General features: G+C 47.1%; 1 protein-coding gene across 1 annotated transcript; it reads right to left on the bottom strand.

Moving 5' to 3' along the window:
- Positions 1–46,294: 46,294 nt before the first annotated feature.
- Positions 46,295–64,724, bottom strand: LOC132586464 (metal transporter CNNM4-like). The gene is made up of 7 exons (XM_060258543.1): positions 63,423–64,724; positions 62,159–62,302; positions 61,829–61,963; positions 56,490–56,626; positions 55,365–55,530; positions 49,841–50,007; positions 46,295–46,306 (listed from the first exon to the last, which is right to left on the bottom strand). The coding sequence occupies exons 1-7, from the start codon at positions 64,675–64,677 to the stop codon at positions 46,295–46,297; spliced, it is 2,016 nt and encodes a 671-aa protein (XP_060114526.1). The 5' UTR covers positions 64,678–64,724.
- Between the last annotated feature and the right edge of the window lie 7,003 nt (positions 64,725–71,727).

Below are 71,727 nucleotides of genomic sequence, written 5' to 3'. Positions count from 1 at the left end.
CCTGAGGTCAGCATTGTTTCACATAGGGCTTTTTTGTAGAAAAAGCCCAGCAGGGATTTATTTGCATATTAGGCCACACCCCCTGACACCAAGCCAGCCGGAACTACATTCCTATGCATTCCTGCTCAAAAAAAAAAGTCCCGGGTCCAAGAATGTTAGCAAGTGGTCTGGAGAAGAAGAGATCTGGATTAGAAAACCTTCACTCACTTCAGTGCCATTTCCCTTGTCCCAGTTCCCTGTAGCCATCAGGGTTTGGATCCAACTAATTCCTTCCATGGTGAAAACAGATGGAGGGGTCTCCTTTGACAACCCAAAAATGTCATGCTGGGGATCATGGGGTGGGGACTGTAGAGACATAGGACAGGGGCCTCAATAAGGAGAACTCAGCAAGCTTGAACTAAAAAGCAGGTTGGGAACACCATGTGTTCCTTCTCACACCACTTAAGGGTTTTTTTTCAGGCAGAGCCCACAATGTAAAGGGATAGAGACTTACCCTTTAAAAAAAGAAGAATGTTAGAAACACAGAGGAACCTTTAGAATTAGAGTTGGAAGGGTCCTCCAGGGTCATCTAGTCCAACCCCCATTCTGACCAGAGATTGTTGGTGCTATGGAGCATAGCAATGACTAATTTTCTAGGTTTAGCTTGATTGGGTGGTTTTTGTATTTTTGTCATAGTGACTTCTGTCAACCCTAACTGGGGCACAGAGGACATCCAGATAAGTGACTTGATACAGCCTGCCTCTGCCTCCCAGTTCTGGTATTTCAAGGTCTCCCATCCAAGCACTTGCCAGAGTCAACACTGCTTAGCTTCTGAGATCAGATGAGATTGAGTTTGCCTGGGCTACTGAGGTCAGGCTCTAATTTTTATTTTTAAAGCTCTGAGGTGGTGAAATAATGCAGGGGCGTTTTCCCACAGAGCTTACTGCGGAGCGACATCCCTCTTCACCGCGCAGCGTCTGCGCGGATTTCCCACCAACTGCTCCGCAGAATCAGGAAGAGCCGCGGCTTTTGCATCGCTAACGTAAACTGGGTTTTTAGCGGTTTACATTTGCGACGCGAAAGGCCCGGCACTTCCTGGTTCTGCGGAGCAGTTGGTGGGAAATCCGCGCAGACACTGCATGGTGAAAAGGGACGTCGCTCCACGGTAAGCTCTGTGGGTAAACGCCCAATGTGCCCCACACTCCCATATGAAGGCTCCATTGATGGTGCAAATACAGCAGCGATGCCATGGAAGCAAAGAAACTTTGCCATATGACACGGCCACTGACAACTAACCCAAAGTGCCCTGTGACATTTCAAAGCAATATTTAAACTTTGTTCCCTCCTCATGCATCGGTTCACTGGGATGGACTCCTAATATGCCTGGCAACCGGTGGGAGATAAGGAGGTACTTATTGCAGGAAGGAGGTGGCAATCTCTCACTGAACAATGACATAATATCCAGCATGAAACAATAGAATTCCTGGGCATTTGCTAGACTGTTGCCCCGGCGCAAAACTAGTGCTTCTGGGTCTCACCAGAAGTGACATCATCACATCATGATGATCTCCACCCCCCATTTGCCAACATTCTTCTGTCAGCTGACCACGTGAGAGTCAGTTTGGTGTAGTGGCTCAGTGTGCGGACTCTTCCCTGGGAGAACTGGGTTTGATTCCCCACTCCTCCACTTGCAGCTGCTCGAATGGCCATGGGTTAGCCATAGTTATCACAGGAGTCATCCTTGAAAGGGCAGCTGCTGTGAGAGCCCCCCTCAGCCCCACCCACCTCACAGGGTGTCTGTTGTGAGGGGAGAAGATATAGGAGATTGTAAGCCGCTATGAGTCTCTGATTCAGAGAGAAGGGCGGGGTGTAACTCTGCAATTCTTCATTAGAAAGAAGTACCAGAAGTTTGTCTGCCATTAGTGGTTCCCTTGTAAACCTAGTTCCTCATGGTATCTTACAAGCACACAAAAAACTGTGTGTAACAGTCTGCCAAGAAGCTGCTAGGCTTAATCCTTTCTGTTGGATGTTACCCAATTCCCCTCCTCAGTGCAGCCCCTATTCTGCATAGTTTTTGTCTGTACAGGCCCCTACAAGGCTCAGGCTAACCATTCTGGTGGTCAAAAGTCACCTCCCCTTCTTCTTTCACCAGCAGAACAGCAAGTGTGATCCCACCAATTGTGACTGCTGAGGAAATTCTTTACACAATGCAAAAGAGCCTTTGGTTTGCTACAAGGTCCTTCTTTTCATCTGGCATGCATCTGCAGAGAGTCCCAAAAGCTGTTAGGGAAAGAAGTTGTCACTCAGTGACTGAGCTTGCTTAACAAGCTATTTCCAGACTTAGAAGACAATTCTCTTATGACACCATGCTTCTGTCTGCCTTTGGCTGGAGATAGTGGAATTCTCTAACCTCAAAAAAACTGCGGTGTGTGAGCAAAAGCGGTTTCAGTCTTCCCTTTACCCCACATTTTGTTTTCCTGTTCTTAAACCCCTCCATGGAGTCACTATTGGCAAGAAAGGGAGATATGTGGGTAACAAGGAAACCAAATGCAAAATCCAAACTCAAAAGACAGTATCTTTGATTAAGGCCAACCAAAACGCCCAATGTGTGTAAGCCAGGGGTCCTCAACCTTTTTAAATAGGGGGCCAGTTCACTGTCCCTCAGACTGTTGGAGGGCCGGACTGCCGTTACTGTACAAGGCCGCGGGCCGTCAGTTCTCCGTCTTCTGCATCTCTCTCCCTTCCCCACACCACACACCCTGGCCTGGGAACTCACCTCACCTCGGTATCACCTCACACTCTGTCTCCGCCGCCTCAGCCCAGTGCTAGAAGTGTGCGTTGCTAACGCAAGTTTAGGTCGAACGTCACTTCCGGTCTGATTTTGCCATAACCAGGCGGGCCGCATAAACGTCCTCAGCGGGCCGCATCTGGCCCGCGGGCCGTAGGTTGAGGACCCCTGGTGTAAGCTTTCCAGAACCCTTCATCAGGCTGGATGTTAAAAAAAGAGGGGGAGGAGGGGGAAAGATTCCTTGGGCCATCCCCTTAAGGTCTTTTCCTTGGTATGCTTTGGAGAATGCTCTGCTAACTTCAGTGGGCACACGGTGTGACAAGGTTGCCAGGAGACATGAAGGAGAAAGCCTTAAGTTCATGGAACCTTTTTCTCTTACCCCCCTTGCAACATGCAACTTGATGAAGAGTCTTCTAGCAGGTTACCAACAGCCCTAGAGAATAATTAGGGTTGCCAAGTCCAATTAAAAAAAAAAATCGGGGGACTTTGGGGGTGGAGCCAGGAGACATTGGGGGTGGAGCCAAGAACAAGGATGTGACAAGCATAATTGAACTCCAAGGGAGTTCTTGCTATCACATTTAAAGAGACAGCACACCTTTTAAAATGCCTTTCTTCCATAGGAAATAATTAAGGATAGGGGCACGATATTTTGGGGCTCATAGAATTGGACCCTCTGGTCCAATCGTTTTGAAACTTGGGGGGTATTTTGGGGAGAGGCACTAGATGCTATACTAAAAATTTGGTGCCTCTACCTCAAAAAAATAGCCCCCCCAGAGCCCCCAATACCCACGGATCAATTTCCTATTATTCCCTATGGGAATCGTTCTCCATAGGGAATAATAGAGTGCCCAGTAGACATTTCCCTCCCCCCCCACGCTTTCTAAAGGGGGGGAGGGCCTCCAAACTAGGGAATCCCCTGCCCCCTCCCTCTCACACACACACACTTACCAGATCTTCCTCCGGACAACTCTACTTCCTGTGAAAACGAAAGCAAAGAAAGGGAGGGGCCGTTCTCAGAAGCCCTTTCTGCTTCCTGCTTCCTGCCCAGCCTTAAAGGGGCAGACATTTTGCAAACGGCTCAGGAGCTCTACAACATGAAGCCTAAAGGTATGTTCTCCCCCCCCTCCCCCCCCCACCCCCGCTTCCAGAGTTTTGAAGAGCGGGAGATGAGGCTGCGAACCCAGAAGTCTCCCGCCAGAGCGGGAGCTTTGGGAAGCCTAAGAATAATGTCCTATCTTAGTATGTGGAAATGGGCAGGTGAAGCTTTCTGTGGCATCGAATTAAATAACATTATCTGGCAAACAGAGAGGACAGGCCTGTTGGCAATCCTATTTTTTAGTAAAGAAGAAGAAGAAGAAGATATTGGATTTATATCCCGCCCTCCACTCCGAAGAGTCTCAGAGTGGCTCACAATCTCCTTTACCTTCCCCCCCACACAACAGACACCCTGTGAGGTGGGTGGGGCTGGAGAGGGCTCTCCCAGCAGCTGCCCTTTCAAGGACAACTTCTGCCAGAGCTATGGCTGACCCAAGGCCATTCCAGCAGGTGCAAGTGGAGGAGTGGGGAATCAAACCCAGTTCTCCCAGATATGAGTCCGTACACTTAACCACTACACCAAACTGGCTCTCCACACCAAACTGGCTCTCCACATATTTTGCACATACTTTGGCTTTGTGGCCATTTGGGCCGAGGCAGTTGGGCGATTAAACTGAAGGATTCCTGGAAAAGGAAAGTTTTTGAGGAAGGATTTGAAGGAAGAAAGAGGAGAGGTATAAAGCATTTTTTAAAGCATTGCATTGGCTACCTCAGGATCAGTGGAAATGTCAGCTGGATGGTGTTCAGAAATAACTCCACTCATTAACCTAGATACGGCCAGTCAGCCCCGAATTAAAGGAGACAGGGCTGACCCGCAGTTCATGGGCCATCTCTCTTTACAAGCAAGATCTCTTGGTTCAAGGGCTTCTTTTGCACATGGGCTGCCAAGAGGCATTAATGCCCAGAAGCCTCTCTGGCAAGGACTGCCTGCTTGTGGAGCAGCCAACAGCTTAGGGCAGACGACATAAATAGACTTGGAGCCGTTGTGAAAAGGCTATTAATAAAGGATACCGTCAAGGGGCCTTGAAGCTGAACCTGCTTTTAACCTTTTGAAAACTGCAGATTCCAGATTGGGAGCAAGAGCCCAGGACTCGGAAAGTTACAGGATCAGATGTGGACGCTGCACTGGAAAATGCCTGGGAGGTGGAGGTATCCATCCTCTCCCCAATCCCGAGCCTAAATCAGCGAGAGAGGGCTGCTGCCAGAATAAGCCATGTACATCAAGGGGGGGCCAACGGTAGCTCTCCAGATGTTTTTCCCCCTACAACTCCCATCAGCCCCAGCCAGCATGGCCAATGGCTGGGGTAGGGTTGCCAATCCCCAGGCGGGGGCAGGAGATCCCCCGGTTTGGGGACCCTCCCCCCGCTTCAGGGTCGTCAGAAAGCGGGGGGGGGGGGAAGGGGAGAGAAATGTCCACTGGGAACCCCATTATTCCCTGTGGAGATTTATTCCCATAGAAAATCATGGAGAACTGATCTGCGGGTATCCGGGGCTCTGGGGGGGCTGTTTTTTGGGGTAGATGCACCAAATTTTCAGTATAGCATCTAGTGCCTCTCCCCAAAATATCCCCCCAAGTTTCAAAAAGATTGGACCAGGGGGTCCAATGAGCCCCAAAAGAAGGTGCCCCTATCTTTCATTATTTCCTATGGAAGGAAGGAATTGAAAAGGTGTGCCGTCCCTTTAAATGTGATGGCCAGAACTCCCTTTGGAGTTCAATTATGCTTGTCACAGCCTTGATCTTGGCTCCACCCCTAATGTCTCCTTGCTCCGCCTCCAAAGTCTCCTGGCTCCACCCCCAAAGTCCCCAGATATTTCTTGAATTGGACTTGGCAACCCTAGGCTGGGGCTGATGGGAGTTGTAGGCAAAAACATCTGGAGAGCTACCGTTGGCCACCTCTGATGTACATGATTAAAGTCTCCCTGTGATTTAAAGAAGAGGATACATTAGAAAACATGGGAGGCGGGGAGAAGACAGGCCTTACGATGTGCATTCTCAGTTGTCTGCTGTATTCAAGAAGCCTGTGCTTTCTGAGTCATGTGTCTAAATCATTTTCAATGTGCGGGATTTTTTAAAAAAAATACAGGAGCATTTTGTATTTATTTAGATAATTATATCCTGCTTTTCTCCCCAGTGGTGACTCAAAGCAACTTACAACATCATGAACCAAAGAGCCCCCTGTGACCACCAGCTGTATCTAATTTTCCCTGAGCCCCAGGACCATCAGGGGAATATCTCTCCCTTCCTTCCACCATAGCAGACTAAAATAGGGATGCCAGCCTCCAGGCAGGACTTGGGGATCCCCCCCGAATTACAGCTCATCTGCAGACTTCAGAGATCAGTCCCCCTGGAGAAAATGGATGCCCTGGAGGGTGGACTCTATGGCATTGCACCCTGCCAAGGTCCCTGTCCTCCCCAGGCTCTATTTCCTAATCTCCAGGAGTTTCCCAAACTGGAGCTGTCAACCTTACCCCCGCCACTACCTAGGATTGTCAGCCTCCAAGTGGGAACTGGAGATCCCCTGGAATTACAACTTAACTCCAGACTAGATAATTTAGTTATTTACTTAGGGTTGCCAAGTCCAATTCAAGAAATATCTGGGGACTTTGGGGATGGAGCCAGGAGACTTTGGGGGCAGAGCCAGGAGCAAGGGTGCGACAAGCATAATTGAACTCCAAGGGAGTTCTGGCCCTCACATTGAAAGGGACAACACACCTTTTTAGATGCCTTCCTTCCATAGGAAATAATGAAGGATAGGGGCGCCTTCTTTTGGGGCTCATAGAATTGGACTCCCTGGTCCAATCGTTTTGAAACTTGGGAGGTATTTTGAGAAGAGGCACTAGATGCTATACTGAAAATTTGGTGCCTCTACCTCAAAACACAGCCCTCCCTAGGGCCTCTGATATCCGCGGATCAATTCCCTAAAACTGCCGGAGATCTAGAGCTGTGGGGGGTGGGGCTTCCCCCCACCGGCTAGCTGGCTGTAGGGGCGTGGGGAAACTTGTAAAACCAGGTGATCCCCCGCTGGGACCTGGGGATTGGGAAGCCTATATTTACTTAAAAATATTTATTCCACTTCTCCTGGAACAAATGGCTGCTTTGGAAGGTGGACTGTATTACATTATACCTTATTTACGCTCCCTTCCCTAAAGCGCACCCACCCGGGTTCCACCCTCAAATCTCCAGGTATTCCTGAACCTGGAGCTGGCAACCTTACGCCTTCTGGTAGCACCCCTAGCAGACTTCAATTCCAGAACCTGTGGAACAAACAGCCTAGAAGCCCCCTGAGTCCACCTCCACCGCCCTCAGAGTCTTCTCCAGGACCCCCCCAAAGAAGGCAGAGTAGGCTTCCCAATCCCCAGGTCCCAGCGGGGGATTCCCCGTTTTTACAGGCTTCTCCCCGCCCCCAGCCAGCTGGCCAGCGGGGGAAGCCCCGCCCCCCACAGTCACCATGTAGTTTTAGAGCTCCTGCAGGTCCCTTTTTAAAATGTGTGCCTTTACGGCTGAGCAGGAAGCAGGAAACAGGAAGGGCTTCGGAGAAGGGCCCCGCCCTTTGTTTTGCTTTCGTTTTCCGATCAAGTAAAGTTCTGCAGGAACAAGACCCAGGAAGTGTTTGTGTGTGAGAGAGGGAGGGGGCAGGGGATTCCCTGGTTTGGAGGCCCTCCCTCCGCTTTAGAAAGCGTGGGGGGGGGGGAGGAAATGTCCACTGGGCATTCTATTATTCCCTATGGAGAATGATTCCCATAGGGAATAATGGGGTATTGGGGGCTCTGGGGGGGCTATGTTTTGAGGTAGAGGCACCAAATTTTTAGTATAGCATCTAGTGCCTCTCCCCAAAATACCCCCCAAGTTTCAAAACGATTGGACCAGGGGGTCCAATTCTATGAGCCCCAAAAGATGGTGCTCCTATCCTTCATTATTTCCTATGAAAGAAAGGCATTTAAGAAGGTGTGCTGTCCCTTTAAATGCGATGGCCAGAACTCCCTTGGAGTTCAATTATGCTTGTCACACCCTTGTTCCTGGCTCCACCCCCAAAGTCTCCTGGCTCCACCCCCAAAGTCCCCAGATATTTCTTGAATTGGACTTGGCAACCCTAAGGCAGAGAGCCACAGCTGGTTCCTCGACCAGGCAAAAGGGAAAATGCCTGGGTAGGTGGAGGTATCCATCCTGCATTCCTGCAGAAGGAAAGGAACACCGTCTAGATTTTTGCAGGTTCAAGGTCCCAGCTCTGGCCCCAGAAAGGGGCAGAATTCTCAACTCCCTGTCTAATCCTTCAGAGAAAACCTTGCCTTTGCTGGGTCAACAGTTCTTTAGTCCAGCTTGTGCTAAGCCCTTGGCAGCTCTTGCTCGGCCGGTTGCTGGAGGCTGTCCCTGGTTGTTCAGGTTGAGAATGGGACAGAGCAGCCTGCATCAACAGCTGAGAGAGACAGCACCAAAACTAGATTTTCTAGGTCTTCTTTTGCAAGGCAATTAAGCTCAGGAAGTTTTTCAGAGTTCGTTGCAAGAAAGTCAGGAAACTTAGCTGCCTTACATTGTTTGTAAGTGGCACACGTGGAATTGAGCAGCATTTAGTACCGGAAGACAACTGTTTCTTAGAGCAGAATGAGGGACTGTTGGAAAATCTCAGAACTGCAGTACAGGTCCTTTAACATAATGATAACTCCGTGTTCCAGACAGTGTAGTGTAATGGTTAGAGTGTCAGACTAGGGTCTGGGGACCAGGTTTGAATTCCCACTCTGCCATGGAGCTTGCTGGGTGATCCTGGGTCACTCTCGGCCTAACTTACCTCAGAGGTCTGTTAAGATAAAATGGAGGAGAGGAGAATGATGAAGCTGCTTGCTGCTCATTGCAGAGGAAAGTGAGGTATAAATGTAGTAAATAATCTGCCCCTCAGAATTTAGGATTTAAACTCCTGGGGCCACACAGAGGTGGTGCTGGATTTGATCCGTGGACTAGGAAGCAGTTAGAATGGAAATAGACCAGGGATAATCAGATCCGTTCGTGGGCAGGGGTAAAACAAACTGATTCTCAAAGGTTTATCTGGATCAGTGACTTAAGCGTCTTAAGTGGGAGGATGAAATTAGCACAAGATGAGCTTAGCACAGTAACCTGGTGGGAAGGAAGGTGCAGAATTAAATAGCATCGTTGGTGGGCTCAACTCAGCTCCAAAGAGAGTAGGGTAAGCAGGATGGATCCCACCCAGACCACCTTGTTTGGGGACTGGTCCAAAATATACACATGCCTATTAATTAGGGGAGATGACGGGCACATTTTAACGAGTGATGGTGAAACAGCTGAGCTTTTAAATTCTTATTTAGAATATATATACACACACACACACACACACTGTGGCTAATAGCCACTGATGGACCTCTGCTCCATATTTTTATCTAGCCTCCTCTTGAAGCTGGCTATGCCTGTAGCCGCCACCACCTCCTGTGGCAGTGAATTCCACATGTTAATCACCCTTTGGGTGAAGAAGTACCTCCTTTTATCCATTCCAACCGGGGAGGCATGGGATAATCAAGTCGAGGAATTTTGGTTTAGAATAAGTAGGTATGTGGCCTGTGAACATTTGGTTGCTTTAAATCCATACAAGTCCTCAGGACCGGATGAGTTGCATCCTCGGGTGCTGAAGGAGTTGGTGGATGTCATCTCAGAACCCCTCTCTTTTATTTCTGAAAAATCTTCGAGGATGGGGACGGTAAGCAGTGGGGTGCCGCAGGGCTCGGTCCTGGGTCCCATGCTCTTTAACTTGTTCATAAATGATTTAGAGTTGGGAGTGAGCAGTGAGCAGTGAAGTGGCCAAGTTTGCAGATGACACTAAATTGTTCAGGGTGGTGAAAACCAGAGAGGATTGTGAGGAACTCCAAAGGGATCTGTTGAGGCTGGGTGAGTGGGCGTCAACATGGCAGATGAGGTTCAGTGTGGCCAAGTGCAAAGTAATGCACATTGGGGCCAAGAATCCCAGCTACAAATACAAGTTGATGGGGTGTGAACTGGCAGAGACTGACCAAGAGAGAGATCTTGTGGTCGTGGTAGAGAACTCACTGGAAATGTCAAGACAGTGTGCGTTTGCAATAAAAAAGGCCAACGCCATGCTGGGAATTATTAGGAAGGGAATTGAAAACAAAACAGTCAGTATCATAATGCCCCTGTACAAATCGATGGTGTGGTCTCATTTGGAGTACTGTGTGCAGTTCTGGTCCCGCACCTCAAAAAGGATATTATAGCATTGGAGAAAGTCCAGAAAAGGGCAACTAGAATGATTAAAGGGCTAGAACACTTTCCCTATGAAGAAAGGTTGAAACGCTTGGGGCTCTTTAGCTTGGAGAAACGTCGACTGCGGGGTGACATGATAGAGGTTTACAAGATAATGCATGGGATGGAGAAAGTAGAGAAATAAGTCCTTTTCTCCCTTTCTCACAATACAAGAACTCGTGGGCATTCGATGAAATTGGTGAGCAGACAGGTTAAAACGGATAAAAGGAAGTACTTCTTCACCCAAAGGGTGATTAACATGTGGAATTCACAAGCATAGTCACCTTCAAGAGGGGGTTAGATAAAAAATATGGAGCAGAGGTCCATCAGTGGCTATTAGCCACAGTGTGTATATTTGTGTGTATATATATATATATATAAAAAATTTTGCCACTGTGTGACACAGAGTGTTGGATTGGATGGGCCATTGGCCTGATCTAACATGGCTTCTCTTATGTTCTTACCACGGGGATTGAGAAAAGGGTAATGTTGTTGTACCTGTTCTTAAGAAAGAGGGCGAAAGATGGTCCAGGAAACTATCAAACAGTTAGTTTAACATTGATTCCAGGAAAGATTTTAGAACAGATTACCTAGGGGTCTGGTTTTTGTTTGTGAACATTTGGAGAGAGAGAGAGACATAGTATGACTGTTGAATCTCAGCACAGCTTTTTCGGGAATAAATCATATCAGGCCAATCTATCTATTTTTTTTCTGTAGAGTTTTGACACAGTGCCCCTTGATGTTCTTGTTAAGAAGTTGCCAAGATATGGAATAGACCCCATTACTGTTAGGTGAATTATGACCTGATTGGTAGATCTTACATAAAGAGTGATAGATAGTTCATGGTTCCCTATCGACCTGGAGAGAGGTGATAAGTGGGGTGCCTCTGGGTAATGTTTGGGGACCTGTGTTATTTAACATTTTTATAAACAACCAGGGCTGGCTTGTCCATTAGGCAGTTCTAGGTGGCTGCCTAGGGCACAGCCCTGGGGGGGAGCACCAGGTTGGGCCCACATACTTTGCCTCCTTGGCGAGGGAAATAGGTGAGTGCAGCAGTGCAGCACTTGCACTTCAGTTGCTCAGCCCAGCAGCCAGAAGTGACAGCAGCTGGGCTGAGCGATGGTGGTCAGGCAGCATCCGCGCTTTGAAGCACAGACACCACACCACCACTGTACCGCTTGCCCTTTAGGAAAGATATCAGTAATGTGGAATGAGTCCAGTATAGAACAACAAAGCTGGTGAGGTCTTTGGAGACCATCTCCTAAGAAAAGAGATTGAAAGGGACACTTCCGGGGAGGAAAATGGCGAGCTGAGTTGTCTCTCGTAACGGGAGCAAGCTGAAGGTCTTGTTCGGGGTAGTGGAGGGCAAACCAAAGCCCACTGCCTACCTTTCTCAGTGAGAGAAAGGTCCAAGACTTGCACTAAAAACTTTAGAAGAGATTTACCTTGGCTGAAAAGGAGCTTTGGAGAAGGGTCCTTTGAGGCTTTGAGGAGTCTCAGAAGTTTGCAAAATTATCGTCTGCAAGATCTCTCAGAGCCATGGATTTGGCATAAGCTCGTCACGATCCTAACCTTCTGGGACATTTTTAAACAACTAAAGTCTTGGAAGACCAGTGGAACTTGGATAAATAGAGGAAAAAAGGTACAGAAACTCTTCTTTCACTCCGGAGCTATTTACAGACTAAAGAGACGTTTTAAAGGTGGAAATAAGGGGAAAATATAAAACTTGCAAGTAGAAGAAGGGAAGGGTGAAGTTTGGACTATTTTGACATAAAAGACAGTGTTAAAAACTGCTAAAAATTGAAGAGAAATCATTGTTGTGTCTACTTACGATTTGTGGAATGTAAACAACCATACTGCGCAGGAATATACTGGAACAGTCCTTTAACTCTACTGAGCAAGACAGGAAGTGCGTCAAGCAATCTATAAGGTTGAAGGTGACAGAGACAGGAAGCAGTAAAGAAAAAAGCCTACTCTACATCATAGAGAAACATCGGCAGCCATTGCTGGGAGGTCCAATTTAAAACATCGTTTTAAAAAGATTTGGGACTTTAAAAAGTGACAGAAACGACAGGGAAAAGGGTAAGAAGATAAGAACTATTGACTACATTATTGGTGGGCTCCTGGGGTGATTTTAAAAGGGGAAAAAAAATCTTTAAAAGGAGAAAAAATCGCGGCCGCCATTTTGGATTTTTTAAAGACTTTTTTGTTAAATATCTTTGCTTTGGGGGCTCAGAAACCAGCGAAATTGGGCTTGCTGGAAAGGGCAAGCCCTGCTCTATTGAACCTGACTGTCAGATTTTAAATTGGTGAGGTCAAAAATTTCGTCATTTTTTTAAAGGGGAAAAATTCTTCAAAAATTTATATCTGGGCCTGGGAAGCTCAGAAGAAAACAGAACAAAGTTTAATTGAGAGAGAAAATTTAGACCTTCTGAACTTGGTAGTCAAACTTGCAAATTGTGCGACGGAAATTTTTGGTATTTTAATTGCATCCCCCTTGCTCTTTGCTTAAATGTCAGAGCCCAGGCAGCCCCGAACAAGAGCCCTTTCATTAGATAAAATGCAAGACCAAATGGAGGCTATGGAAGCCAGGATTATGAAAGGAGTTAAGAAAATGATGGAAGAGTTGAAGGAAGAACTTACTACAGTGATTAAAAAAGAAGTGGATGACCTCAAAAACCAAATTGGGAAAATAGACAAGAAAGTACAGGAGGTGGAGGAGAAAGTTAAAATACATGATACCACCTTGCTGAAAGTACAAGAAAAAGTGACGATTCACGACTGCAAATTAATGGAAAATCAGCTACGTTTGAGAGGAGTACCTGAGGAAGAGAATGATGATTTGAAAGGATATATAACAAACATAATCGCAGAATTCTTAGAAGAAGACCCTGATAAGACTAAAAGCATGTATGATCACATGTATAGAGTCAACTCGCTATATGCCAAAAAAAATAACTTACCAAGAGATGTGGTTGTAAGATTCATGACAAAGGAAATGGTGGGAAGGATTATGAAGAGAAACTTTGAACAATCATTGATAGTAAGAGGTAGCAGAGTGAGAATTATGAAGGAGCTACCGAAAGAAGTGATAAATGACAGGAGAACATATAAAAAGTTGACAGAAAAATTGAAAGACAATGGCATAAGGTATAGATGGATAATCCCCGAGGGTGTGAGCTTTGAACTTCAGGGGAAGAGAGTCACGATCACAAATGCCCGAGAACTGAGGAGATTTTTTGAAGAAAATAAAGAATTTGCACCATGATGGATTACAAACTATTGTCTTGGAATGTTAATGGACTAAATTCACCACAAAAAAGAAGGGCAACCTTTCATTGGATTAAAAAGCAAAATTGTAATATAATTTGTTTGCAAGAAGTCCACATTAAACAAAAGGATTATAAATTTTTATGGAACAAACAATTGGGAAGGGAATTTTTTTCGTTAGCTGACCAGAAAAAAAGGGGAGTAGTTTTTTATATTAAACAAGACCTGGAGCCAAAATTGGTATTTAAAGATAAGGATGGAAGATTTGTAGCAGTGGAAATAACATTAAATGGGAAAAAAACGCTGTTATTGGGACTATATGCACCTAATGGTGCAAAAGATGTTTTTTTTAAAGACATTACACAACAACTAGATGAGTTGACCTACGATCAAATACTCTTAATGGGAGATTTTAATGGAACAGTTGAGAACTCATTGGATAGATCCGGAGGGAAAAAAAATAGTGGAAAAGAAGGAAAATTGCCAAAGTCTTTTTTTGAATTAGTAAAACAGGAAAATTTGGAGGACATATGGAGAAAGTTTAACCCTGAAGTGCGGGACTATACTTTTTTTTCTGCAAGACATAAGACATTTTCTAGAATTGACATGCTATGGGGAACCAGAGATTTAGGCCTCATAACAAGAAAGATAGAGATTTTGCCTAAAATTGGCACTGACCATAACCCAATAATGTGGATTACAAAACTGTCCAAAAGATTGAGAAGATGGAGATTGAATGAAGACTTGCTACAGAACAAAGAAACAGTGACTTTCCTAGGAAAAGAAACTAAAGAATTTTTCCAAGTGAATGATAAAGAAGATATCGATTTTCAGACGGTCTGGGATGCTTATAAAGCAGTAATGAGAGGGTTGCTGATTACTTTGAACAATAAAGATAAAAGGGAAAAAGAAAAACAACTACTGGATATTCAAAATGAAATAAAGAAAAAAGAAGGAGAGCTGAGGAAAAGACCAGGGAAAAAGAAAATTCTAAGGGAAATTTCAATATTGCAAACTCAACTAAGACATTTATTAAACAAAGAAGTAGAATGGAACTTGAAAAGGCTCCAGCAAAAATCGTTTGAAGGAGCAAATAAGACGGGGAAATACTTGGCGTGGCAGCTGAAAAAAAAGAGGGAAAATAAAATAATTAATAGAATTGTGATAGATGAAAGAGACGTAGTTACTCAAGAGGGAATAAAAAGAGAATTTTTTAAGTATTATGCCAAGCTGTTTAAAGGTGCTGAAGTAAAGAGAAAAAAGATAGATGAATATCTACAGAAAATAAAAATTGAGCCATTAACTGAGAATATGAGAAAAATTTTGAATGACCCAATTGAAAAAATAGAAATTGAGGCAGCAATCAACGTGATGAAAAATGATAAAGCTCCCGGGCCAGACGGTTATACAGCCAAGTATTTTAAAATGTTTAAAGATGAATTAATACCAAAATTACAGAAGCTGATGAATGCAATAAGAGTCAAAGGGAAGGTACCAAATACATGGAAAGAAGCTGTTATTTCTTTGATACCTAAAGAAGAAAGAGATGTTACAAATGTGAAAAATTACAGACCAATTTCACTTTTGAACAATGATTATAAAATATTTACAAGAATTCTGGCAGAACGTCTTAAGCAATATTTGATAAATTTTATAAAAGAGGACCAAGCCGGTTTTCTTCCCAAAAGACAAATAAGAGACAATATTAGAACTGTTGTAAATATTGTAGAATATTATGAAAGACATCCAGAAAAGGAAGTAGCGCTATTCTTTGCGGATGCAGAAAAAGCATTTGACAATTTAAATTGGGACTTTATGTTTGCAGGGATGGAAAAAATGGAGCTTGGAGAAAGTTTTATAAGAATGATAAAGGCAATATATTCTGAACAAAGTGCAAGGCTGTGCATCAACGCAGATCTTACAGATGAAATGAAAATTAGTAAAGGTACCAGACAAGGCTGCCCGCTTTCGCCATTGCTGTTTATAATGACTCTTGAAATTTTACTAATGCAGATTCAAGAAGAAAAAGATTTAGAAGGACTACAAATAAAAGGATTTACCTATAAATACAGAGCATTTGCAGATGATATAATGTTTATAAATGAAAATCCTTTACAAGTTACACCTTTGTTGTTAATGAGAATACAAGAGTTTGGGGAGTTGGCGGGACTTTATATAAACAAAGAAAAATCAAAAATCTTATGTAAGAATATGCAGAAAAATAGACAACAAGAACTACAAAGACTAACGGGTTGTGAAGTTACCTCTAAGGTAAAATACCTAGGGGTAGAGATAACAATGAAAAATATTGATTTGTTTAAGAACAATTATGAAAAGCTATGGCGTAAAATAGAAGAAGATATGCTAAAGTGGAACAAGCTCAATTTGTCACTGTTGGGTAGAATAGCTGCAGTAAAAATGAATATTTTACCAAGGATTATGTATCTGTTTCAAACCATCCCCATTGTGAAAGATGCTAAGCAATTTGATAAATGGCGAAGAAAAATTTCGGAATTCGTGTGGGCCGGGAGGAAACCTAGAATTAAAATGAAAGTCCTGATAGATGCGAAAGAGAGAGGTGGATTCCAATTACCAGATTTGAAACTGTATCATGAAGCAATTTGTTTAGTATGGTTAAAAGAATGGATAACGTTATTAAATAAAAAACTTCTAATGTTAGAAGGCCATGGAAAAAAATTCGGCTGGCATGCATATTTGTACTATGGAAAAAAGAAGATGGACGGTCTTTTCTCTCACCATTATATAAGGAGTAGCTTATTAAATGTGTGGATAAAGTACAAGAAATATGGTGATGAGAGGAGACCTTTATGGATAGTGCCGGCTGAAGTGATAAAGTTAACGGCCAAAACAGTCAAGGAAAAACAACTATCATACAACCAGTTACTAAAAATACAAAGCGGGAAAATAGAATTGAAAACTGCAGAAGAACTAAACTATAAATATGATTGGTTTCAAATGCAACAAATAAAAAGTTTGATGGAGAATGATATCAAAGCTGAAGGAATAAGGAAAGAACAAACAGAAATGGAAAGAGTTCTGCTTGGAGATAATGAGAAATTAATTTCAAAAGTGTACAAATTACTTTTACAATGGGCTACAGAAGATGAAGTAGTGAAATCTCAAATGATAAAATGGGCAATTAATGTAAATAAAGAAATAAAGATGGAATCTTGGGAATATCTGTGGAAAAATTCCATGAAACTCGCAACATGTCATAGTATTAAAGAGAACTGTTTTAAGATGATGTATAGATGGTATATGACTCCAAAAAAATTAGCAAAGATGAACAATAAGATGCCAGATAGGTGCTGGAAATGTAAAAAGCATGAAGGTTCTTTCTACCATATGTGGTGGACTTGTGAAAGAGCTAAAATGTTTTGGCAAATGATTCAACAAGAGATATCTAAGATCCTGGGATATGAATTCAATAAAGAGGCAGAGACTTTTCTGCTGGGATTACAAATGGAAAAATTTCCAAAAGAAGATAGAACATTAATATGGTACTTGCTCTCAGCTGCTAGGACATTGTATGCGCAGTTGTGGAAGCAAGAAAAAATACCAGAAAAATGGGACTGGATTATGAAAGTTATGTCATGGAGTGAAATGGACAAATTAACAAGAAAATTAAGAGACTGTGATTTAGAACTTTTTAACCAAGAGTGGAAGAAATTCAGAAGATATGTAGAGAAAGAGTGGAAAATAAAAGGACATTGGACAATTTTTGAGGATTAAGATTTTTAAGATAACAATACAATTCTTGAAGGGGGTTCTTCTTCCCTATGTTTCTTTTTTGTTTCGTTTTTTTTTCTTGATAGTTAAGGGTACCTTTAATATCTGTTTTTTTAAAGAAAATAACACTGGCGGGGGTCAAGTAATTGGGGGAGGGGTGGGAGAAAGTAAGATGTGGGGTAGAATGATGGTCTTTTTCTTAATATATATTAAGCTTTTTATAAGTTGTAGTTATAGTTCTACTACCATATGTTACTAATAAAATTGTTTATTCACAAGAAAAGAGATTGAAAGAGATGGGAATCTTTATGCTGGAGAAGAAACACTTATGAGGTGATATGATTGCCACCTTCTGATACCAAAAGGATTTCATGTAGAGGATGGAGCAGATATGTTTTTAGTCGTGTTTGATGACAAACAAGAAGTCCTTTTCTCCCATTCTCACAATACAAGAACTCGTCGGCATTCGATGAAATTGCTGAGCAGCCAGGTTAAAACGGATAAAAGGAAGTCCTTCTTCACCCAAAGGGTGATTAACATGTGGAATTCACTGCCACAGGAGGTGGTGGCGGCCACAAGCATAGCCACCTTCAAGAGGGGTTTAGATAAAAATATGGAGCAGAGGTCCATCAGTGGCTATTAGCCACAGTGTGTGTGTGTATGTGTGTGTGTGTGTATAAAAATTTTGCCACTGTGTGACACAGAGTGTTGGACTGGATGGGCCGTTGGCCTGATCTAACATGGTTTCTCTTGTGTTCTTATGTGACACAGAGTGTTGGACTGGATGGGCCACTGGCCTGATCCAACAGGGCTTCTCTTATGTTCTTATGTGACACAGAGTGTTGGACTGGATGGGCCACTGGCCTGATCCAACATGGTTTCTCTTGTGTTCTTCTGTGACACAGAGTGTTGGACTGGATGGGCCATTGGCCTGATCTAACATGGTTTCTCTTGTGTTCTTATGTGACACAGAGTGTTGGACTGGATGGGCCATTGGCCTGATCCAACAGGGCTTCTCTTATGTTCTTATGTGACTCAGAGTGTTGGACTGGATGGGCCATTGGCCTGATCCAACATGGCTTCTCTATGTTCTTATGTGTGACACAGAGTGTTGGACTGGATGGGCCATTGGCCTGATCCAACATGGCTTCTCTTATGTTCTTATGTGACACAGAGTGTTGGACTGGATGGGCCATTGGCCTGATCTAACATGGCTTCTCTTATGTTCTTACAAGACTCAAACTAATGGGCATCAACTACAGCAAAGGAGGTTTCATCTAAATTTGAAAGAGAAGTTCCTGATGGCAAAGTGTGTTCGACACTGGAACAGGTTTCCTTCTGAAGTGGTAGATTCTTTGTCACTGGAGTTTAAAGTTATTATAAGATACCTATTTTTTTAGGATATTATACTTGTAGTTCATGTGTTGGAGGGGGGTTGGACTAGATGACCCTGGTGGTCCTTTCCAACTCTGAGATTAAATTAAATAAATAAACATGGTACACAATTCTCCAGGAAGCCATCACTGCAAGTGGAACCAGTGTAATGTATTGGATAGTGCTGGAGTGGACTCAGGTTCAAATTCCCCCCTTGACCATGAAGCCTGCAGGTGACCTTTGGTCAGTTGCTCTGTTTCCTCACAGGGTTGTTGTGGGGATAATGTGGGAAGGGAATTCCATATAAGATGATTTCTGAGGAGCTGGAGTGAGTTCATACTTTACCTCAGTTTGAAGCTTTATCCAAACAAGATTGTGGGAATGCTGGTTGGGATGGCAGAGTGTTTGGGTGGTGTTGTTGACCTAGCAACCTTAAATAGGGTTAAGCTTTATTTAGAAGATGACATCAAAAGCTTTGCTGTGGAGGGAGCTGGGCCTGGTCTTAGAATGAATAAATACGTTCACACCTTCTAGCTCATAAACTAACATCTTATTTAGATTCTGTGGATCTAGCCATGCTGATTCACCCTATTGTAACCTCCAGGGGGGACTACTGTAATGCAATCTAGGTGGGGGTGTCTCTGATGACACATCGGAAATGTTGGTTAGCACAAAATGCAGCAGTGAGACTCCAGTCTAGGGTCATTATGTTACTCCAGTGTTGTATTAGTTGGTGTCCAGGCCAATGTAAAGTGTTGGCTATCACCTTTAAAGCCCTTCACAGACTTATGAATGGCATCTCCCGCTATTCTCCTTTGCACCTGCTGTGCTCATTGAGCGTACAAAAAATGCAGCCACCAATGTCAGATATCCGAACAATTGAAAATAACTCGCCAGAATAGAGAACACTTTAGAAAGATAACATAGTATCTATAATAACATACAAGGTAATATAAACACACAGCCACAAAAAGTCCATATAAGATAGCTTCCGTTGATTCGTGAGTTGCTGTCTCTTAAAGGGATAGTCACAAAGAAATAATCCGAGGCGCAGCTTCTTAGATTCGTTGTGCTCATCCTATTTGAGTCAAAATGACTTCAACTATGTTGAAAAGAGACCCACGGCAGAATAATCAAGTTGCACAAGAGAAGGAGAGAACTCACCACATCTAGAACTTGCTAGCAGTTTCGGAGCTTTCCTCTGCTCTCTTTCTCATAAATCAAACAATTCTTCCCGGAGCTATACAAACAATAATATTACAATAAACAACACTTCAAACTGTATTGAAAGGATTCCCATGTAGAAGAAGAAGAAGATATTGGATTTATATCCCGCCCTCCACTCCGAAGAGTCTCAGAGCGGCTCACAATCTCCTTTATCCCCTTCCCCCACAACAGACACCCTGTGAGGTAGATGAAGATATTGGATTTATATCCCGCCCTCCACTCCGAAGAGTCTCAGAGCGGCTCACAATCTCCTTTCCCTTCCTCCCCCACAACAGACACCCTGTGAGGTGGGTGGGGCTGGAGAGGACTCTCACAGCAGCTGCCCTTTCAGGGACAACCTCTGCCAGAGCTATGGCTGACCCAAGGCCATGCTAGCAGGTGCAAGTGGAGGAGTGGGGAATCAAACCCGGTTCTCCCAGATAAGAGTCCGCACACTTAACCACTACACCAAACCGGCTCTCCTACAGCCTACTCATCCACAGTGTTATAATCATTTCACAGACAAATGCCATGTTTTTTCTTCACTGTAACCGGCTCTTGCCGTCAAGTTGCCATTATTCCGCTTAAATACATCATATCCTGGTTCCTCTTTTTTTAAAAAAAAAGTTTTATTAAATTTCTATAGAAAAGGCAAGGGGAAAAGGAATAGAAAGTAGATAAAAAATAGAAATACATAAAGCAATGTTGCATTCCGCATATCAATATGCCAATAACATAACGCCTAAGATTCAACAGTTTGAAATACATTCCACATAATACATATTATATGAGTACTGTAAATTCAAGCTTAATCTTAATTGGGTCTTTTTACCAGTATATACGATAGCAAACGATAGCATTTATCATCAGATACCAACGTTTCAAAAGTCAACCAGGAGTATCAAGCCAAGTATATAATGGTTCCCAAAGTTTTTTAGCTTCTTCCTTAGATTTGCCACCAAGTAGGGAAGATAGATAGTCCATCGCAGCTGTCTCCAAGATTTTCCCGATCAATTCCTGTTTTGTAGGCTTCCATTTTTGCGCAAACAATATTCTCGCTGCTGTATTAATGTGCGCCACTAGATATTTTGACTCTTTTGTAAAGTCATTAGAATATATGTTCAATTAAAATAGTTCTGGTTTGAATTGAACCTGTCTTTTCAATATTTTCTGCAAAAGTTCGTGAACCATCTTTCAAGAGTCCTTGACCACCTTGCAGGTCCACCACATATGATAAAAAGATCCAACATGAGATGTACATTTCCAAAAATTATTATACACATACATTTTAGCTTTCCGGCGTTACATACCATCTATAAAACATTTTATAAACATTCTCTTTAAAGGTCATTGATTTAGTCATTTTTATATTAAGTTTCCATAGATCCTCCCACTCATCTAAAACAATATTACGGCTGTGTTCTGTGCCCATGTGACCATACAATCCTTTACAATTTCATCTTGCAGTTTCAGTTGTAGTAGATAAGAATATACCTTTGCAATCAGTTTCTCCTGAAAACCTAACAGAATCTTATCAAAATCGTATTGCTGGGTATTAAAGCCTCTTGCTTTTTCTTTAATATATCTAGATTCAAGTTGTAATCTCAACCACCAACTCATAGTAATATTCATAGATTCAAGTTCCTTTTTAGATTTCAACTCATTATTTTGTTTCAGTAGGTCTTCATATCTGTAAATAATACCTAAGAACATAAGAAAAGCCATGTTGGATCAGGCCAATGGCCCATCCAGTCCAACACTCTGTGTCACACAGTGGCAAAAAAATTTATGTATACACACACACTGTGGCTAATAGCCACTGATGGACCTCTGCTCCATATTTTTATCTAAACCCCTCTTGAAGGTGGCTATGCTTGTGGCCTGTACCTTATACCTGTACTTAATAATTTTGATTGCATAAATGCTTCCACTGGATAAACTCATCTTGGTATTTTTCAATAATTTTTCGGTTTTAGCCAAGTCCAAATAGAATAAAGAGATTTCCACAACAAATGATTTTTAAAATAAGAATGACCTTCTAGTTTCTGATACCATAAATACAAGTGCCAACCCAAGGTTAAATCACGTCCTTCTAAAGATAATAGTCTTCTGTCATTCAGTAACATCCAGTCTCTCACCCATGATAGCGCTAGGGTTGCCAAGTCCAATTCAAGAAATATCTGGGGACTTTGGGGTGGGGCCAGGAGACATTGGGGGTGGAGTCATGAGCAAAGTTGGAACAAGTACAATTGAACTCCAAAGGGAATTCTGGCCATCACATTGAAAGGGACTGCACACCTTTTCAATGCCTTCCCTCCATTAGAAATAATGGATAGGGGCACCTTCTTTGGGGGCTCATATAATTGGCCCCCCTGGTCCAAACCTTTTGAAACTTGGAGGGTGTTTTGAGGAAAGGCATCAGATGCAATGCTGCTAATATGGTGCCTCTACCTCAAAAAAACGCACGCACACAGAGCCTCAGATACCCGCGGATCAATTCCCCATTATTCCCTATGGGAATCGTTCTTCATAGGGAATAATAGAGTGCCCAGTAGACATTTCCCTCCCCTCCCCGCTTTCTAAAGCTTTCTAAAGCAGGGGGAGGGCCTCCAAACCGGGGAATCCCCTGCCCCCTCCCTCCCTCTCTCTCTCACACACACTTACTGGGTCTGATTCCTCCACAACTTTACTTGCTCTGAAAACAAAAGCAAAACAAATGGAGGGTCTGTGCTCTAGGGTTGCCAAGTCCAACCCCAGAAATATCTGGGGGCTTTGGGGGTGGAGCCAGGAGACTTTGGGGGTGGAGCCAGGAGACATTGGGGGCAGAGCCAGGAGCAAGGGTGTGATAAGCAGAATTGAACTCCAAGGGAGTTCTGGACATCACATTTAAAGGGACACTCCCCCCCCGCCACCACCACGAGAAAGGGGGCTCCCCTCACCCTCGCCGCTCCTGCCGGCCGTCCAGCTTCATTGCCGCGGGGAGACGGAGGCAAAAGAACCTCGCGCGCCCCTTTAGTGGCTTCCCGCCGGCTGCAAAAGTTTGCAGGGAGAAGAGCCTCGCGGCGGCGGCAGGGAGAGTAAACAATCTGCGTCTCCTTGGCAAAGGAACGTTCTCCTCTCTCCCCCCCCCCTTTCCTTCCTCGTTCTCCAGTCGCTGAGAGGAGGCGCCGCCGGCGGAGGGAGGCAAAAAAGAGAGCGGCGATTTAGTAGGTGGGGCCGGGGAGCGCCTCGCGCCGCAGAGGCAAGGCTTGGTGAGGCGAGCGCCTTTTCCTGCGCGGTTTCTCCCCACCCCCCTTTTGCCATATCCCCTTCCAAACAGGGACGGGCTGCCGCTGTCTTCGCCTTCCCCTGTCCTTGTGAAGTCTTAGGAGAGGGGAAAGGGGGGCACCCTGGCGCCGTTTCCCCCCTCCCCCCGCTTCCGTTTTTTGGGGGAGCGGGGGAAGAGGGTGGAAATCCTGGGTTCCCCCGCCAGGGCGGGAGGGTTGGGAAGCCTACTGTGCTCTGATGAAACTGCTACTGACCCTTCCCCATGAAGCGCTTCCTGTTTCCTGCTTCCTGCTCAACTTTAAAGACACACATTTTAAAAATGGAACTTTGCAGGTTTCTAAACCTGCTGGAGCTCTAGAGGTACATGGTGATTGTGGGGGTGGGGCGGTGGCGGGAAGCCTGTAAAACCGGGGGATCCCCTGCTGGGACCTGGGGATTGGGAAGCCTAGATAGGGCACACACTTTGTAGTATAGTTGCCAATCTGGAAGCCCAAAGCCCCCTCTTTCTTTGGAATCCTGTAAAGCTTTCAGTTGGTTCTTGGTTTTTTGTTCTGCCAGATATAAACCGAGACCACTTTGTTTAACTCTTGAAAAAAGCTAGTAGGCAGCAAATTTGGAATAGTTTGGAATAAAAATAGCAATCTCGGCAGAATATTCATCTTTATTAAAGCAATTCTTCCCATTAAGGATGCATTTAGGTCTTTCCACCTTTCCAGGTCTTTTTAATCTCTTTAAGTAATTTATCATAATGGTCTGTTTTTAAGTTACTGCATTTATTAGAAATGCAAATCCCCAAGTATTTTCTCTTTTTTTCATAAGAAAAAACCTGACATTTGTTGAAATGAATTTGCTCCATATCCTGGTTCCTCTTAAAGAGATCCCACACAGTTATACATTACAAAAAAGTGGAATAAGTTCTCTTGTGCAACTTGATTATTCTGTCATGGGTCTCTTTTCAACATAGTTGAAGTCATTTCGACTCAAATAGGTGCTCATTGGGCAGCCTGCTCCTTGTCGTGCCTTGTCTTAAGATAGTCAGGTCCCAGTAGGGCTAGACTGGGAAGAGAAAAGGGTCTGGTCCAGGGCACCACCCCACCTAGGCCCCTCCAACGCAAAGGAAGGGGGGAGGAAGAGCCAGCCAGCCCCTCACTCCTGCAGCTCAGTCAGGTACAGGCACAGTCATCTGCGTGCTGTGCCCTGCTCTGCTGGTCTAGGCACATCTGTGCATGAATCACATGAGCCCTGAGCCACCTTCACCAGGCTGCACGTAGCCTTTCTATCCTAGGCTGGACTGGCCAAATCAACGCTCTAGCTTTCATCCAAAACATGGTTTATCCACAGAGTTTTGAGCAAAAACTAGAGCATCACCTGACGTGATGGCATCAGTTCCAGAAGATTCTGGAAGTGGTAGCCATACCAGGGACTCCAATTGTACTCCCCCATTTTGCCCAGGAATTTCCTGGGCCATAGGCATCCAGAGTTTCTCCCATCAACATCAAAAAGCTGGCAATCCTAGCCTCGAGTTTCAGAAGATATGGTAGGATAGAAATATTGTGAAGAAATCTCCTCCCACTTCAGGATTATCAGAAAGGTTGGGGGGTGTTGAATGTCTGCTGAGCAGTCCATTATATCCTATGGAGACTGATCTCCATAGGGTATAATGGAGAATCAATCCATAAGTATCTGGGGCTTGGGTGCATGGGCTGTAGAGGCACTAAATTTTTAGCATAGCATCTGGTGCCTCTCCTCAAAAAGCCCTCAAAAGTTTCAAAAAGATTCAACCAGGCGGTCCAATTCTACAAGCCCTAAAAGAAGGTGCCCCCCATTCTCCATTATTTCCAATTAAAGGAAGGCACTTAAAAGGAGCATGGTCCCTTTAAATGTGCTGCCCAGAACTCCCTCCAGAGTTCAGTTGTGCTTGCCGCAACCTTGCTCCTGGCTCCATCCACAAAGTCCCCAGATATTTCCTGAGTTGGACCTGGCAACCCTGTGTGGACGGAATAAGGGATCCACTTTCAACCCCTGGAGTCTACAAAATACCCTGCTCCTGTGGTGCAGTCTACATTGGCACTACCCAACGCAGTATCAACACCCGTCTCACCGAACACAAGAGACACTGTCGCTTGTTTCAGCCAGAAAAATCAGCTGTAGCTGAACATGCACTTCAAGAAGGAGACCACGTCATCCACTTTGAAAGAACTGAAGTCCTTTCTATGGTCTCACATTATCATACCCGCCTGAACAGAGAAGCTATTGAGATTTACAAACACCAGCACAATTTTAACAGAAAGGAAGAAGGCATTTTCATCCACCAATCTTGGTACCCAGCTCTGCAAAACACCCTACAGACTATAAATTGCAGAAAGCCTCAGAACAACCAGCAAATTCCACAGAACAATCAGCACAGTCAACAACCATCTTCCTTATCTTCAAACCCCTTCCAACCCTCCCAGCAATTAACACAGAACAATGGTCACATTCAACAGCCAGTTTCCTTATCACTACCCTTCCAGGAAGCCCCACCAAACAATGGACACATCCACAAACCAATTGCCCTTTCATCACACCCCCTCCAGCCTAGAAATAGCAGCTCTCCAGCAGCCCTGGCCCCACTCAATGCACAGCAGCCAAGAAGGTCTGAGCGCCTGCTCCGGCTGCAACGCCACTGAGGATGTTCTCCGCAGCTGAGAACGAAACGTCTGGAAGGAAAACTTTCTCCAGTAGAACACGGCACTTGATCCCGAAAGATTCTACAAACCCTAAGGATGCTTTGCTGTTAGCAAGCTTGCAGCAGCTGAGTATCAAGCATGAGATTTCAAAATAACCAGTCCTTGGGTTTTGAAACAAAGTTTGGTTTATTGATAATCCAGGTGGCTCAGTTGAGCTAGGTATTGGAACTGATACTTAGTAACAACAGAATACAAGCTTTAAAATGGCACATCAAAGGTTCTATAAACAATTCTACATTCACGTGTGAAATTCACACTCTAACTTCCTTGTCTCTATTGCGGTTGGCTCATCCTGGGAATGAGTCCCAGGAGGTCTTATCTTCAAAGAGGACATTCCTGCATTTGTTAGTAAAAGCGAAAGAAGCAATGGAGGGGGTTTGCTACTTTGATGTGCCTGAATCTAATTCATGGTTAATAACAATTTTATGATCTGACAATTACGGTATAACAACTAGAAAATTCACAATGCTTGACACTGAGTTCCTTCTAGCCTAAGTAACTCTGTCATCCTCTTTCTGCAGGTGCTATAAAGCTGGGGCATAGGCTAGCCAGGGGTGCAAGCCTGTGGATGTGAGCCGCAAAGATCTTGGCCCTGTGCCTCTTAGCTCATGACTTATAGATGGTTCTTGTGTATGAACCAGCAACTAACTCCTGCCCTGCCCTAGCCACGTTGTTTGGTTTTGTTAGGGGTTTTATCTTTTCTTGTTGTTGCTTTGAGTTGCTTTGGGCCCCTTGGAGGGGAGGTGGGCTAGAAATACTTAAAATATATAGGCTCTTTGGCGGAAGAGCAGGCTAAAAAAGAAAGAGCAAATATTCTAAACTCCTAAGATTAGGAAGGCTAAGAGTGTGTGCTGGCTCAGTGGTTTTCTTTGTCATCCAGGCAGAAGCGTTTCCTGCTTCAGAAAGGTTTTGAACATCAACGACAGGGCTGGGCCGGGCACCACCTTTTTGACTAATCCCCAAACCTGTTGGAGACTCCCCTTCCTACGTCCTCAAGTGATAAAGAGATTTGACCAACAATTTGTCACTAATCCGTGGCTCCAGAAGGCTGTCACTTGTCTCCTGGCTGCTAGCAACAGCTGTGGGAAGTACATTTTGCCTTTTGTATTCCGGTTGCGCAGATTCTACTCCAGAACCCCCAGGGTCAGCTCCAGATTTTCAGTTTAAAGAATTTTATTAATAACATATGGTAACATTATCCACGAATAACTTTTTTTTTATCTTCCCCGTATGCTATTTTCTAAATCCCCCTCCCCCCCGTTACTTGACTCCCACCGATATTATAAACTTAAAATGTTAACACTTAAAGGTACCCTTAAACCATATGAACCATATAAGCCTAGATTCATGTTCATTACAAAAGTAATAACATGGAGTGCGATGGATAAACTAACAAGAATCTTAAGAGACTATGATTTGGAAGATTATAGAAAGGAGTGGAAAAAGTTTAGAGGTTATGTAGAAAAACAATGGAAAATAAAAGGACATTGGGTCAGCTCCAGATTTTGAAGGACCCTGGGCAAAATACTGTGGTTTGGGGGAAGCTTGGGCAATGTGGTCTGCTCCCCCCCCCCCTTTAATCATGCCACCATCTTATGCAGTAATGCCCACTCACATACCCTCCTGGAGGAAGGAGCACAGCTAGGGAGGCCAGCCTCCTGGTGGGACCAGGGGATCCCCAGGAATTACAGCTCATCTCCACTCCAGACTACAGAGATCTTTTCCCCAGGGGAAAATGGATGTTTGGGAGAGTGGACTCTCTGGCAACAGAGGTCCCTGTCCTCCCCAGGTTCCATCCCCAGGAGTTTCGCAGCTTGGATCTGCCAACCTCTAACCCTGCATCCCCTGTTGGTAGGGCCTGGCAACCCTAAGCACAGCACAAATCCTGCATGCACCTTTAAAGCATCATCAGTGACAGCAAGGCTCAGAAGAGTGCTCTGCTCCCTTTAGGCATCCCAACCCTCCCGCCCTGGCGGGGGACCCCAGGTTTTCCAGCCTCTTCCCCCGCTCCCCCAAAAAATGGAAGCGGGGGGAGGGGGGGAATGGCGCCAAGGAGTATGGCGAGCCACCCCATCTCACCCTAGCTGCTCCTCCAAGATGGGCTCAGGCTGACTGCCCGCGGCCTGCAGGCCGTTGTCGCTGGGCATGACGGTATTTGGGGGGGGGGCGATGACCTCCTCCCCTCTAAAAAAAGAGGGCTTTGGGGGGGGCGCAAGTTCCTCTGAAAAGCAGGGGGGAAGCTGGGTCCTGCCTCTTCCGCGAGCAGGTCCCTGGGGGCAAGGCCACTTCAGCCTTCCTTGCCGGGGGTGGGGGGTGGGGAGGCGCAGCTGCCAGCTCAGCGCCCAGTCCCGCCCCGTCTGGGAAGGGCGGCCTTTCCCGAAACCTGGTCTCGCTTCCGACGGGTGTGGGAGGAGCAAGGAAGGAAGGGGCAGCTGCCCGCCCACCCCCTCCCCCGGGCTGCCTCCCTGCTTGCCTCCCAGCCGGCCCGGGCCAGAGGAGAGCCAAACTGAGCCGACGGGACTTGCTGGCCTTTGTGTTGCCCGGGGAGAGCCCCCAGCGCAGTGCAGACGGCTGGTGGCCTTGATTCCCTCGCCGGCCCTTGGGCGGGACTCATCAGACCCCCTCCCCGCCGCTGGCTCTGCTCCCGGGTTCGTTGGACGGCACGGCGGCCGTGCCCTTCCAGGCCACGCAGGACAACGAGCTGCCGGCCCTGGGCCGCCCACTGCACCTGGGGATGCTCTGCGACCGACGCCGCGACACCTTTGTGCCAGGCAGGTACCTCACCCTTCGGAAAGCGCCGCTGCACTCGCAGACCCCAGAGATTCGCCTCCTGCATTTAGGCGGCTTCCGTCTGCACTCCCGACCGCAGGAAGGGACCAAAACAACCCTTCCAAGCCTAGATGTGATGGAGAGAGCCTTAGTAGCTGGGTTAGGCTGTCGGCAGCAGTGGGGGGAAGAGTCAGGATCCAAGGGCACCTCCAAGACTAACACAAGTGGGAGCAGCCAGCTCAGTGTATCTAAAGAAGGAGCAGGGATTCTTGGCAGCTCCTGGCCTACCATAAATTGCAGTAGTCTTTCAGGAGCTCCTGGACTCTCTGGCTCGTTTCTAACCCGATGGGAGCATTAGTGCACTGTAGATTCTGTGTAGAGACCCGCTTGGATTTGTTCAATAAGAGTAAGGCCACTTTGGTGTAGTGGTCAAGTGCATGGACTCTTATCTGGGAAAACTAGGTTTGATTCTCCACTCCTCCACTTGCACCTGCTGGGATGGTCTTGGGTCAGCCATAGCTCTTGCAGAGGTGGTTGTCCTTGAAAGGGCAGCTCCTGGGAGAGCTCTCTCAGCCCCACCCACCTCACAAGTTGTCTGTTGTGTGGGGGGTAGGTAAAGGAGATTATGAGCCACTCTGAGACTCTGAAATTTGGGGTGGAGGGTGGGGTATAAATCCAATATCTTCATCTTTACGATAAGAAAATGTTCTCCAAGAAGGAAGCTCTAACAATCTTATTGGCAGCCTGAGCCCATCTCGGAGGAGCAGCTACGGTGAAGCAAAGAAGAGGCGGCAGCGCCGCGGCTTCGCCCCTGAGGTGAAATCAGAGAAGGGGAGGGTGGAGGTAGGCCAGGAGCGTGGCAAGCCTACAGCAGCCACCGCCGCAGCACCCCCCCTACGGTCGGCGAGCCCGTCTTCAGCGCCCCCCACCACCATCACCACCACCCGCCGCCCCCAGGCAGACAGCGGCTGCAGCACTTCGAGGGGCCCCCTGTCGCCGCCGCCTCCTCCTCCTCAGACATGACGGTGGCCAAGAGGCCCCGCTTCGACTCCTGGAGCGGCGGCGGGGGGACCATGCACGCCGCCACCCTGGACAGCCACCTCTTGCCGTCGGCCTACTCCGGCCTGCCAGGAGACTTCACGTCCCCAGCCACCTCCCCTGCAGCCCCCCGCCAAGCACCAAGCAGCCTTGCAGCAGCAGCAGCACCAGAACGCCGCCCTGATGATGAAGCAGCTGGCCGCCTCCCACCACCCCCAGCTGCCGCCTCCGCCAGCCCAGCCTGCAGCAGCCCGGCCACCACTCCCACCATGCCGAGGCCGCCGCTTTCGAGGCCCAGGAGAGCGCCTGGTGGAGGGAATGAAGACATTTAAAAAGGTGTGCCGTCCCTTTAGATGTAATGGCCAGAACTCCCTTTGGAGTTCAATTAGGCTTGTCACACCCTTGCTCCTAGCTCCACCCCAGTGTCTCCTGGCTCCACCCCCAAAGTCTCCTGGCTCCACCCCCAAAGTCCCCAGATATTTCTGGAATTGGACTTGGCAACCCTAGCTCCCTTTCGTGATGCGAAACAGGAGATGGCCACAGAGGCTCATTCCTTGTGGGAGCAGATGAATTAAGTATTACTGGGCTGTGGTGGGCCTAGATGGTCCACTGTGTTGAGCAGACAGGTTAAAATGGATAAAAGGAAGTCCTTCTTCACCCAAAGGGTGATTGACATGTAGAATTCACTGCCACAGGAGGTGGTGGCGGCCACAAGCATAGCCACCTTCAAGAGGGGGTTAGATAAAAATATGGAGCAGAGGTCCATCAGTGGCTATTAGCCACAGTGTGTGTGTGTGTATATATATAAAATTTGCCACTTTGTGACACAGAGTGTTGGACTGGATGGGCCATTGGCCTGATCCAACAGGGCTTCTCTTATGTTCTTATGTGACACAGAGTGTTGGACTGGAGGGGCCATTGGCCTGATCTAACAGGGCTTCTCTTATGTTCTTATGTGACACAGAGTGTTGGACTGGATGGGCCACTGGCCTGATCTAACATGGCTTCTCTTATGTTCTTATGTGACACAGAGTGTTGGACTGGATGGGCCATTGGCCTGATCCAACATGGCTCCTCTTATGTTCTTATGTGACACAGTGTTGGTCTGGATGGGCCATTGGCCTGATCCAACAGGGCTTCTCTTATGTTCTTATGTGACACAGAGTGTTGGACTGGAGGGGCCGTTGGCCTGATCCAACAGGGCTTCTCTTATGTTCTTATGTGACACAGAGTGTTGGACTGGATGGGCCATTGGCCTGATCCAACATGGCTTCTCTTATGTTCTTATGTGACACAGAGTGTTGGACTGGAGGGGCCGTTGGCCTGATCCAACAGGGCTTCTCTTATGTTCTTATGTGACACAGAGTGTTGGACTGGAGGGGCCGTTGGCCTGATCCAACAGGGCTTCTCTTATGTTCTTATGTGACACAGAGTGTTGGACTGGATGGGCCGTTGGCCTGATCCAACTTGGCTTCTCTTATGTTCTTATGTGACACAGAGTGTTGGACTGGAGGGGCCGTTGGCCTGATCCAACAGGGCTTCTCTTATGTTCTTATGTGACACAGAGTGTTGGACTGGATGGGCCACTGGTCTGATCTAACATGGCTTCTCTTATGTTCTTATGTGACACAGAGTGTTGGACTGGAGGGGCCGTTGGCCTGATCCAACAGGGCTTCTCTTATGTTCTTATGTGACACAGAATGTTGGACTGGATGGGCCACTGGCCTGATCTAACATGGCTTCTCTTATGTTCTTATGTGACACAGAGTGTTGGACTGGATGGGCCATTGGCCTGATCCAACAGGGCTTCTCTTATGTTCTTATGTGACACAGAGTGTTGGACTGGAGGGGCCGTTGGCCTGATCCAACGGGGCTTCTCTTATGTTCTTATGTGACACAGAATGTTGGACTGGATGGGCCACTGGCCTGATCTAACATGGCTTCTCTTATGTTCTTATTGTCCCTGGCTCTGTCAGCATCAACCCCAAGGATCCTGCATATGAAATTCTTTCCACCCCAATCCCAAAGCAAAGATGGAAGGTGATTTTGTGGATAAGTATTCCTAGGAGGGGGTTTTTTTGTAGAAAAAGCCCAGCTGGAACTCATTTGCATATTAGGCCACACACCCCTGACATCAAGCCAGCCAGAACTGCGTTCCTGCTTTTAAAAAAGACCTGAATATTCCTTCTTGAGCTCAGACTGCCTGCACTCAACAACAGTGCCCTTATAGTCATGGTAGATTCAGAGGGAGTTACATTGGCAATGGAGCATCCACACGGTGGATTTATCCACACTTCACCTGCCCCCTTTCATGCCACCACAAGGTTTTTCAAGTATTTTTCTCCATAACCAGTAATTATCACTATAATCTTACAATGCTATAGCAATATTTCTATTACTGATTAAGGGAAAAGACCATACAAGCCCACCAGTGGGGTGAGAAATGGTGGCTGACAGGACAGGAAAAATGGCACCAATGAAGGTGACTCGGGGCAGGGGGGGGGTGGAATCTACATTTTTTCTGTCCATATCACATCCGCAGTCTTTGAACTTCAATCTTTCCAAGGAAGTCATAGCAAAACAGGGTTAGGAAAGATCCCAGCAAAGCCAGAAGGTGCATGAATGCACCACAATGCGGAAACTCAGGGAAAAAAAATCTGCTGCATTCGCAGACCAAAACACCTATGCAGAAGTGACTTTAGTTTACTTTCAGTTAGCTGCCTAGCGGCGGGTTGGGCGGGGTGGGGGGGGGACTCCTGGCCATGCCTGGTCCGGTAGCATCTTGCTGTGCAGAAATCAGCAAGCGACACAAAAGGAAGGGCGTTTTCCCACAGAGCTTACCTCGGAGCGACATCCCTCTTCACCGCGCAGCGTCTGCGCGGATTTCCCACCAACTGCTCCGCATAACCAGGAAGAGCCGCGGCTTTTGCGTCGCTAACGTAAACTGGTTTTTAGCGGTTTACATCTGCGACGCAAAAGGTCCAGCACTTCCTGGTTATGCGGAGCAGTTGGTGGGAAATCCGCGCAGACGCTGCGCGGTGAAGATGGACGTCGCTCCGAGGTAAGCTCTGTGGGAAAACGCCCGAAGTATCATCACCTGCAGACCAAGCTGCTGTTCAGGAACATTAGCAGGGGCTAGTAGCAAAAGTTGGCAACGCTAGTGTCCTGACATGTTGAAACAAGAAATGTTCAGGGTGTCTCTGTCATGACTGTTTCAAAGCTGTGGGTTAAAGTCTATGAAACCCAGCCATTCCCAGATTCTGCAGCCAAACATTGCAGATGCTGGGTTTGACCGTAAAATTAAAGTGAAGCCACCTGCTACTGAGTCAGATCCTTGATCAATTTCATTTGGTGCCATCTACTAGGTCTATGGGGTCACAAAGAGTCGGACTCGATTGTGCAACTGAACAACAACAACAAACTCTGCCTAGGAGCAGCTCTCTAGGGTGGGGGTGTCGAACTTATTTGTTATGAGGGCCGAATGTGACGTAAATGAGACCTTGTTGGGCCAGGCCATGTTGGACCGGGTCATGTATGTACCTATTTAAGATTAGGTAGCAGAGGTATAAACTTTATAAAGGACACAAACACAATTAAATATATATATATATATATATATATATATATATCAGCTTGACTTCGCAAACGAAGATTTAAGAAGGGTGCAGTAGTCCACGTCTGCTGCAGGCTCGCTGGTGGCTGACAAGACCAATGCGGGACAGGCAGGTCCGGCCACAGTGGCTGCAGGGAAAAGTCTGATTTGGGGTTGGTGCTGTAGCAGTGCGATTCTTCCTCAATCTCCTTTTGTCCTCAAGACCAGCTATGCGTGCGTTCTCAAAGGAAGAGACAGCCTGGTGGATGGTGTGCCTCCATGCTTTGCAATCTGAGGCTAGGTCAGACCACTGGTAATGGTTGATGCGACAGGTGCCAAGGGATTTCTTCAAGGAGTCCTTGTACCTCTTCTTTGGTGCCCCTCTATTTCGATGGCCGGTGGAGAGTTCGCCATACAGGGCAATCTTGGGAAGGCGGTGGTTTTCCATCCTAGAAATATGCCCTGCCCAGCGCAGCTGCGTCTTCAACAGCAGTGCCTCGATGCTTGTAACCTCCGCCCTCTTGAGGACTTCAGTGTTGGTCACAAAGTCACTCCAGTGGATGTTAAGGATGGTGCGAAGGCAGCACTGATGAAAGCGCTCAAGGAGTCGCAGGTGATGACGGTATAAAACCCACGATTCGGAGCCGTAGATGAGGGTTGTCATCACAACAGCTTTGTAAACATTGATCTTTGTGCCTTTTTTCAGATGCTTGTTGCTCCACACTCTTTTGTGCAGTCGGCCAAATGCACGGTTTGCCTTTGCCAGCCTTAAAACATTAACCTTAAACTTTAAACATTAAACTTAAAACATGCTTAAAATGTTAGCACTCAGTCTTAAAGATGTTTTCTTTGTATTTCTCACATGCGATGCAAGCAACTAGGCAAAGGAAGCTCTGGCTCCTTCCTTCCCCAGGGGATGAGGAGGGGGAGGAGCCTCAGCCAATACAAGCAAGAGAGGCTTGGCTCGGTAGCTCTGCTATGCAATTGAGAGAGCCTGCCGAAGCAAAGTATCCCTCCTCCCCTTCCTCCCCAAGGGAGGAGCCTCAGCCAATGCAGAAAAAGGAGGTTTTGCTCTGTAGTTCCTGCGCAGTTGAGCAAGCCTTGGAAAGCAAGCTGTTATGCAGAAGGAAGCAAGAGAGAGAGGAAAAGAAGCAGATGACAGCCGGTTGCTCGGGAGCCTGATAGGAGCCCTCTGCAGGCCTAATTCGACCCCCAGGCCACATGTTTGACACCCCTGCTCTAGGGTTTCAAGAGGAGAACAGCCTTTTCTCAGCGCTGGCTTCCAGAGAGCCTGTCAACAAGATATGCCAGGGACTGAACCAGGGACCTAATATATCCAAAACAGATGCTCGACCACTGAGCCACAGCCCCTCCTTGATGCACAAACCTATCACATATTCCATTTATTTTGTTTTGAGTGCCCGCCAGCAGTGGGCACACTCCTGATCCCCACTCTCTTCTGTTGCCCGCACTCGCTCCAGCAAGCAATGGAGAGAAATAGGAGAGATGACCAATGGTGCTGATGCCACAGCACTTCCCCATGCAATGCTCTAGGAACTGCCCAAACCTCTATGGTATTCACCATACTAGACCAAGGGGGAGGGGAAACAATCCTGGCCTCAACCAAGCAAATAGCAAAACCCGATCCCAAGTAATGTAGCCATGCTGAAACAAACCCAGTGAAGAATGGCCACAGCTCAGTAGTAGAGCATTTGCTTCATAGGCCAAAGGTCCAAGGTTCAATCCCTGGCTTCTCCAGTTCAAAGGATCAGGTAGAAGGTAATGTGAAAGGAGAGCCAGTTTGGTGTAGTGGTGAAGTGTGCGGACTCTTATCTGGGAGAACTGGGTTCGATTCCCCACTCCTCCACTTGCACCCGCTGGCATGGCCTTGGGTCAGCCATAGCTCTGGCAGAGGTTGTCCTTGAAAGGGCAGCTGCTGTGAGAGCCCTCTCCAGCCCCACCCACCTCACAGGGTGTCTGTTGTGGGGGAGGAAGGGAAAGGAGATTGTGAGCCGCTCTGAGACTCTTCGGAGTGGAGGGCGGGATATAAATCCAGTATCTTCATCTACCTCACAGGGTGTCTGTTGTGGGGGAGGGGAAGGTAAAGGAGATTGTGAGCTGTTCTGAGACTCTTCGGAGTGGAGGGCGGGATATAAATCCAATATCTTCTTCTTCTTTGCCTGTATGTCTACAGAGCTACTGCCAGTCAGAAGTAGAGTGTGATAGACCAATGGTCCAGTTCAATGTAATGCAGCTTCATGTTGTGAGTTGGGGCTGTAGTTCAGTAGTCAAGCATCTGCTTGGCATGCAGAAAGTTCCACGTTCAATCCCAGCTTCCGCAGTCAAAAGGATCAGGTAGGAGGTGATGTGAAAGACCCTCAGCCTGAGACCCTGGAGAGCTGCTGCCTGTTAGAATAGACCATACTGACCTTGATAGACCAAGGATCTAACTCCATATAAGGCAGCTTCATATATGTGCAACCACCCAGCACCCAGGTTTAACACAGAAAACAGCAGAGGAAAAATATCACTTCAGAAAAACATTTATTGAATTAACAATATAGGGCCAAAGCCACCAATGAACCCAACCCTAACCCAGCTAGCCAAACCTTTAACAATGGCTTGGGTGAACAGAAACTTCTTTGTCTCATGTGAGAAACTCATCAAATCTAGTGCCAGGCAAATAACTGAAGGGTAAGGATAATTCCACAGTTGGGGTGCCACAACCGAAAAGGCCCCATTCCTTGCACTGGTCAGCCTCACTTCCACTAGATATGGAAAGCAAAGCAGGACCTGTGGAAAAAAAAATCTTAATTGATGGATTGAAGCCAGCAGTTCTACAGGTACTCTGGTCCCAAGCTGTGTGGTGCTTTAAAAGTCAAAGCCACTATCTGGAATTGGACCCTGAAGCTGGTTAGCAGCCTGTGAAGTGGTTTTGAGACAGGCTCCAAAAGAGAGACCAGCCAGCAATCGGACTGTTGAAGTCTGCCTGTACCGACTGCACTTTCTGAATCATCTTCAAGGGCAGCCACACATAAAGTGCATGACAGTAGCGCGGCCTGGTTATGACCATTGGGTGGGTGTCTGTGACCAAATCACACCACTCAAGGTGAGGCTGCAACTGAGACAACAGCCGAAGCTGGTGAAAAGTGGTATGTACTACCACAGCTGTTTCTGGATCATCTTGTTCAATAGCGTCCCCAGGGTGTGAACCTGCTTCCTCAGTGGGAGTGCAGACCCCTGCAGTAAAGGCGGACCCTCCTCCACCCCTGATTGGTCTTATGATTGACCAACAGCATCTCTGCCTTATCAGGATGGAGCTAAGGTTTCTTAGCCTTCATTCAGCCTTTGATTCTGAACATCCGGACCACACCAAATCTGTGGATGACCTCAGATGCCAGCTTCATGTAGATGTTATAGAGAGTGTGATAAACTTTGCAGATCGCTCTTAGAACAAGGATCGTGGAGTCAAGCAGTTATCCCTCAGCCCCATCTTCTGGTCCCAAAAACCCGGATAAGTTCAAAACCACAACAGCACGGAGCCTCCCTTCCCAATTCCCCACCCTGCTAATCAGTCCCAAAGGATGCCATGGTCGATGGTATTGAAGGATGCTGGATCCATGGGGCTGCATTCACCCTGTCGCTCTCCTGGATCAGGTCATCCATAGGGCCATCAAGACAAGTTTCAGCTCCAAAACCCAGACTGAAATGAGTCTAAGATAATCACTTTCTTCCAAGGAAGCCTAGAGATGACACATGCCTTACTCTGTTAGTAACAGTGTGCTAATTATTCAGCTAAGGTCAACAAATGCTTTATTTTAAGAGGGGTCACATGACTGCTTCCTTGAAAGCAACTGTATTTACTGACATATATTTATACTTTGCTTTTCTCCCCAGTGGGGAGTCAAAGCAGCTTACATCATTCTACCCTCCTCCATTTTCTCCTCATGACAATCCTGTAGGTAGGTGAAGCTGAGAGACAGTGACTGACCTAAGGTCACCCAGCGAGTTTCTGTGTCAGAGAAGAAGATAGAAGAAGATGATATTGGATTTATATCCCACCCTCCACTCCGAAGAGTCTCAGAGCGGCTCACAATCTCCTTTCCCTTCCTCCCCCACAACAGACACCCTGTGAGGTGGGTGCGGCTGGAGAGGGCTCCCACAGCAGGTGCCCTTTCAAGGACAACCTCTGCCAGAGCTATGGCTGACCCAAAGCCATCTCAGCAGGTGCAAGTGGAGGAGTGGGGAATCAAACCCGGTTCTCCCAGATAAGAGTCCGCACACTTCACCACTACACCAAACTGGCTCTCCCACCAAACTGGCTCTCCTAGTCCAATGCTCTAACTGCTTCACCATGCTGCTACCCTCTTCCAATGAGCCAGTTTGGTGTAGTGGTTAAGTGTCCACTTGCTCCTGCTGGAATGGCCTTGGGTCAGCTATAGCTATCGCAGGAGTTGTCCTTGAAAGGGTAGTTGCTGCGAAAGCACTCTCAGCCCCACCCACCTCACAGGGTGTCTGGTGGGGGGGGGGAGAAGATATAGGAGATTGTAAGCCTCTCTGATTCAGAGAGAAGGGCGGCATATAAATCTGCAGTCTTCTTCTTCTGTAATGTATTTATGATCCATCTTTTCCTGTCCAGCTAGCTTTGTTAAGCCAGAGAGGACAAGGGTCAAACACTGAGAATGTCACATGGACTCCTGCACATAACTTGTTCTGATCCTTGGCCTGAAATAACCCATCAGGATGGGCATGAACCGAAAAATGAACTTCGGTTCGAGCACGAACCAGGCCAGCTTGTGGTTCATTTCAAAATGATTCGTTTGGTCGCACCATCCCCAAACTGGAAAACAAACCACCTTTGTTCTTTGGTGGTTTGTTTGGTTCATTTTTCTATACAGCCTGGTGCCAAGTCAATCAATTTCTAGGCAACGTTGGGGTGGACTTCTGGGAGCCCTAGTAAATACCCACAGCAGTTGTCCATAGCTTGATTTGCAGCTCTGGGAGCCAATCATGGAGCTCCGATTCTGCTCTGTGGGAGCAGGACCCCTGACTCAGCTGCTTTCACTTTGCAGCACAAAGAGAGAAGAGTTGTCATGAGAGCTGAGGTTTTCTGGGGGCTCCTGCTTTGGGGGGGCTATAACTCGGATATTCCAAATTCAATCATTGTCAAACTTGGGAGGTGGGTGGAGGAGAGCCTGCTGAAGACTCCTGCTGAGCCTGATGTCTCTAACTCATAAGGGGGCTGTTCTATACCTCCTGAACACTGAACCAAATGAACCATGGTTAAGGAAATCAGGCAAACCATGAACCAACACAAATCACAGGTTCAGGCAATCAAACGAACCAACATGAACCACCATTTTCCCAGTTCGTGCCCATGCCGATAACTCATCCACAAAAGCTGCCATTTGATAGAACACAGAAAACAGTGGTTCCCAAGTAATGAAGTCCAAGTCCTGTGGAATGCAAGTGATTTCATCTATAAATGCCTTGCAAACATGTCCTGTGAGTTGCCACTTGATCCAAGCCTAAGAATCAAGGAGCCTGATTTGATCCATATATTAAGGAATGCATGGACTGGGTCTTGGGTCCTCTACCCTATGTCAGAAATGACAGTCAGACATGAGTTTTGAGTTCTCCTAAATTTCCAGATGCAATGTGCCCTCTTCAATCAGCATTGTGATGCACATGGAGAAAGGTGGGACATTGAAATCAGTCTTATCATTAACAAAAAGAAAAATAAATCTGAAATCTAGGTGGTACAAAATTACATGGAAGAGAAGATGTTCCTAAAATTAAACTGTGCCCTTGGTTGATTAATCAAAATATTTATACCTTAACTTCTTTTGGCTCCAGGAAATTTACAATTCCAAAAATTAAAAACAAACAAAATATAGTAAAAACCCATTACCTCCCTGCATCTTGAACCCAATCTAAAGCCCTCACAAATAAAATAGTCTTACAGTTTGAGTTGCCAGCCTCCAGGTGGGGCCTGGAGATCTCCCAGTTTGGTGTAGTGGTTAAGTGTGCGGACTCTTATCTGGGAGAACCGGGTTTGATTCCCCACTCCTCCACTTGCACCTGCTGGAATGGACTTGGGTCAGCCAGAGCTCTGGCAGAGGTTGTCCTTGAAAGGGCAGCTGCTGGGAGAGCCCTCTCCAGCCCCACCCACCTCACAGGGTGTCTGTTGTGGGGGAGGAAGGTAAAGGAGACTGTGAGCCGCTCTGAGACTCTTCGGAGTGGAGGGCGGGATATAAATCCAATATCTTCATCTACCTCACAGGGGGTCTGTTGTGGGGGAAGAACGTAAAGGAGACTGTGAGCCGCTCTGAGACTCTTCGGAGTGGAGGGTGGGATATAAATCCAATATCTTCATCTACCTCACAGGGTGTCTGTTGTGGGGGAGGAACGTAAAGGAGACTGTGAGCCGCTCTGAGACTCTTCGGAGTGGAGGGTGGGATATAAATCCAATATCTTCATCTACCTCACAGGGTGTCTGTTGTGGGAGAGGAAGGTAAAGGAGACTGTGAGCCGCTCTGAGACTCTTCGGAGTGGAGGGCGGGATATAAATCCAATATCTTCATCTACCTCACAGGGTGTCTGTTGTGGGGGAGGAAGGTAAAGGAGACTGTGAGCCGCTCTGAGACTCTTCGGAGTGGAGGGTGGGATATAAATCCAATATCTTCTTCTATCTTCTTCTATCTTCTTCTTCTTCCCACTTCTACAACTGATCTCCAGCTGGCAGAGATCAGCTCCCCTGGAGAAAAGGGCTGCTTGGAAGGGTGGACTCCATGGCATTGTATCAGGCTGAGGCCCTTCCCAAATGCCACCCTCTCCCAGAACCAACCCCAACGTCTCCAGGTATTTTCCATCACAGACCTGGCAACTCTACTTACAGTGCCTCCTGAAAACCTTCCTTAGGAGCCTATGCCACAAGGTGGGAGTGACTATAGAAAAGGAACAGGCTCTGCTAATTGTAGGGTTGCCAATCCCCAGTTGGGGGCAGGGGATTCCCCAAGTTTGGAGGTCCTCCCCCCCCACTTCAGGGTCATCAGAAAGCAGGGAGGAATGTCTGCTGGGTGCTTCATTATTCCCAATGGGGGACTGATTCCCATAGGATATAATGGTGGATTGATCTGTAGGTATCCAGTGCTCGGGGGGGGCTGTTTTTTGAGGTAGAGGCACCAAATTTTCAGCATAACATCCGGTGCCTCTCTTGAAAATACTCTCCAAGTTTCAAAAAGATCGGACCAGGGGGTCCAATGCTATGAGCCCCAAAAGAAGGTGCCCCTATTCTTCATTATTCCAAATTGAGGGAAGGCATTTAAAAGGAGTGTGGTCCCTTTCAATGTGATGGCCAGAACTCCCTTTGGAGTTCAATTATGCTTGTCACAGTCTTGCTTCTGGCTCCACCCCCAATGTCTCCTGGCTCCCCCCCCCCCTCCCCAATGTCCCTAGATATTTCTTGAATTAGACTTTGCAACCCTAAATAGTTGCCAAGTAGGTTACCTTAAGCAGGGGAACTAGGAGGTGGCAACCTGAAAGGCCTAAGAGGAGAAACAATTCTTCAGATATGCAGGTCCTCAGATGTGATGGGATGTCAAGGTTATCTTGAATCAAACTGGCAGCTGATGCAGCTGTTTTAAAATGGGGGGGTAGATTTAGCAACTGATCTCTGTGAATGAATGGAGCAGTTTTGGGTCTTTCCCTATGTAGGTGAGAAGGAGCAACAGCAGAAAGGGACAGAGAGAAGAGGGAAGGAAAAGGGGGAGAAATGGGACAGTAGTTACCAGTCAATCACTCAGGCAGCCAGGTCAGAGGTGTCTAACTCTATTTATTTATTTTATTTATTTATTCTATGACTTATATCCCGCCCTTCCCATAAAATGGCTCAGGGCGGCTCACAACAAATGATAAAACAATAAACAGAGTGCAAAATTATTACATTTTAAAAAGTCGAAGTGTTTAAAACCTAAAAACCTTAAAATCTTAACGTTAAAACTATACAGTATATTTCACTGAAGTCTGATAAGCTACATTTATCTAGTCAGGCGTAGGCTAACCGGAAGAGGCTTGTCTTACAGGCCCTGCGGAACTGAGTAAGATCCCGCAGGGCCCTCACCTCTTCCGGCAGCTGGTTCCACCATGTGGGGGCCATTGTAGAAAAGGCCCTGTCTCTGGTTGTCTTGAGACGGACTCTAGACACCTCTAGATCTGTTACAAGGGCCAGATCTCACATAAATGGGCCTTTGTGGAGCTAAGCCATGTGTATCATAAAATGTATTGCCAGTAGTGGAGATATAAACTTTCTAAAAGATACAGAGAAACACAATTAAAGATGTTATTTTTTACTTAAAATACAAGCATGCTTAAAAGTCCGGTGATGTTTTGTTTAAAATTGAAATGTGGGGGAATAGTGGGATTTGGCAACGCAATTTTAAAAATAAAACCTCAAGAAAAAGCACAAGGATCACAGCAGAAACTAAAAATATAAACCAAAAATATAAAATGCGCTGGGCTTGGGAAAACTGAAATGGCTGGGCACTGCAAGCTTCTCACCCCATCCCAAGGGCTACTCAGATTGGCAATGGCTCTTCGGTGTAATATCTACCTTTGACCATGGGTTCCCAGGTTAGAGTACTCACTAGTCACCAGTTCTAAGGTCCATTCAGCAGAGATTTGCTGGCTCAAAGCATCAACCTTTTATTTGCTAGGTCACACAACTCTAGCAAGGAACAGCTTCTAACTGGCCATATAAATGCTGAAAAGTGAAACTGAGCTTCACTCCATTAAAATGCATTGCAGCACAGACAAAACTGCAAGGAAAGCATGGAATGGATTTTCCATTAAGGTTGGGCACAGAGACCTTAATGGAAAATCCATCCCACATTTTCTTTGCAGCTTTGCAAGCCCAGAATTGCTTCCTGCTTCAGCCTGCAAAGACAAGAAAGAAGGAGCTGGGAACTTCAGCAGCCTTAGAGCTTCAAAGGGTGAGAACAGGAAGGGGGGGGAAGAAAAGAGCCCAGCGGGCCTGGGTGGGCCGGTTTTGGCCTGCAAGCCAGGCATTTGACACCCCTACCTTAGGTCACACTGGCTGCCACCATGGTCATCAAAGCACACCAGAAAGGCTTCCCATTAAAAAGTCATATAAGTATTCCTTCATATGTTATGTGCTCCTGAGACAAGGATTCTGCTGCCACATCATTAATATCAAGGAACAGGCTGTGGTTCAGAGCATAAGCTCTGCCTAGGTTTGGTTTCTATAAGATAAGAGAGAGATAAGATATTGGATTTATATCCCGCCCTCCACTCCGAAGAGTCTCAGAGTGGCTCACAATCTCCTTTACCTTCCTCCCCCACACAGACACCCTGTGAGGTGGGTAGGGCTGGAGAGGGCTCTCACAGCAGCTGCCCTTTCAAGGACAACTCCTGTGATAGCTATAGCTGACCCAAGGCCATTCCAGCAGGTGCAAGTGGAGGAGTGGGGAATCAAACCCGGTTCTCCCAGATAAGAGTCCACACACTTAACCACTACACCAAACTGGCTCTCCTCACTACACCAAACTGGCTCTCTTCTATCACCCCCAACCCCACTACATCCTGAGGTGGAGAGTTTGGTTTTCAATCTTGTAAAGTTGGTCTCTCACAACAAAGATTATATGCTGGAACCAAGCCAATGCATCTTATTTAGGACACACAGATCTTAGAATGTAATCAGAGAGAACAAAGGACAATTCACAAACCATTCCTACTGTGAAGTTAATTATATATTGGACATCTTCCCCCAAACCATCAATTACCTTAAGGCTTTGACATGTTAGATTAACCTCTAACTCCCACATCCCGAACAAGGAGATGGATCAATTGGGAAGGAAGCCAATGAATCTGCAATAACACCTTTTGTTGTACAGGCCTGAAACTGAGATTATAAGTGAAGGTACTTTTTCATTAGGTTATGGTCTGCTCTGCCCATTATATCTGGAACCCAGATTTAAGCTTTTGACTGTGATTATTATCTATTATTGATCTAGTAACTGCATAATTTCTCTGATACTGACAAATTAACATTTCTATTATCAGATACAAATCCTACCATTTTCTATAGGATAGCACTTTTTGCCTTAGCAACTAGTAAAATCAGGGCAAAGGAATAATAATAATAACAATAATAATAATAATAATAATAATAATAATAATAATAATAATAATAATAATAATAATAATAAATTTTTATTTATACCCCGCCCTCCCCGCCGAGGCAGGCTCAGGAAGACAGTCAAATGAAACCGAATGAAAACAAACTGTAAACTGGTAATCAAAGATTTCAGGTTTTCACGGCTGGTAACATCATTAGGGTTTGTAGAATCTTTCGGGCTCAAGTGCCGTGTTCTACTGGAGAAAGTTTTTCTTCCAGACGTTTCGTTCTCGGCTGCGGAGAACATCCTCAGTGGCGTTGCAGCCGGAGCAGGCGCTCTGACCTTCTTGGCTGCTGTGCATCGAGTTCTCCGCAGCCGAGAACGAAACGTCTGGAAGAAAAACTTTCTCCAGTAGAACACGGCACTTGAGCCCGAAAGATTCTACAAACCCTAATAAACTGGTAATGTTTGAGCTTGATTATGAACTCCTGGGGGTGGGTGAATATATTTAAGATTTTAAACAATTTGTATTTTTAAAATTGAATGTGCAAATTTCAGAGGTTGCTTTAATTTAAATTTAATTCAAATCCCAGCACCGTACGTTGTCTTAACTTGCAAGCTGTTTCAACTTGTAACAGCCAATGGCTGTACAATAAATTTTACTACTAATTCTACTACTACTACTACACAAGTGGAAGTATGTATTAAACTATGAGCTGTCTGTTGCTGCTCCAGTATTGCATGCCCCAGAAGCAGCTAGCAAGGAAAGAGGTTTGCAATGCTGTCTTAAACACTGTCCCTCTGCTAAAGAATCGATAATCAGTGCTCAAAGAATAACATTGTCCTGCCTTTTAAACACAATTTTGGCAAAATGCCTTGAAAGAAAGAGGGCAGTTTAGGGCTGACAGGCAGATACAAAAAAAATAAAATGTTCTTGAAGTGGTAGGATATTGCAGTTGGGGGAACCTTGTATTTAAAAAAAAAACCCACAAACCTTTACTTTTAAATTTTCCAATGAACACTAAAGACACTGGTAATCTTTTGTAGGTTGTTTTTCCTTTAAAAGAAGACCAGAGTGCCCTCTTGTGGATGATTACAGAACAAAAAGACTTTTTTTTCCCTAGATGAAAATTAGGATTATTTTAAAGGCCATTTAGTGTATATTTCATGCATTTCTGTATGTAGAGGGATGGGTTCCCTGAACTATTTTGCATCCTACATGAATATTTTTTTTCAAATAATTCCTCAGGAAAACCTGAGTGTTTCAATGGAATGTAAGGTTCAGTTGCCAGCATTGGATTTCAGATACCCAACTCTCATTTCTTTAATGCTGAGGGTACAAAAAGGACAGGGTGATGATCACAGAGGTCTGTCCATCTCTGGAAAGCAAAGCAGGTGAATGTGCAGCCATAATTCAGGTTGCCAACTGGCCTAGAGAAAAAATACCTTGTCCCTTTGGCAGAGGCTTAATGTACGGCTGCCAATCCCCAGGTGGGGGCAGGGGATCTCCCCGTTTGAAGGCCCTCCTCCCACTTCAGGGTCATCAGAAAGCGGGGTGGGGAGGGAAATGTCTGCTGGGCACTCCATTGTTCCCTATGGAGGCCAATTCCCAAAGGGTATAACGGATAATTGATCCATGGGTATCTGGGGGGGCTGTTTTTTGAGGTAGAGGCACCAAACTTTCAACATTGCATCCAGTCCCTCTCCTCAAAAAATCCACCAACTTTCAAAAAGCTTGGACTGGGGGGTCCAATTCTATTAGCCCCGAAAGAGGGTGCCCCTATCCTTCATTATTCCAAATTGAGGGAAGAGATTTAAAAGGACCATGGTCCTTTTAAATGTGACGGCCAGAACTCCCTTCAGAACTCAACGGTGCTTTTCACACCCTTGCTCCTGGTTCCACCCAAAGTCTCCTGGCTCCACCCCCAAAGTCTCCAGATATTTCTTGAGTCGGACCTGGCAACCCTAGCTTAAAGGGACGTTGTTTACCAGGTAGTGATATTCATCTCCATGCCATGAAAAGTGGCCCCTGCCCATTTCCACACATTACGTCTCGATTCAAGGGGCAGGACATTCTTCAGCAGGCCTGTTGGCAGCCCTGGCTGCAGTTAAGATTGGGGCCACACAGAAAGATAAGCAAGCTACATTAGGGATTAGTCCACATTACAGGCACAGGTATAATTTACCTTTGACGCACCTTTGGATCTTTGTCACTGTGCTGGATCTGTTGCTCTGTAGCCAAGCCTCTGCTTGACATGCAGCAAGGCCCAGGGTTAAGTCCTTGGGTCTGTATCCAGGCTAGCTGTGGTAGAGCATCTGCTTGGGAAGCAGAAGGTCCCAGGTTCAATCCCCGGCATCTCCAACTGAAAAGGGTCCAGGCAAGTAGGCGTGAAAAACCTCAGCTCGAGACCCTGGAGAGCCGCTGCCAGTCTGAGTAGACAAGACTGACTTTGATGGACCAAGGGTCTGATTCAGTAGAAGGCAGCTTCATATGTTCATAGGTTCATCAGCGCAAGAATTTTGGCCCAAGGAACACAATTCCCACCCCCATCCCCTATAGCAACCTGAAATACCTCCCCCAAATCCTACTGCCAGAAGAGGGGAAAGGCAGTAAAACTGCACTCCATGAGCAACCATCCTTTTGCCTTCTCTGGATCCAGACCCTGGCATTTCCAACCGAAAAGATCAGGCAGAAGGGGATGTGAAAGAACTCCTCCAGAGGCCACAGAGAGATGCTGACCCTATGAGGCCAAGGGCCTGGGTAAGGCGCCTTCCCGTGCTTCAAATTCCACTTCCCTGAATAGCCACAAAAAAGGGGGGAAACTGAAACAGATTAGACAAAATTGGCACTTTATTATCCGGACAAAAAAAAATATAAACCCCCACGCTGCACTGAGCAAACATAATGTATTCATAGGGAGAAGAAACCTGACACTGAAAGAAAACGGAAAGCCAAAAGAGCAGCTTTCCCCAACAAACAACTGAGTGAGTAAATAAAACAAAACAGAAATATATTCGTTGATAGCAGATATTTGGGTGGGGTCATTTTTCTGCCTGTGGTGAAAAAAACATTCGTTGAATTAGCACCTTTTATCTCTGACAGTAGATGGGGGTCCCCTCCTTTCGGTGAAATGCTCTGAGAAGATCTCCCACACAAGCTCTATTAAAATTAAGAGCATTCCTTTGCCTTTCACTGAGAGAGAGAAATAGGGGTGTGAGGAAGGGAGAGGCAGAAAGACAGAAGCCAGCCAACAGCAGTCCAAGAGGCCCAGTTTTGTCTTGCTTGCCTTAAGGTAGGTTGTCGATCGAGGTCGCCCAACTAAAAATGGTGAGGCTCAGATGGATGGATCAGCCATCGCAGGCTTTGGAATGAAGTCCGTGGGATCTGTTGGCATGACACCGAATGACCAACCATCCTGTCGAGCACAAATCTTGTCTGGGACAGAGCGGGGCAAGCCACCAAAAGGGGCCAATGCTTAGAAAATGCTGAGTCTGGACTGCTGACCATCCGAAGGGGAAAGGCCACTCTCCATCTGTGAGGTCAACAGGCAATTTTGGTATTGATAGCGTGTGATCTGCATTAAAAAAGGAGAGAGAAGAGATGCCACGCACTGCCAGGCTAGGAATAATCAGGGAGTGACACACCCCCTCACCCAGCCTTTAACTTTATATAGCTAATTCTTGGCCAATGTTCCCTCTAAGCTGCAGAGTCTTGTGGGCAAAAATTGTACTTTGTGAGCTATGTCATGGGTGCTGGGGACCCTTCAGAGGAAGTTGAGTCTGATGCGGAAACTGTGCCCCTGCCACCTGCACCAGTGCCCCTGCCTCCTGCTGGAGAAGATCCCAGCCCCCCTGCCTCGCCCTCTCGGGTGGCTCGTGTACGTGACCGCCTCCGGCAGGACCTCAGGGATCGGAGGAGGGCGGCACGCTCACAAGCAAGACGCTCCCTGAGCCCTGAGTTCTGAGAGGATTCTGGCCCTTCTAAGAGCAAGGATGCTTGAGCGGTAACAGGATCCTGGCTGCCTCCCTGAGCCAGCAATTAGCCCAAACAGGCAACAGCCAGCAGAGGGCTATATAGCTGTGGGCTTTGGGAGGAGGCTTTGTGGAAGCAACTAGTCATCTCCCTGACATTCTAGCATCCACTCCGGCTTGACTTTGGTTCCTGACTCCCTGACTTTGGCTTTGGACTTCTGGACTCCCTGACCTTGGCTTCTGGACCTCAGACCTGCGATACTTCTACAGTGATTCGGATTTGGCGCCTCGGACCCTCCTGCTTACTGGCTACAGACCTCGGACTGCCTCTGGACTTTGTCTGACCCGGCCCCAGCCGTGACAAGCTACTGGCACAAATTATTGTGCTCTGGGGTCATCCTTCCTGAGCGAAGGCAAAAATGTGTGAGCTGGAGGCTAAAAATCTGTGAGCTAGCTCACACTGACTCAGCTCAGAGAAAACACTGCTCTTGGCAAGGATGGCACAGGGAGAAGCATGGCGCAGGCACTCTGGGACTGGCCGTTGTGCATGGCTTAGGCACAAAGTGAGGGATAAGAATGGGTGGCCCTCCCTACCTTCCCTCCCCTGGCTAAATTTCTTCCCACCCTCTGCTCCCTAATTCAGATGAAAAAGGTAACAAAGAAACAGGGGCTGCAGCAACACAACTTGCCTGCTGCCTGTCGGGGGAGTGCAGACTGTGGCTATACATTAGTTTCGTTCATCTGCTTGGTAAGCAGGAGGTTCAATCCCCGGCATCTCCAACTAAAAAGGGTCCAGGCAAGTAGGCGTGAAAAACCTCAGCTTGAGACCCTGGAGAGCCGCTGCCAGTCAGGGGAGGGACGGTGGCTCAGTGGTAGAGCATCTGCTTGGGAAGCAGAAGGTCCCAGGTTCAATCCCTGGCATCTCCAACTAAAACGGGTCCAGGCAAATAGGTGTGAAAAACCTCAGCTTGAGACCCTGGAGAGCCACTGCCAGTCAGGGGAGGGACAGTGACTCAGTGGCAGAGCATCTGCTTGGTAAGCAGGAGGTCCCAGGTTCAATCCCCGGCATCTCCAACTAAAAAGGGTCCAGGCAAATAGGCGTGAAAAACCTCAGCTTGAGATTCTGGAGAGCCACTGCCAGTCAGGGGAGGGACAGTGGCTCAGTGGTAGAGCATCTGCTAGGTAAGCAGAAGGTCCCAGGTTCAATCCCTGGCATCTCCAAAAAAGGGTCCAGGCAAATAGGCATGAAAAACCTCAGCTTGAGACTCTGGAGAGCCACTGCCAGTCAGGGGAGGGATGGTGGCTCAGTGGTAGAGCATCTGCTTGGTAAACAGAAGGTCCCAGGTTCAATCCCTGGAATCTCCAACTCAAAAGGGTCCAGGCAAGTAGGCATGAAAAACCTCAGCTTGAGACCCTGGAGAGCCAAAGGGAGGGATGGTGGCTCAGTGGTAGAGCATCTGCTTGGTAAGCAGAAGGTCCCAGGTTCAATCCCCGGCATCTCCAACTAAAAGGGTCTGGGCAAATAGGCATGAAAAGCCTCAACTTGAGACCCTGGAGAGCCGCTGCCAGTCTGAGAAGACAATACTGACTTTGATGGACCAAGGGTCTGATTCAGTATAAGGCAGCTTCATATGTTCATGTATACAACCTCAGCCCCTTGAGCTAAATGCATCTCAGGATGGAACACCAATATGTGGAGGGAATGACAATAAAAGATTTCGATGAGACTAAAGAGCTTCGGAGAGATGCTTTATGAAAAGGGGAATGATAGATGTGAACAGCTGCCAGGAATCCAGGTGGAAACCATGCACAGATTGATGCCAGAACAATTGCACAGGATGCTCCTGCATAGCTTTAAGACCCTTTGTGAGATTTCATGCATGCCATTTCCCCATAAAGGAATTGCAGCTAGCAGTGTTTAGGCTGAGGATGCTTTATGTACTATACATCAACGTGTCAATGATCGTAAGGAATGTTAAAGGATAATGGAACTGAACGTGCTAAGCATTGCTTTTATCATCTTAAAATTGATTTGTTTGTGATCCAGAGATCTGGGTTCAAATCCCCACCCTGCCATGGAGACTTGCTGAGTGACATTAGGCCAGTCACACACCCTTGAACTGGCCTCCATCACGGCATTGCTGCGAGGATAAAATGGAGGAGAGGGGGATGATGTAAGCTGCTTTGGATTCCCCATTGGGAAGAAAGGTGGGATATAAATGAAATAAACAAATACCACAAAAATGAGCCTCTGAAATCTCTCTGGTGAAGAAAGCGGCATGGGGGAGGGTGGAGTTTTTTATCCCCACACTGGACCCTGGTCCTGCTCTGAATTGGGGCCACTGAAGTATGTGGGAAATCAGTTCCCAGCCTCTGCCTTGCGACTCTGAGGAATAAGAACTGGATCACATTGAGTCTGAAGCTAAGGGAACCATTCTAAGCAGCTCTACTCTGATCTAATCAATGGGACTTACTCCCAGGAAAGATGTCAGCACCATAAATACAGTTCCACCCTTTGAGACTGCATCTAGAGATTCTCTGAAGTAACAGGATGGCTATCGCCAGTCCCCCGTTGCTTTGCCAAGGATCTCGTTCTCAGGCCTGTTTATGCCTTACCTTGATATATGTCAGATCAGAGAGGGCACGGACCGTGAAGTCTGCCATATACTGGAGACAGGAGGCTGGCAGAATCTGGTGGGCACTGCTGGAGCTAGCGTAGTGTACATGGTGACTCGATGAGGGCAAGCGGCTGAGATTGCCCAGGCAAGACGCACTGCGTATATCTAAAAGCAGACCCAGAACACAGTAAGTCGGGAGTTGGGCCTTCCACGTTGCTCCCTGCCTCCTCTGGAGCAACTCTGACTATCAAACAGGAGGCTTTTCGTCTCGAGTGGGCAATAGGGAGCAAGCGTTTCTCAACAAAACTAAAGATAATAGACATTATTTAAAATATGCAATTGTCGTAGTTTAGTTTAGTTTATTACAGTCTCAAGACCAGGATACAGTGTTTAAGAGACTATGATTTAGACATATTCAAAAAGGAGTGGAAGAAATTTAAAGGATATATGGAGAAAGAGCGGAATGTAAAAAGACATTGGACAATTTTTTAGTATTAAGGAGAAAAAAAAATATTGAACTTTGATTGGTTTAGTATTGAACTTAAATCTATAACTTCGGGGAAGTCAAGCATTGGAGGGAGGGGGGGGGTTGAAATATCATATGGGTTAGTATAGAAAATTTATAATTAAGTTTTGTAACCATATGTTATCAATAAGTTGTTAAAACACAAGACCAGGATACAGTGTAAACATAATTTAGAAAAGTAAAAGCAAACATAGTATACAGAAAATACGTCATTGTCATTTACCAATTCATTTAAAAAAAAAAAAAACAGCCCTCTAGTCCTACAATGGAGGAATGGCAGCCATGGGGGGTGGGGCAAGGAAAGTGCAGTGAAATTTCCCACCTGGATGCTCCACTGCCACAGTGGATGCCTCAGCAGCAATGGAAAGAGCAAGGAAACCCTTCACCACGTGGCTGCACCTTTATTCATGCACATTAAGCTATGTACACATGGGTAGATTCTGAGTCACCTTAAAAGAACGTCTCCTTTGCAAAGCAACCAGAATGATTATTCATAGGGTAAAGTTGGGGTGGTGGGGGGGGACTGAGGATTGATTTGTGTTGCTACTTATTCACTCTTAAAATTGTTAGAGCATTAGTTCTGCTACCTGTTCACACCCAGAGTAATCTCTCTCTCTCATCCACAAGCCAATGAATAGTCTGCCTGTTTTTTTTAAGTATCAGAAGCCAGGGCTGCTGGATGAGACCCCCAAATCTAGGCGGCCTCCAGTGTCCTTTTAGGAAGTCTTTGTAACCTCGGCAGAGGAAAAGGAAGGTCTTCAATGCACCCTGTATCCTTTCTCTCCCACACTGGGTTTCTCCACAAGCCTAGCTGCTAGGGCCCTATACATCCAGGAGGTCCCAGGGAAATCCCATGGGAGAGCGTATTCCCATGAGATTTGGGACAGGGTGTGGTTTCATCCTTCACAGGGGAATTCCTGTGGGCATCTTCTGGGCCAGCTGGCCCACTGATAACAGGCCCAGCTAGCCGGGGTGACTCCTTAAAGCAGCCACAAGGCTTTATTGGCACTGCTGGCCGACAAAGCTCTGTTGCTGTTCCAGGACCACCAGTTTCTCCTTGGAGACCAGCAGGGACAGAACCACATCCCTGAACCTGCCGAGTGACAAGGAGTTGCTTCCCCATCAGCTGGCCTTGGTAAGAGCCCCAGACGTAAAGTTGTCAAAAAGGGGGAGGGGAGCCAGCCATTCAGTGGCACAGCAGGGAATCTGGTGGCTGTGAGGAGCTGATGGGAAAAAGAAAAGCACCCAGTGAAGGGGGGGGGAGGCCTTGGAGAATACACACCTTCACAACAGGTGCGTTAATATGTTTGGACTGTGCTCTTCCCAAGGAGGTAGGAGAGATCCGGTTTGGAAAAGAGTCCACTGAGGCCATGTAAAGGATAACTGGAGCACAATCAGAGCATGATGTTGTATGGATCATCTTTTTTTTAAAAAAGTGTTCCACTTTGCAAGCCAAAGCAGAGAAGAATCTGCATGTGGAGGCAGCCATTGGTGCTTTCTGCCTACAGTCGGGGTGTCAAACATGCGGCCCGGGGGCCAAAACAGCCCCCCCCCCCCCCGAGGGCTCCTATCAGGCTTCAAGCAACTCACTGTTGTCGACTTCCTTCGCCCTCTCTTGCTTCCTTCTGCATCACAACGTGCTTTGCCAGGCTTGCTCAGTCACGCAGGAGCAACAGAGCGAAGCTCTTCCCTTGGGGAGGAAGTGTTAGCATTGCCAGGCTCTCTCAATTGCACAGCAGAGCTACTGAAACAAGCTTGTCTTCCTTCGGTTGGCTGAGGCGGAACAAGCCAATGAGGTGGATTAGGCTGAGTGTATGCGCTTGTGTCCTTTATAAAGTTCATCTCTCCCCTACCTGGCATTACATTTTATGACACAGATGGCCCGGCCTGACAAGGTCTCATTTATGTCAGATCCGTCTGTCATAACAAATAAATTTGACACCCCTGGCCTAGATAATCTGTAAACTGCCTCCAAGTAAAACCACTAGAGGGCACCAGATCTCATATTTCAATATAGGGATTGGTCTTCCCTATAACTCATGATAGCATCGATAGAAGATATTGGAAGAAGAAGATATTGGATTTATATCCCGCCCTCCACTCCGAAGAGTCTCAGAGCGGCTCACAATCTCCTTTACCTTCCTCCCCCACAACAGACACCCTGTGAGGTGGGTGGGGCTGGAGAGGGCTCTCACAGCAGCTGCCCTTTCAAGGACAACTTCTGCCAGAGCTATGGCTGACCCAAAGCCATTCCAGCAGGGGCAAGTGGAGGAGTGGGGAATCAAACCCGGTTCTCCCAGATAAGAGTCCGCACACTTAACCTCTACACCAAACTGGCTCTCTACTACACCAAACTGGCTCTCTTGTCACTATGCTTGTGCTTACACCGGTTTCTATTGGTTTTCCTCTCTGTTACTACCATATTCCTTTTCTTCTTATGGGGATTGATCTAAAAATGTTACCAAATATTTGCTTCTCCTCTAAAGGTTTCCAAACCAAAGCCCATTAGTAATTATAACAAGAAAAACAAACTTGGTAAAAGCTGTCTACCTTTACAAGGGCTTCTACAAAGTTCATGTATCTGTGAAATGCACTTTGCAAAACCTAACTTGTTCAAATATACCAGATCACTTCCGAAGGCCTTGTCTTCTTTTCCGGGAGTTTTAAAACAATACGTTTTTGATAAAGGTGAGCTCCTAGCAAAACTACAGACCTCCTTACAAGACCTCAGCTCTTCGGCAAGAAAAACATGCTAGAGGATGTGGAGGGGGGAATAGCGTCAACTCACTCTTCTATAAGAACGTAAGAAGATAAGAGAAGCCATGTTGGATCAGGCCAACGGCCCATCCAGTCCAACACTCTGTGTCACATAAGAACATAAGAGAAGCCATGTTGGATCAGGGCAGTGGCCCATCCAGTCCAACACTCTGTGTCGCATGAGAACATAAGAGAAGCCATGTTGGATCAGGCCAATGGCTCATCCAGTCCCTGTGTCACATAAGAACATAAGAGAAGCCATGTTGGATCAGGCCAATGGCCCATCCAGTCCAACACTCTGTGTCACATAAGAACATAAGAGAAGCCATGTTGGATCAGGCCAGTGGCCCATCCAGTCCAACACTCTGTGTCGCATGAGAACATAAGAGAAGCCATGTTGGATCAGGCCAACGACCCATCCAGTCCAACACTCTGTGTCACACAGTGGCAAAAAAATTTATATACACACACACACTGTGGCTAATAGCCACTGATGGACCTGTGCTCCATATTTTTATCTAAACCCCTCTTGAAGGTGGCTATGCTTGTGGCCGCCACCACCTCCTGCGGCAGCGAATTCCACATGTTAATCACCCTTTGGGTGAAGAAGTACTCCCTTTTATCCGTTTTAACCTGTCTGCTCAGCAATTTCATCGAATGCCCACGAGTTCTTGTACTTCTATCTCAGGCATGGCCTTAAAATATTTTCTGTACGCTCCAGGTGAAACTGTCCGGTCCCCCCTGGCCATCAGTGGGGAATGAGAGGGAAGGATTGCCAGATCAAGCTTGGGAAACTCCTGGAGATTCGGAGGTGGAGCCTGAGGAGGAGAGGTACCTCAATGGGGTACGATGCCACAGAGTCCACCCTTCAAAACATCCCTTTTCTCCAGAGGAGCAGATCTCTGTAGTCTGAAGATGAGCTGTAATTCTGGGGGATCCAGAGGTCCCATGTGGAGACTGGCATCCCTTTTGCCAAAAATGAAACTGACAAGAAAAGGAACAACTTGCAAATTGGCCTAGTCAGGGGTTCCAGTCTTGTATAAGATTTAGAGGAGTGCTTGCAAGAAACATACGCACATCGAAACACACACCTTTTGTTTAGATTATATTAATATATATTGTGAGAGCCAGTTTGGGATAACAACCGAAGCATCGGAGTAGGACATGGCCCCCCAACTTTTTGGATCTTGCAGGCACCTCTGGAATTCTGACACAGCAGGGCCCACATAACTCCTAAATGGCTGCCCTGCAATGGCTCCATCAGACGCAAAATGCCGGCTGCGGCTTAACTCCATTCACATCAGTGAAGATCCTGGTGCCGTAATGGCAACTGCTGCCGATGCAACATTGTTCTTTTAAAAAGCTGCACCACCAAGCCAATCTCCCTCGGCCCATCGGAAGCCTCACTGGCAAAAGCTCCGCCTGGCTCTGACCATTTTCTAGAAACACTAAGCCAGCACCAGGAAACCTGTCGGCAAGCACTATGGCGCCCAAGGGAACCATGGTGGGGACCTCCGGACTAGGATCTTGGAGACCTAGATCCTGGCAAGAAAGACTGGTTACAGTCCTGAGTCCGTTAGATGCCCTGTGAGATGTCCTTAGTCCTTATACATGTGCTACGCATTTGAAATATGCAATTGGGTTGCCAAGTCCAACTCAGGAAATATCTGGGGACTTTGGGAGTGGAGCCAGGAGACTTTGGGAGTGGAGCCAGGAGACTTTGGGAGTGGAGCCAGGAGACTTTGGGAGTGGAGCCAGGAGACTTTGGGGGTGGAGCCAGGAGACTTTGGGGGTGGAGCCAGGAGACCTTGGGGGTGGAGCCAGGAGACTTTGGGGGTGGAGCCAGGAGCAAAGTTGTGATAAGCACAACTGAACTCTGAAGGGAGTTCTGGCCATCGCATTTAAAGGGTGCAGAACACTCCCTTCTAAGCTACTTTCCCTTTTTCTCAGGATGCCTGACGTCTGAGTAAACAAGCTGCGTGAGCAAGGCCCCTTTCTTGCTGTCATCCAAGGTTGCCAGCTGTGGCTTGGGAAACTGCTAGAGATTTGGGGGCCCAGCCTGGGGAAGCTGAAGTCTGAGAAGGGGCGGGTGCTCAGCAGGGATGTGATGTCACAGAGGCCACCCTCCAAAACTGCCATTTTCTCCAGGAGGATCTTATATCTGTCACCTGGAGATCTGCTATAAATTCTGGAAACCCGTCAGGTGTCACTTGCAAGTTGGTCACACAGCCACACTGACGTTCTGCTCCTGTTAGGGGGCAAGGGCTAACAATCAATTGGGAGAGGAATGAGGGCTTCAGCTGACCTGTTGAGTCATATCGACTCAGGGCCATTACTCCAAAGTAGGAGAAGGGTCCGTTCTCAAACTTCATGTTTTCCTGACAAGCTTCTACCTCCACTCTCCCCTGTAAAAGAGAGACATGTTAGGATCTTCGACGCCTGCTCAGCTCCCCCCCCCCCCAAAAAAAAGATCAACTGCAGCTGCTTCCACGTGGGAATGGGGGAGTAGTGCTCAGGTTTCCTTTCCCCTCTCTTCACATCCACCACTTCCCCTCTTTCTTGTGCCACCAGAGGGCCCAATATCATTGTCCCTTCCTCCATTCTGTTCTGACAACAACAACCCTGTGAAGTAGGCTAGGGTGAAAGACTGGCTCAAGGTGACCTAGAAAACTTCTGCAGCAGCAGGGGGATTTGAGCCTGGGTCTCCCAGTACTATATCACATTGGCCACCCTGCTGGAAATCACCTCTCTCATTGTCTTTAAAGAAGAGGTAGATGGCAGGGGCTGGTGTGGTCAAGAGGAGAAGGAATCAACGCAGTCCCTGCAGAGGGATTTTTTTTTTCTACCAACCCACTCATGCTGCACCCAATGAGTACAGATTTCTTAAATGTCATGGCCAAGGTATAATGTGCCATTCCTGGGAAGAGTTTTATGGTGCAAACCGTCACATATTGGACAGGTTCCCAGTAGTGGGCTCCATGGCTGCACCACAGAGCATCTGATGGCTAAAAGTCTCAGCTTTGTTCCCAGAATGTTGTGTCTTGCCATTAAATCCGGAAGTACTGCACAGCGACGTGGCAGAGGTGACCAGAGGAAGTCCCCTGGTCACTGGGTGTAGCGCGCGAAAGTACTCCGCCAATTAAGATCTGTGGCGGGAAGTTTGACTGGCCAGGATTGGACTGGGCCAGTTGGGGGGCTGTTCCGGGTATTGTATATAAAGCGGGGCCCGGCCCGCGTTTCGCCCTCTTGTGATGTACCAGCTAATAAAGTATGTTGCCTTCAACACGTCTCGTCATCGAGTACATTACACAGAGCCTCCAGTTTCCTCTGCCAATAGGACGGGGCAGAGCGAGCTTTGTGCTACCTGCAAGATGAGAATGAAGTAATCGGCAGCCTTGTCCCGCTGGTACAAATAGTGCTGGGGGGCCTTCTTGTTCTCCTCATCAAACTTGAGTTCACAGATGACATCACGGTATTTCAGGAGACGCAGCAGATACTTCTCTGGGATGACGGAAGGAGAGAATGGAGCCACCGCTGCACGCCAGGGAGGGATCACAGAGTTAGGGTGGAGTGCCAGCTAGAGTTTTGTTTTTGTTTGTTTTAGGGGGAGTCACATTCAGCCTTGGGAAGAGCTCTGGAGACCTCCAAAGTTTGCACACTATTTTGTGGCTTTCTCAGTAGTGGCAACCTGTTCGTTAAACACTTTCCCAGGCACTTACTAGGTTTATATGAACATATGAAGCTGCCTTATACTGAATCAGACCCTTGGTCCATCAAAGTCAGTATTGTCTTCTCAGACTGGCAGCGGCTCTCCAGGGTCTTAAGCTGAGGTTTTTCACGCCTATTTGCCTGGACCCTTTTTAGTTGGAGATGCCGGGGATTGAACCTGGGACCTTCTGCTTCCCAAGCAGATGCTCTACAACTGAACCACCATCCCTCCTACATATGAAGCTGCCTTATACTGAACCAGACCCTTGGTCCATCAAAGTCAGTATTGTCTTCTCAGACTGGCAGCGGCTCTCCAGGGTCTCAAGCTGAGGTTTTTCACACCTATTTGCCTGGACCCTTTTTTGGAGATGCCGGGGATTGAACCTGGGACTTTCTGCTTACCAAGCAGATGCTCTACCACTGAGCCACCGTCCTTCCCCTAAATGGCAAGGGCTGGTGTGGTCAAGAGAAGGAATCAACGCAGTCCCTGCAGAGGGATTTCCAATCCCCAGGTCCCAGTGAGGGATCCCCTGGTTTTGCAGGCTCCTTCCCACACCCAGTCAGCTGGCCAGCAGGGGAAGCCCAGCTCCAACAGCTACCATGTGCCTTTCCACTTCAGAAGGCAAAAGAAGTTTGGAAACTACTTGCTTTATAGAAGGTGTGTGTGCCTTTAAATCTGTAGGAGCCATGCTGAATGAGGGTGGGGTGAGCTGGCAGAACAACATGGCTGCTCCCAGTGACCTGCTAGGAAGGAAGGAAAACCAGCACAACAAAGGGAGGGTTTGTTTTACATTCCTTTCAGAAGTCGTTTGCACGGTAAAATAGAGAGTAAAGAATAAACAAGAGCCTTTAGTTTCCCTGTGTTAGTCTGAAGAACTTGGTTGAATATACAGCAGATGGTTACATTCAACAACTCTGTGAGTAAATTGCCCCAGTAGGATCACAAAAGTGTGGAATTGCAAACTCTTTATTTTGGCTACTGTGGGGGGGGGGGGAGTGTAACTGCTGGGGGTGAGGAAATTAAAACTATATTCAGGAGAACTGCACTGCTGTCTTTTTATTTATTTATTTATTTATTGTAGGGAATGTGAAGGTCTCCTGGCTCCACTCCAAAAATCCCCAGATATTTTCTAAGTTAGACTTGGCAACCCTAACATTTTCTGTGTTGCCTATCCCTGGCGTGACGTGTACAAAATGCAATTGATACACCATGCATCTCCTGATGAAAGTAGATTTGACTCTTCCAAAAGCTCATACCCTCCAAAATCCTGTTGGTTTCTAAGGTGCTACTGGACTCAAATCTAGCTGTTCCATAAGTCTCTCCTCCCAAAGATAAATGCTGCAACAGGAATGTCTCATGTCTTAGGGCAGGGAAACAGAAGCATAGTCAGGATTTTAAAAGTCAAGGGGCACCATTTCCCATCCACTGTGAGGCTTCTCAGAAGCTTTCTGGGGTAGGGGCAAAAGCTGGAGGCTCCGAAAGTGGCCAAGTCGAGGCAGCCGACCCTAAAACTTTGGAGTCAAGAAGGCACTGCACCTTGCATACAAGCACCTACCTCTTGCCCACTAGGGTTGCCAAGTCCAATTCAAGAAATATCTGGGGACTTTAGGGGCGGAGCCAGGAGACATTGGGGGTGGAGCCAGGAACAAGGGTGTGACAAGCATAATTGCACTCCAAGGGAGTTCTGGCCATCACATTTAAAGGGGCAGCACACCTTTTCAAATGCCTTTCTTCCATAGGAAATAATGAAGGATAGGGGCACCTTCTTTTGGGGCTCACAGAATTGGACCCCCTGGTCCAATCGTTTTGAAACTTGGGGGGTATTTTGGGGAGAGGAACTAGATGCTATACTAAAAATCTGGTGCCTCTGCCTCAAAAAATAGCCCCCCCAAAGCCCCCAATACCCGCGGATCAATTCCCCATTATTCCCTGTGGGAATCGTTCTCCATAGAGAATAATAGAGTGCCCAGTAGACATTTCCCTCCCCCCATGCTTTCTAAAGCGGGGGGAGGGCCTCTAAACCAGGGAATCCCCTGTCCCCTCCCTCTCTCACACACTTGCAAATATTTACTGGGTCTTGTTCCTGCAGGACTTTACTTGCTCTGAAAACGAAAGCAAAAGAAAGGGAGGGGCTGTTCTCCAAAGAAACTGTTACTGACCCTTTCCCATTAAGCCCTTTCTGTTTCCTGCTTCCTGCTCAGCCTTAAAGGTACACATTTTAAAAACGGACCTGTTTGCAGGTTTCTAAACCTGCAGGAGCTCCAAAACTACATGATGACTGTGGGGGCGGGGCTTCCCCACTGGCCAGCTGGCTGGGGGCGGGGAGAAGCCTGTCAAAACAGGGGATCCCCCGCTGGGACCTGGGGATTGGGAAGCCTATTGCCCACCCAGGCACTTTGCAGCCAAAAGCTCCATCTGTTCCTCCCCCCACCCCCCCGCCAGCCCATTCCATGAGGCTTCCTCCACCACCTTCTGCTTCCCTGTCTCCCTCTTTTCCACCTGCTGCTTTTGCATATGCAATGTACTGTGCCTTGCTCAGCTCTCCCAGCTCTGACTGTCGCTGATGGCACTTTGCAGGTTCAGCCACGGCAAAAGAAAAAAAGCAGGGTGCACCACGGAGGGCCCCCTGGAAGTCGGGGACAGTGCCTGCATAGCCCTCCCACGCACACACTCCATGGCTCTGAGTCTGTGGGCAGGGGTCATTTTGTAGAAAAATAGGTGCTGGAGCTCATTAGCATAACTCATTAGCATATGCTGCCCGCCCCCCCCCCAGCCAAAAGCAACCCTATGCAAGAAAGGAGAGCCCTGGGTGAGTGAGGCCTGCATGGGCTGACTAGAGGTGCACCCAGTCCAAGCAGGCTTCGCTCCCCCCTCCACAGTCAAAAGGCCAGCAAGCCATCACCACCCACAATCACATAAGAAGTGGGAAAAGGGTGGTGTGGGCTTCTCCAGGGGTTAATGAGGGCTGCTGGAGGCATGGCAAAGCTCCTGGTGGCTGGCTGGCTGCCTGCTCGTCTAATCCACAGGTTGTTATGCAGCTGCACCTACTAGTCAAAGCAGATTGGGAGGAAGGGGAGGTGGAGCTGCACTCCTGTGAGCTCCTTTTGAATTCAAGGCCTGCCTGTGGGGAAAGTGCAAAAGCAGAACACAACCAAGTGCTTCCACCAAACTTCCATTGCGGTTGCCTTCTCCCTTTCTCCTCTGTCTTGGCTCTCATGATTCAGTAGGCTTCCCAACCCTCCCGCCCTGGCGGGGGGCCCCAGAATTTACAGCCTCTTCCCCCGCTCTCCAAAAAAAATGGAAGCGGGGGGAGGGGGGGAAACGGCGCCAAGGAGCGTGGCGAGCCGCCCCATCTCGGAGGAGCAGCTAAGGTGAACCAGAGAAGAGGCGGCAGCAGTGCAGCGGCATTGCCCGCTCCGCTCCGCCTCTGAGGTAAAATCAGAGAAGGGGAGGGAGGAGGCAGGCCAGGAGCGTGGCGAGCTGCGAATCTGGGTCCTTCTAGGACCCGGACTCGCGGCTCGCCACGCTTCTGGCCTGCCTCCACCCTCCCCTTCTCTGATTTCACCTCAGAGGCGGAGCGGAGCGGGCGACGCCGCTGCGCTGCCGCCTCTTCTCCGCTTCACCGTAGCTGCTCCTCCGAGATGGGCTCAGCCTGAGCCCATCTCGGAGGACCAGTTACGGTGAAGCGGAGAAGAGGCGGCAGCGCAGCGGCGTCGCCCGCTCCGCTCCTGAGGTGAAATCAGAGAAGGGGAGGGTGGAGGGAAGGAAGACATTTAAAAAGGTGTGCCGTCCCTTGAAATGCGATGGCCAAAACTCCCGTTGGGCTTCAGTGATGCTTGTCACACCCTTGCTCCTAGTTCCACCCCAGTGTCTCCTGGCTCCACCCCCAAAGTCCCCAGAGATTTCTTGAATTGGACTTGGCAACCCTATGATTCAGATTTGGACAAATCTTTCTCTAGCCAGGTATTAAAAGCTAAGCCAGCCGCTGGTAAACACAAAAGGTGGTAAAGCAAAGGCCTCTTCCCTACACGTTGCTATTTTAATGTGAAATCAGGTTCTGAGTTCTCAGCTGTAGATAACAGGGCCCGTTCATGTCAAATTGTGCTAGGGTTGCCAATCCCCAGGTGGGGGCAGGGGATCCTCCGGTTTGGAGGCCCTCCCCCCGCTTCAGGGTCGTCAGAAAGCAGGGGGGAGGGGAGGGAAATCTCTGCTGGGTACTCTATTATTCCCTATGGAGATTTATTCCCATAGAAAATCATGGAGAATTGATCCGCGGGGCTCTGGGGGAGCTGTTTTTGGGGGTAGAGGCACCAAATTTTCAGTATAGCATCTAGTGCCTCTCCCCAAAATACCCCCCAAGTTTCAAAAAGATTGGACCAGGGGGTCCAATTCTATGAGCCCCAAAAGAAGGTGCCCCTATCCATTATTTCCTATGGGAGGAAGGCATTGAAAAGGTGTGTCGTCCCTTTAAATGTGATGGCCAGAACTCCCTTTGGAGTTCAATTATGCTTGTCACAGCCTTGATCTTGGCTCTACCCCTAATGTCTCCTGGCTTCATCCCCAAAATCTCCTGGCTCCACCCCCAAAGTCTCCTGGCTCCACCCCCAAAGTCCCCAGATATTTCTTGAATTGGACTTGGCAACCCTAAATTGTGCCTGACATACATGTGTCCAGACTACATGGCTGCAGGGGGTGCTAATGGAAGGAGGTGCTCATTCCAGAGAGAACAATGCATGTGACCTGAGTTCACTGGAGGAAGGATAAAGAACGGGGCGGCCAAAGGTGCCAAGGGAAGGTCCTCCCTCCCCAGCTCATTCACCACTTCCCTGTTTCTGTTTCCTAAGAGACTTGTTTCTTTTAAAGCTGCCAGGACACTTCACAGCAACTCATGTTCATGCTGTAAGCCCAGTTTGAGGCACTTGCCTTGTGTTACAAGGTGCACAAAGTGTCTCTGCCATGCCAGGTGACCCTTCCCCCAAGGTGAGGACTCTGACCTGTGGAAAGAAAGCGATGTGCAGCCAAGAGTAGCTGCGGAGAGATCCTGACTCTGGTTTCACTGTCATTACCCTTGAAGGCAGAGAAGTCCTTTCTCCTCCAGTTGCTGACTTGTCTCTTGGTGCGGTTGTCAGCTGTGATGAAAGAGGATGCGTTAAAGGTTGTCGCACAAAGTCCACCATGTTAAATAGGATGCTAGGAGCAGGACTATACAAAGCATCTCAACCCGACTGCTTGCAAAGTGCCATTGTGGCACATGAAAACGTAATGCAGGAAGCACAACACTCATGTGCCACTGTTTCCTAGAGAAATTACTTAAAGGAACTAACTGTAGATATCTGATTCATCCAGGATCTCTGAATTGATTATCTCTTCAATAACATCCTCCAGGGTCACCACACCAACCACTTCAGAACCTGGGTCACGCCCACTCTCAGTCTTCATCTTTCGAACAACAGCCAGATGACTTTTACCTGTAGAAAACATTTTGGTGGCATTATTGTGACAAACAGTACACCAGATTTTTTAAAAACTAACCATTTTTAGAGTAAAAATGTTATGCATGACATTCAGTAAATAACACCCTTCATTAAATCTTGATTTGAGTATACTATGCTCTTTCTTAGGATGGATTGTACGTCACTCAGATCTGAACACCTGCTTTCCTTCTAGAAGCTCGCGGTAATGTACGTGGCTTTCTCCTCCCCCCTTTTCATCTTCACCATCACTTTGTGAGTTAAGTTAAGCAAAAAATGATGCGCCTAAAGTCACCTAGAGAACTTTATGGTTTGGCAAGCGTAGTCTGACTAAAATTAAAACTGTGAGCACTTTGGGAATTTTGGGAAAGAATAATGCACACCAACACGAAATGGTTGCATGTAGGAGTCTTTGGGCGTTTTCGCACTGACCTTACTCCGGAGCGACGTCCCTCTTCACTGCGCAGCGTCTGCGCGGATTTCGCACCAATTGCTCCGCAGAACCCGGAAGAGCCGCAAAGTCCCGCGGCTTTTGCGTCGCAAATATAAAGTTGGTTTTTGGCGAAAACCATTTGCGACGCAAAAGCCGTGGGACTTTGCGGCTCTTCCGGGTTCTGCGGAGCAATTGGTGCGAAATCCGCGCAGACGCTGCGCAGTGAAGAGGGACGTCGCTCCGGAGTAAGGTCAGTGCGAAAACGCCCTTTCAGTATTTTTGCTTCTTCAAGAACAGAGAGAAACTCCCATTTAAATAAATTGGAGGGAGGCTAGGTTATATACAATACGTCTCAGCCCAACTGCTCGCAAACTGCCATTGTGGCACGTGAAAACATAATGGATTCCCCCTCGCCTCCTCCACTATACATACCCATTCAATTAACTGCCCCATTATTCTGGTGTTTTATGGGCATTAAAGATTTCTGGTTTTGAAGGAGGTCTTAACATCTGGACAGGAGGAGGTCAGGGAGTGTGCATATCTCCTGGCAACTGTTGCTGTGATTTTTGAAACACTGAAAAGGACGACAATGGCAGTTCAATGGTGGAAAGAGAAGAGCAGTTGTGGCTTATACATGCCACGTTTACCTGTAAATAGGAAAAGAGCTGAGTTCACGTTCCTTACCGGTTTTGAATTCTTCCAGCACGGCATCCAGTTTGGTGTCATGCAAAACGAAATGGATTGGGTGGTTGTAAAACTTTGTGATGGTCCTGAGTGGAGTGCAGTCATCAGGATCCACAAAGGCAAGGTCCTTGATGTACAGCATATCGACAATATTAGTTCTCTCCTTGTTATAGACAGGGATGCGTGTGTAGCCACTTTCCATGATATCGCTCATTGTATCAAAGTCCAGGACTGCATCATTGCTTAACAAGAAGCAGTCGCATAATGGAGTCATGACATCCTCCACTGTCTTGGACCTCAGCTCCAGGGCACCCTGGATCATATTCAGCTCCTCCTTCAGTAGATCGCTGTAGGGCTCTGTCACCTTCAGCATCTCCATAAGCTTCTCTCGGTTGTAAACAGTGCCCATTTCCTTACCGAGCAAACAGTCCAGAATCGTGCTGATGGGATAAGAGAGCGGGAATGTCACCAGCATGACAAGCCTGGTGATAAAGAGGGTGTTGGCACCCACAGCCAAACCGTGACGGGAGCAGACAGCCTGGGGGATAATCTCTCCAAAGATGACAATGCCCAGGGTGGAGACGATGATGGAGACAGAATTGGTGTTCACCAGAGAATCAAACAAGATGGTGAGGCTGGTATTCACTAAAACATTGCCCAGAAGCAATGAGCACAGCAAATAGTTGCCCTTCTGGCGGATGGGCTGGATCTGGGTGGCATAGATCCTCTCCGTTTCTGTGCCGCAGTTCTGCACAATGCGCAGCTCCATGGGATCTAGGGCCATCAAGCCCAGATTGAGGCCACTGAACACCCCTGAAAGCCCCACAAAGATGATGATCATGGAGATATGTAGCCACAACGGCAGGAGAAGGTCCTTGTCCTCCACCACTTTGAGAAGCATATCATCAGACAGCAGCTGCTGCCACAGCTGCCCAACCTTGTCCTTTATGCACATCATATACTTCTTGCCGCGGGTGTTCTTCCGCAGCGCTTGAACTTCTATGAGTAGAACGGCAGAAGTGTTCCTTAAGTCACTGATGGAAGGTAGGATGCGCAGGTCTTGAATGTCTTTGGAGCAGCTGGTGTCAAGGCCGCTGGCACTGGCAGGGACCTCTGCAAAGTGCATCGTCTTCCCAATATGCGAGTCAATGCCCTGCCCGTAGACTCGGAGGTGAATTGTGCTTCCTTCCACCACTTCAATAGTGCCCTTTTCTAAGATGCGAGTACGCGGCTTGGTGCTTTGTTCCAGCCTCATGCCTATGATTACTGGGTCAGTGCTGGTAGGCTGCTGTAAGGGCAGAAGAAGCAAGGGTATCATCATCAGCGCTGATAGGAACCCTGCAGCCATACCTTTTCTTCCGGAATGCCTGTGCTAACGGAAACTAGGAAGGTATCCCTGCTGGTCACTTAGGAAAAGTTCTGTCTGAGCAGTCACTAGCTGCAAAGAGTGGCCTGGGGGTAACCCATGTCATAAACCTATCTCCCATGCAGACACGCCCACCATATTTGCATACATTCTATCTCGGGAGCTTAAGGAACCTCACATTTGGAATCCTCTTTAAGGAAATAGTCGATACAGTCCCTTCTGATTAGAGTTAGCCTCACATGAAGCTACCTCGGACTGAGTCAGATCCTTGATCTGCTTTAACTGGGACCGGCTTTCCACAGAAGAGGTTAAAGGTATCACCAACAACCCAGTAGCTTCACATGGAGATGTCCGGGATTGGACCCACACGCAAAACAGGCTGAGTCCGAAATAAAGCTGTGGTGTTGCATCAGACCGCTGCTCTTTTAAGGTCAGTATTGTCAAAAACTCTCAGACTAACGGATCTCCTAGCATTCCAGACTAGGTTTTTGTGCATTAAAAGCAAGGGGAGGGGATAGGCAGCGCCAGCTGGGCCAGTACGCAAATTAGGCATTTGCCTAGGGCACGGGAGGGGGGCTGCTGAATTGGGCTCCCCCTCTCCCTCTCTTGGTGCCCCAGACAAATGCCTTATTCCCCCCCCACACACACTTGTCCACCAGCTCCCCTTGGTGGCAGCACGCAGACCACCTTCCACGTGCCCCCGCCCAAGGGCATGCTCAGAGGAGCGACGCCAGCCTCCTCCTTACCCGCTTCAATGTGGGCAACGCAGTAGAGCGTTCTCGCTTAAGAGAGCACACAATGATACTTTGCTCCCCCCTCCCTTCCAGAACCATAAGGGGGGAGGAGACATCTTGTTGTACGCTCTCTTAAGAGAGAACGCTCTACTAATATGCCCGCATCGAAACGGGTAAGGAGGAGGCTGGCATTGCTCCTCTGAGCAAGCTGGGGGGGGGGCTAGGGTTCCCAATCCCCAGGTGGGGGCAAGGGATCCCCCGGTTTGGAGGCCCTCCCCCCGCTTCAGGGTCGTCAGAAAGCGGGGGGAGGGGAGGGAAATGTCTGCTGGGAACTCTATTATTCCCTACGGAGATTTATTCCCATAGAAAATAATGGAGAATTGATCTGCGGGTATCTGGGGCTCTGGGGGGGGCTGTTTTTTGGGGTAGAGGCACCAAATTTTCAGTACAGCATCTAGTCCCTCTCCCCAAAATACCCGCCAATTTTCAAAATGATTGGACCAGGGGGTCCAATTCTATGATCCCCCAAAGAAGGTGCCCCTATCCTTCATTATTTCTTATGGAAGGAAGGCATTGAAAAGGTGTGCCATCCCTTTAAATGTGATGGCCAGAACTCCCTTTGGAGTTCAATGATGCTTGTCACAGCCTTGATCTTGGCTCCACCCCCTAAGTCCCCAGATATTTCTTGAATTGGACTTGGCAACCCTAGGGGGGGGCACAGGCCAGAGAAGAAGGGGGAGAGGAAGGGAGGGTGTATGTGGGCAGATAAGAGGGGGGGCTGCACCCCCAAACAGCAGCATCACCCACAAGGTGACATAATGCAGAAGTATCACCATCACGGTGACGTCGCAAGGGGCACTGGTTTGAGGACAAAAAATCTATGGTAAATTTGCCCATGAACCATAGAGTTTTATCCTCAAACCAGAGTGTCCCCCGTGATGACATCACTTCCGCGTGATGTCATCACGTCATCAATGTTGCTGTTTGGAGGTGGGTTTCCCCTGCCTTGCCAGCTGGCCAGCAGGAGGAAGGAGTGTGCAAAATCGGGGGACCCCCTGCTCCCATCTGGGGACTAACATCCCTAATTGCAGCCCATGCTTTTCTTGACCCTAAGACACCAGGGGAAAATAACTACACAGTTCAATAAAAGAACACCAGATCCACAACTTCCCATGATATAACAGCAGCCACCCTTGTGTGGTGCAGAGGTTAGAACTTCAGGGTAGGGTTTGGGAGACCCAGGTTCAAATCCCCATCTTTCTGAGGAAGCTCACTGGGTGATCTTGGGCAGTTACATACTTTCAGCCTAACCTACCTCACAGGGATGTTGTGAGAATAAAAAGGAGAGGAATAATATAAGTTACTTCAATCCCCACTGCAGAGATAAGTGGAGTATAAATGAAGTAAATAAATAAGAAATATAGCTGAAGATGGGAGGCAAATAAAAGGTAGTCTGATGATTAGCTGAGAAGGAGAGAATGAGGAGAGGGGAGCAAATATGGGGGCGGTCAGGAAAAGGGCAAGAGGGAATAGCGGCAGAAGGGGAATACAGGAAAAGTGAAGTGTCCCCCACATACCCTTGAGGTTTCCCAACCATGCAAGTGGACCTGACCAAGCAGCAAGACCACATAACTGCGCCATAGTTTTCCTAGGTAGAGGCTGAGGAGGGGAGCTGAAGACAGGGAAGAAAGATAAAGGTAGTGTCTGGGGTCAGTGACTCCGCCCCACACTAACCCCAAGGGTCTGCAAGCCCCAGAGAAGGTATGTTACATCAGTAAGCCCCAGAACGGGGGAGCCATTTGTCAGGTCGCAGCAGGGTGAAGCCCTGATGGAGTCTGTTCAGGAGTCAGCCAGCATGAAAAAATCCAGCCAGCTGCCAGTGTTGTGCTCAGCAGCAGTAGTCAACCCATCCCAGCTCTATTCTAAGACTCTATCCTGGGACATTTACCCAACTAAAAGCAATAATGGAAGACCCTAAGTTCTCTAAAGTTTAGTGGGTTCATGCTTTCATGGTGATAACATGCCCAGAGTGACCAAGCCTGTAACCAGGGCAGGGCAGCGGATGCATTCGCTGCAACCACGACCACCCTTGCTTTTAAGAACTCTAACAACAATAAAAAAACAGGCTTTTAATTTGTTAAATGCAAAAACAAGAATGCAATCCATGAAAACTTTTATTGGAACCACCCAATGGACGCCAAATATCGTGCAAGCTTTCAAGCTCACTAGAACTGTTCATTGGGCTGGATGTTAGAAAACACAGCAAAATAGATGGGTGGAAAGTAGATTTTTCAGGCCACGGTTTTAAGGTCTGATCTTGCAGGCATCCTCGGTAAGATGCAAGCAGGCAATTAGCTTAAATTAATTGATGGAGTGTTGGATTACAGCATGGTTCAGTCCATAGGGTTGCCAACATCCAAGCGTGCCTGGGATTCTCCTGGAATGACAACATCTTCAGAGCAGAGATCTGTTACCCAATGTGACTACACATTTTTATGATTCTATAGACATCTGCATGTAAAGCATTCACCCCTCTCCTGAGAAGGGCTCCAAAATGAGTGATATAATCCAGAAGCTCATCAAGAAAGAAGTCCCTCATGTTCTTTTGGACTGCCCTTTTCATAGAAGTCCACGTGCAAGATATCTAGATGCACTGTTTTCTCACCATCAAGACCTTTCTGACAATGCCAAGGTTCGTTTTTTACTCCACGGGAAACACAACTTTGTCACTACTCACGTTGCTTGCTTTTTACAGGTTGCGATCCAAATCAGAGAGGCTTTGACTCATGCATAGCCTACTGCTATTTTATGTCATTTAACTTTTGCTGGTTTTTTAAGGTTTTATTATATTCTATAGTGTCACTGTTGGTTTTAAAGTATACTGTATTCTTGTATTAATGCCAATAAAGGTCTATGGTATGTATGTATGTAAGAAAGAAGTAACATTAAAGGAGAGTTTTGAGAATACTTGGACTATATGGACTTAACTGTATGAGATGTTGAAGTTTTATCTGATTGTACATGAGTTACATTTTACCTTGCTATCAGGTTGGAATTTGAACACATCTGTTGATTGGACTGTATGCATTGCACGGTAGATTATTTACTTACAAGAACACACCCACGGTATACGATAAGAATAAACTGTATTATATTACAGAATAAACTGTATTATATTATAATTATTAATTTATTGTACTTATTGAGCCTTATCACAGTAGTTTTTTTCCTCATTGTCAACCTGGACAAAATGGCAGACTCAGTACTTCATGGTATTACAATACATCCTTGCTGAGTTCCAGGGCCTTTTTTGTAGAAAAAGCCCAGCAGGAACTCATTTACATATTAGGCCACACCCCCTGACATCACCATTGTTTAGCATAGGACTTTTTGTAGAAAAAGCCCAGCAGAAGCTCATTTGCATATTAAGCCATACCCTCTGCCGTCAAGCCAGCCGGAACTGCGTTCCTGTGCGTTCCTGCTCATAAAAAAAGCCCAGCTGAGTACCCTCTCCAAGCTTCACCCTGAAATATCCAGGAATTTCCCAACCCAGAGCTGACTACCCTGTATTTCTTCTTTCAGTGAAATATAGAAACTACACCAAGTCCTTCCAAAATCATCTCATATAGAGAGGTCAACTCTGGGTTGGAAAATTCTGGGAGATTTGGGGGCTGCAGCTTTGGGAAGGTAGGATTTTGAGAGGACAGGGAGCTCAACAGGCGTTCGATGCCTTACAGTCCACACTCAAAAAACCTCCATTTTCTCCAGGGAAACTGATTTCTGTGGTCTGGAGATCAGCAGTAATTGAAGGTTGGCAACGCTACTCAAATACCAAATGAGAAACACAATTCCCTGTAGGGTTGCCAAGTCCAATTCAAGAAATATCTGGGTACTTTGGGGGTGGAGCCAGGAGACTTTGGGGGTGGAGCCAGGAGACATTGGGGATGGAGCCAGGAACAAGGGTGTGACAAGCATAATTGAACTCCAAGGGAGTTCTGGCCATCACATTGAAAGGGACAGCACATCTTCTTAAATGCCTTTCTTCCATAGGAAATAATGAAGGATAGGAGCACCATCTTTTGGGGCTCATAGAATTGGACCCCCCGGTCCAATCGTTTTGAAACTTGGGGGGTATTCTGGGGAGAGGCACTAGATGCTATACTGAAATTTTGGTGCCTTTACCTCAAAACATAGCCCCCCCCCCAGAGCCTCCAATACCCGCGGATCAATTCCGCATTATTCGCTATGGGAATCGTTCTCCATAGGGAATAATAGAGTGCCCAGTAGACATTTCCCTCCCCACATGCTTTCTAAAGCGGGGGGGGAGTGCCTCCAAACCAGGGAATCCCCTGCCCCCTCCCTCTCTCACACACAAATACTTACTGGGTCTTGTTCCTGCAGAACTTTACTTGATCTGAAAACGAAAGCAAAACAAAGGGAAGGGCCGTTCTCTGAAGCCCTTTCTGTTTCCTGCTTCCTGCTCAGCCTTAAAGGCACGTATTTTAAAAACGGACCTGCAGGAGCTCTAAAACTACATGACGACTGTGGGGTGCGGGGCTTCCCCCGCCGGCCAGCTGGCTGGGGGCGGGAGAAGCCTGTAAAAACGGGGGATCCCCCACTGGGACCTGGGGTTTGGGAAGCCTAATTCCCTGGCATACAGAGCACCGAGAGCACCTTACAGGCTCTATACTAGCAGTGCTAGCGGTAAATTTAAGGTGCTGATCCAGGGACTAATTTCTGGCCAAGGGAAGTGGCAAAGGGGTCTTTGTCACAAAAGAGTGGGCTGTCACACTGTTGTCACCTTCTATTATTTTTGAATAAGCTCAGCAATAATAGGGCCAAAAGCTGATTTGTGACTAATCACTGTCCAGAGTGGGGAGGGAGATAGGATTTAAGATCAAGCTGTGTATTTCATGCCACTGAGTGAAACCCTACAGGGGATGATGTGTTCCTTTGCCTATCTGAAACCTCTAAGCCCCTATTAAAATTCTCTCCATTCTGCTTTTGGCCAGTAAGCCCTAGAGGAGATTAATACAGAAACCAAAAAACATCTGTGACCAGACTACCCTACTTTTTAATATATTTATATGCTTTTTAAAATATAATATATATTTAAAAAGCATATAAACATATTTAAAAGTATTAAAAAGTTGGGTAGTCTGGTAGGCTTCCCAACCCTCCCGCCCTGGCGGGGGACCCCAGGATTTCCACCCTCTTCCCCCGGTCCCCAAAAAAATGGAAGCGGGGGAGGGGGGAAATGGCACCGGGGAGCATGGCGAGCCGCCCCATCCTGGAGCGGGTGCGCCGCCGCTCCACCCCCAAAAGTCCCCAGATATTTCTTGAATTGGACTTGGCAACCCTAAGACCAATGGCTTGGCTCAGGATAAAACATGCCTTCACAAGTGAATCAGATGTTTCAGGCTGCCATTAGGCATGGGTCTGAACATGCCCAAGATTGTTGTGTCTCCTAGATATTAACCCTGAGTTGCCCTTCCGGAACTGTCGACCACAGTGACTGATTTCTCTGCTTCAACCAGATCTCTGACATTTACCTGAAATAGATTCTTGCGGGGGGGCGGGGGGGGGAGCTTGACTGTGACCCCAGTGGCGGCTGACATCCTGAAGACAAATCTTGCTACAAAATATGGCTGAGGACATTTTAAAAGATAGCCAAGTTCTGGATCGAAGGCTTTTGAAAGGAACTCACTTTGTAGTATAATAGTGCAGGCAAAAGGAAAGATGAGTCAGCAGCAGGCAAGGCTCGTGGCCTTTCCACCAGACAGGTCGGGATGTGACGCATTCCATCTGCACAGGGTGATGCAGCTGTAGGAACAGTCACCAGGCTTGGAAGGGAGCCAGGGCTGCAGGTCTGTCAGGAGCATTTCAAGGACTCTTTTTAAAAATCACACTTTGACCTCAAAAATGATCATTCCATTGAAATGGCAACAACGACAACAACAAAAAAAACCTGGCTGGAGTTGTTTGGTAGCGTGACTCCTCGTTAGTCAAGCGGTCTTCTCAAACAAATGGCCATGTAAGTCTATGGCTGTGAAAAAATTAAAAATAAACAGGAGTGTCGTGGCATCTTTTAAAAACTTAATTCAACGTAAGCATTCACAGGTCAGACCTCACTCCCTTTTCAAGACACCTCAAGAACCAAATTGAAAATGTAGGGAAGAACTGTAGCAAAGAGAGTCCTGATATC

Source organism: Heteronotia binoei, chromosome 17 (genome assembly GCF_032191835.1).
Source record: "Heteronotia binoei isolate CCM8104 ecotype False Entrance Well chromosome 17, APGP_CSIRO_Hbin_v1, whole genome shotgun sequence".
Lineage (NCBI taxonomy): Eukaryota > Metazoa > Chordata > Lepidosauria > Squamata > Gekkonidae > Heteronotia > Heteronotia binoei.
Note: the sequence above shows the minus strand (reverse complement) of the source record. Positions and strands in the feature narration are given on the sequence as shown.

Bases quoted from the DNA above. Each gene is read 5' to 3' on its own strand.
- LOC132586464 (XM_060258543.1), bottom strand. From the start codon at position 64,677: ATGAGGCTGGAACAAAGCACCAAGCCGCGTACTCGCATCTTAGAAAAG. The intron at 62,303-63,422 runs GTAAGGAACGTG...TGTTTTCTACAG, and splicing joins GCTGGAAGAATTCAAAACCG to GTAAAAGTCATCTGGCTGTT. The intron at 50,008-55,364 runs GTCAGTGTGGCT...GTCTGCTTTTAG, and splicing joins CCCCCTAACAGGAGCAGAAC to ATATACGCAGTGCGTCTTGC.